Genomic DNA, 55,387 nt, shown 5'->3' with positions numbered 1-55,387 from the left:
CAATTAAATCATAAATTAATTTTGGGCTGATCCTTTTACTCTGATTGCGAATCTTAGAATACCCAGCGTGGATAACAGGGAAGTCTCACCGGCGGTCATTTGCTCTAGGTGCAGTTCCCTTATTGACCTGAGAGGCAAAGGGGGTGCTGGAGAGCTGTGCCTGGGTAGTTACGTCACGGATTGGTGACGTGGGAGGAACCGGGTTTCCTTCACATTGGTGGCAGCGGTGGGATCAGAGTAATAGTGTGCGTGGGACCCCCTACTCCCAGACACTAAAGACTACCAGCGGTAACTTTCACTACTGGGGGTCTTAAGGTCAGCCCAGCACTAGAAGGTCAGAGTGTAGATATAATAAGTTGTGTGCAAGGTCAGGGTTACAGCTGTGTCAGTAACCAGAGGTTCCAAAGATGGCGGATGGCACCAGGAGTGCGGTGAGGGCGCAGGCCAGTGCTATGGTCTATGAGGAGGTGGTGGTGGACGGTACCGATCCAGGCGAGGGGGAGCTCAGCCAGGACTCCCCAAGGAGCCAGCCACCCCTGCTTAGTCCTGCAAGGGTCTACCCACCACCTACCCGTCCCAGCCTGTCCACATCAGAGGCCCTTGTTGCAGCGGCAGTGGCACGTCTCGAGGCGGGTAATGAAGACGCCTATGTGAGACTCATGGCAGCTGCAGAGAAAGCAGCGGAGGCTGAGCGTGAAGAATGCCTTGAAGCAGTGGAGCATGCAGAGAAAGCAGCGGAGGCCGAGCGTGCAGAGCGCCGTGAACCAGCGGAGCAAGCAGAGACAGAGAGGGCAGCAGAGCGCCAGCACCGACTGGAGATGGCTCAACACGGGCTCCCGCTGGGCGCCCCAGCACCACCAGAGTTCAGGGCTTCCAAAGTCCGGGCCGAGGACTTCCCTCTGCTTGAGAAGGATGGAGACCTGGATTCCTTCTTGCTGGCCTTTGAAAGGACCTGCCTTCAACACCATCTGGCCCCGGATCAGTGGGCAAGATACCTGACCCCCTGTTTGAGGGGTAAGTCCCTGGAAGTTTTGGGGGACTTACCTGCCGGGGCAAAGCAGGACTACAGCAGCATCAAGCAGGCCCTGATCCAGCTCTACAACCTCACCCCGGAGTCCTACTGCCAGAAATTCTGGAGCCTGCAGCGGGGCCCAAAGGTCACCTGGACCGACCCCATGCGGGTGTTGCCGAGAGCGGCAGAGCACTGGACCTTGGGTCTACCACTCACTACCCGCCAGGAGGTCCAGGAACTGTTCGTAACAGAGCAGTTCTTGTAGAACTGCCCAGAGGACCTCCAGCAGTTCCTCCGTGACTGGAAACCAAAGGGGGCTTCTGCTACAGCCGCCCTGGCAGACGAGTATGCCAATAACAGGGCGCCTGAGCCAAAGAAGCCTGTCAGCAGCACCTGGAAAGGGGGTAAGCCCAATCCTGCCCCTGTTTCCCCAGCCCCCAGAGTGCAAGGGGTATACCCCCCTGCTGCCCTCTCCAGGCCAGGGGCAAAACCCAGACGTTCTCATCACTGCAACCAGCTGGGACACTTCAAGCCTGTATGTCCCCAGCGTCTTAAGGCCCCATCCCTGTCCCCGAAACCGTCCACTGTTTTATGTGTGGGAGGGGGTGGTGGGAGGTCCCTGGACAATTACCAACCCATCACTATCGGCCGCTCTGTGGTCATGGGACTGCAGGACACAGGCGCTGAACGAACCCTGGTACTTCCTGAGGTGGTGTCCCCTCAAGACTTGGTGCCGGGGAAAACCCTTTCCGTCTCCGGAATTGGAGGTGTGGAACCGGCACTGCCTGTCGCAAAGGTGTTTTTGGACTGGGGCATCGGGAGGGGAGTGCGGGAGGTGGGAGTAACATCAAATATTCCTGCTAATGTATTACCGATTTGGGGTGACTAGTGTCTCAGTATGTGGCCACTGAACCCCCAAGTTCAGCTCCCCAAGAATGTCATGACTCTACTGTGAATGTTGATGTGTTGAATGTGCCTCCAACAATGGGCGAGAGAGTGGAACCTAATGGTAATCCATACACTGGCACCACACACGGCTCACAGTGAGGACAGGTGAGGAGACTGTAGGGGAGAACTCAGAGGTGGAGGGAGGGGCTGCTATGGGCAGTGTAGGGCCCCTAAGTGAATCCAGCCTGCTGAGTCTAGGGCCCCTGCAGGAAGAGGAACAGGCCATGGGGGGAGGAGGCGTCCCGGGAGAGGAGCCACCAGGTAAGACCCCAGGGCAAGAGTTCTCCACACCCGGGATGTCAGGAGTGCAGGGAAGTCTGCCTGACCCGGCGACTTGGTCAGGGGCTGGGGGAAAGCAGGCGCTACCCGTGGGCACAGCGGTCGTGGCCGCTGTCACCAGGAGTGGGAGCGCTGGAGCCCAAGGAGCCTCGCAGAGGTCCAACGGCTTCCCCCTCTGACCAAGTGGCTGCCGAGTCAGACAGCGGCCAGGAGACAGATCCCGGGGAGCTGACAGCGGATATGGCAGTGTCGTCCATTCTTGCCACATCGAGTCAGGGATTTTAGGCAGCGTTGGAAGCTGACGCTAGCCTGAAAGCTCTCAAGGAGCAGGCGGCACAGCCTCCCGGGGAGTCAGACCGCGAGCGGGTGGTCTGGGATCAGGGACGGCTGTACCGGGTAATGGTCCAGCAGGGTTCACTGGAGGCGTTGCCCAGGGACCGAGAGTTAGTGGTACCCTATCCGTTCAGGGTGGAATTGTTGCGGATAGCACACGAGATTCCCATGGCCGGACACCTAGGGATCGCTAAAACCAGGGCCAGGCTAGCACAGCATTTCTACTGGCCTGGAATGAGGACCGAGGTAATTGCCTACTGCCGTTCGTGTGACACCTGTCAGAGGGTGGGGAAGGCGGGGCGGTGCCCCAAAGCCCCACTGGTAACTCTGCCCATCATTGAAGAGCCTTTCTCGAGGGTGGCTGTGGATCTCACTGCACCTCTGTCCACTCCCAGTCGCTCCGGAAAATGCTTCATATTAACAGTAGTGGACTATGCCACTCGGTACCCGGAGGCGGTAGCTTTGTCGTCCATTCGGGCTGACAAAGTGGCCACTGTCTTACTGGAAATCTTCTCCAGAGTGGGGTTTCCCCAGGAAATGCTCACTGACTGAGGGACCCAGTTCATGTCCAAGCTGATGGAGTCTCTCTGTAAGCAGATACAGGTGCAACATCTGGTAGCCAGCCAGTATCACCCACAGACCAATGGCCTGTGTGAGCAGTTCAATGGCACCTTAAAGCAGATACTTAAGATGTTGGTCGACTCCCACGGGAGAGACTGGGAGCGGTATCTCCCACACCTTCTATTTGCCTACCGGGAGATTCCACAGGCCTCAACTGGGTTCTCCACCTTTGACCTCCTGTATGGGTGAGTTGTATGGGGGCCCCTTGCCTTGATGAAGGAAGCATGGGAAGGAGATTTGGCCACCCCTGGAGTGTCAGCCATTGAGTATGTCGTGCACTTCCGGGACAGAATGATTGCCTTGACGCGGCTGGTGCGTGACAATATGGCCCAGGCCCAAGCTGACCAGAAGCGGTGGTACGACCAGAATGCTTGTGAGAGGACCTACTAGGTGGGTCAAAAGGTGTGGGTACTGGTCCCCATCCCACAAAACAAGCTTCAGGCGGCCTGGGAGGGTCCATACCTCGTGCACCAGCAGCTCAACGCCGTCACCTACCTCGTCACCCTGGACCATGCCTGTGGAAGGAGGAAGGCCTTCCACGTGAACTGTTATGATCCTTAGTGGTTTGAGGATCACAAATTGCTCCAGCTAAGTAACAAACATAGGACAAGCTCTAGGGAGGTGGCAAACTGGACTGACCGCAAATCTGAACCTATCCAAACACACTAGAAGTAGCCGGTGAACGTGCCTGAAAATCCTAGACGTCTCGAGCCAGCCTGAGGAACTAACTACCCCTAGAGAGAAAGAAAGACCTCTCTTGCCTCCAGAGAAATAATTCCCAAAGATATAGAAGCCCCCAACAGATAATAACGGTGAGGTAAGAGGAAGGCACATACACAGGATGAAAGCAGATTCAGCAAATGAGGCCCACTAATACTAGATAGCAGAAAATAGTAAAGGGGTCTGTGCGGTCAGTAAAAAATCCTTACAAAATATCCACACTGAGATTTCAAGAACCCCTGCACCAACTAATGGTGTGGGGGGAGAAACTCAGTCCCCTAGAGCAACCAGCAAGCGAGGAAATCACATTTTAGCAAGCTGGACAAGTAACATGATAAATGCTGATGATCAAAAATAAACAAACAAAAACTTAGCTTGTCTTGGAGAGACTGGGAGCAAGGTAGTCACCAGGAATCTGAAGAGCACTAAAAACATTGACAGCAGGCAAGGAACTGAGTATCCAGGTGAGCCAAATAGGAAACCAACCAAGGATAACGAACCAGCTGATGAAGCCAACCTGCAGAAAGACAACACTACACAGTACCGCTTGTGACCACCAGAGGGAGCCCAAAAACAGAGTTCACAACAGTACCCCCCCCTTGAGGAGGGGTCACCGAACCCTCATCAAGACCCCCAGGGCGATCAGGACGAGCTGCGTGGAAGGCGCAAACCAAATCGGCCGCATGAACATCAGAGGCGACAACCCAGGAATTATCCTCCTGACCATAGCCCTTCCACTTAACTAGATACTGAAGTCTCCGTCTAGAGATACGAGAATCCAAAATCTTCTCCACCACGTACTCCAATTCGCCCTCGACCAGCACCGGAGCAGGAGGCTCAACAGAAGGAACCACAGGTACCACATACCTCCGCAACAAAGACCTATGGAACACATTATGGATGGCAAACGATGCCGGGAGATCCAAACGAAAACACACCGGGTTAAGGATTTCCAAGATCTTATAAGGACCGATGAAGCGAGGCTTAAACTTAGGAGATGAGACCTTCATAGGAACATACCGAGAAGACAGCCACACCAAATCCCCAACACGAAGTCGGGGACCCACACCGCGGCGGCGGTTGGCAAAGCGCTGAGCCCTCTCCTGTGACAATTTCAGATTGTCCACCACATGGCTCCAAATCTGCTGCAACCTATCCACCACAGAATCCACCCCAGGACAGTCAGAAGACTCAACCTGACCCGAGGAAAAATGAGGATGGAAACCAGAATTGCAGAAAAAAGGCGAAACCAAGGTAGCAGAACTAGCCCGATTATTAAGGGCAAACTCGGCCAATGGCAAAAAAGTCACCCAATCATCCTGATCAGCAGAAACAAAACATCTCAAATAAGTCTCCAACGTCTGATTAGTTCGCTCAGTTTGGCCATTAGTCTGAGGATGGAAGGCCGACGAAAAAGACAAATCAATGCCCATCTTAGCACAAAAAGTTCGCCAAAACCTGGACACAAACTGGGATCCTCTATCAGACACAATATTTTCAGGAATGCCGTGCAAGCGAACCACATTCTGAAAAAATAGAGGAACCAAATCGGAGGAGGAAGGCAGCTTAGGCAAGGGCACCAAATGGACCATCCTGGAAAAACGATCACACACCACCCAGATGACAGACATTTTCTGAGATACTGGCAGATCCGAAATAAAATCCATGGAAATGTGCATCCAAGGCCTTTTCGGGAGAGGCAAAGGCAAAAGCAAACCGCTGGCACGAGAACAGCAAGGCTTAGCCCGAGCACAAATCCCACAAGACTGCACAAAGGAACGCACATCCCGCGACAAGGAAGGCCACCAGAAGGACCTAGCCACCAAATCTCTGGTACCAAAAATCCCAGGATGACCCGCCAGCACCGAAGAATGAACCTCGGAAATAACTCTGCTGGTCCATCTATCCGGGACAAACAGTCTCTCTGGTGGACAACGGTCAGGTCTATCCGCCTGAAACTTCTGCAGCACTCGTCGCAAATCTGGGGAAATGGCAGACAAAATCACTCCCTCTCTGATAATACCAGCCGGCTCCGAAACTCCCGGAGAGTCAGGCACAAAACTCCTAGAAAGTGCATCAGCTTTCACGTTCTTCGAACCAGGCAGGTATGAGACCACGAAGTTGAAACGGGAGAAAAACAACGACCAACGAGCCTGTCTAGGATTCAAGTGCTTGGCAGACTCGAGGTAAATCAGATTTTTGTGATCAGTCAGGACCACCACACGATGTTTAGCTCCTTCGAGCCAATGTCGCCACTCCTCAAATGCCCACTTCATAGCCAACAACTCCCGATTACCAACATCATAATTTCGCTCGGCAGGCGAAAACTTTCTTGAAAAGAAAGCACACGGCTTCATCACAGAGCCCTCAGAGCTTCTCTGCGACAAAACAGCCCCTGCTCCAATCTCGGAAGCATCAACCTCGACCTGGAAGGGGAGAGAGACATCTGGCTGACATAAGACTGGAGCTGAAGAAAACCGGTGCTTAAGCTCCCGAAAGGCCTCCACGGCCGCAGGAGACCAATTAGTCACATCAGAGCCCTTCTTGGTCAAATCCGTCAAAGGTTTAACCACGCCAGAAAAATTAGCGATGAAACGAAGGTAAAAATTAGCAAAACCCAATAACTTCTGAAGACTCTTAACAGACGGGGGCTGATTCCAGTCATGAATAGCCTGGACCTTGACTGGGTCCATCTCCACAGTAGAAGGAGAAAAAATAAAACCCAAAAAGGAGACCTTCTGTACTCCAAAGAGGCATTTTGAGCCCTTCACAAATAAAGCATTAGCACGCAGGACCTGAAACACCATCCTGACCTGCTTCACATGGGACTCCCAATCATCAGAAAAGACCAAAATGTCATCCAGATAAACAATCATAAATTTATCCAGATATTCTCGGAAAATGTCATGCATGAAGGACTGAAACACAGAAGGAGCATTAGAGAGTCCAAAAGGCATCACCAAGTACTCAAAATGGCCTTCGGGCGTATTAAATGCTGTTTTCCATTCATCTCCCTGCTTAATGCGCACAAGATTATACGCACCACGGAGATCTATCTTGGTGAACCAACTGGCACCCTTAATCCGAGCAAACAAATCAGACAATAATGGCAAAGGATACTGAAATTTGACTGTGATTTTATTCAGAAGGCGATAATCAATACACGGTCTCAAAGAACCGTCCTTCTTGGCCACAAAAAAGAATCCTGCACCAAGAGGGGAAGAGGATGGGCGAATATGTCCCTTCTCCAAAGACTCCTTTATATAACTCCGCATCGCGGCATGCTCTGGTATAGACAAATTAAAAAGTCGTCCCTTAGGAAATTTACTACCAGGAATTAAATTTGTAGCACAGTCACAATCCCTATGAGGAGGCAGGGCACTGGACCTGGGCTCATCAAGTACATCCTGGTAGTCAGACAAAAACTCAGGGACCTCAGAAGGAGTGGAAGAAGCAATAGACACCAATGGAGTATCGCCATGAATTCCCTGACAACCCCAACTAGACACAGACATAGCTTTCCAATCTAAAACTGCATTATGAGCCTGCAGCCATGGCAGACCCAAAACGACAACATCATGCAAATTATGCAGAACAAGAAAGCGAATCACCTCCTGATGAACGGGAGTCATGCACATGGTCATTTGCGTCCAATACTGACGTTTATTCTCAGCCAATGGCATAGCATGAATTCCCCTCAGAGGAATAGGAAATTCCAAAGGCTCCAGGACAAAACCACAGCGCCTGGCAAATGACAAATCCATCAGATTCAGGGCAGCACCCGAATCCACAAAGGCCATAACCGAGTAGGACGACAAAGAACAAATCAAAGTAACAGACAAAATAAATTTAGGCTGTATAGTGCCAATGGTGACAGGTTTAGCGATCTTTTTTAAGCGTAAAATCACAACCCATTTTGACGTCTATGACTTTGTCGCTCAATTCTGGTCAGAGTTCGATCACATTGAATAGACTCAGGTCTCTGTTCAGAAAACACCGCCAAAGGATGAGCAGATTTGCGCTCCCGCAAACGCCGATCAACCTGAATGGCTAAAGACATAGAATCACTCAGACTTGTAGGGGTGGGGAAACCCACCATAACATCCTTAATGGCTTCAGAAAGACCTTCTCTGAAATTTGCAGCCAGGGCACACTCATTCCATTGAGTAAGCACTGACCATTTCCGAAATTTTTGACAATACACCTCTGCTTCATCCTGCCCTTGAGAGAGGGCCAGCAACGCTTTTTCTGCCTGATTCTCAAGATTAGGCTCCTCATAAAGCAGTCCAAGAGCCAGAAAAAATGCATCCACATTAAGCAATGCAGGATCTCCTGGCGCCAGAGAGAAAGCCCAATCCTGAGGGTCGCCACGCAACAAGGAGATAACAATTTTTACTTGCTGAGCGGAATCACCAGAGGAACGAGGTCTCAGAGATAGAAATAACTTACAATTATTCTTAAAATTCTGAAACCTAGATCTATCTCCAGAAAACAACTCAGGAATGGGTATCTTTGGTTCTGACATAGGGCTATGAATAACAAAATCCTGAATACTTTGCACCCGTGCAGCAAGATGATCCACACTAGAAGTCAGAGTCTGAACATCCATGTCTGCAGCAGAGCTCAAAACCACTCAGAGTTCAAGGGGATGAAAGAAGCTAGACAAACTGCAGCACAAAAAAAAAAAAAGTACTCAGGTCTTCTTTTAATCCCACTTCTGCGATGCATTAAACACTTTTGGCCTGCTATACTGTTATGATCCTTAGTGGTTTGAGGATCACAAATTGCTCCAGCTAAGTAACAAACATAGGACAAGCTCTAGGGAGGTTGCAAACTGGACTGACCGCAAATCTGAACCTATCCAAACACACTAGAAGTAGCCGGTGAACGTGCCTGAAAATCCTAGACGTCTCGAGCCAGCCTGAGGAACTAACTACCCCTAGAGAGAAAGAAAGACCTCTCTTGCCTCCAGAGAAATAATTCCCAAAGATATAGAAGCCCCCAACAGATAATAACGGTGAGGTAAGAGGAAGGCACATACCCAGGATGAAAGCAGATTCAGCAAATGAGGCCCACTAATACTAGATAGCAGAAAATAGTAAAGGGGTCTGTGCGGTCAGTAAAAAACCCTTACAAAATATCCACACTGAGATTTCAAGAACCCCTGCACCAACTAACGGTGTGGGGGGAGAAACTCAGTCCCCTAGAGCAACCAGCAAGCGAGGAAATCACATTTTAGCAAGCTGGACAAGTAACATGATAAATGCTGATGATCAAAAATAAACAAACAAAAACTTAGCTTGTCTTGGAGAGACTGGGAGCAAGGTAGTCACCAGGAATCTGAAGAGCACTGAAAACATTGACAGCAGGCAAGGAACTGAGTATCCAGGTGAGCCAAATAGGAAACCAACCAAGGATAACGAACCAGCTGATGAAGCCAACCTGCAGAAAGACAACACTACACAGTACCGCTTGTGACCACCAGAGGGAGCCCAAAAACAGAGTTCACAACAGTGAACATGATGAAGGCACATCATGAGTGGGAGGATTGAGCCCACCCAGTGTGCAACCTCCCCGAGGAAGGTGAGGTAGAAACCCTCCTGGATCTGCTCACCCAAGCCAAGGTGGGTGGATCCATCGAGGATGTGGGGGTTGACCACCAGCTCTAGGAGGACCAGCGTTCACAGCTGGGGGTCACCCTACACCCCTTTTGGGGGCTGTTTAGCAGCCTGCCTGGAAGGACTGAGGCAGCGGTCCAAGAGATGGACACCGGCAATCACCCCCTGATCCGCGTTCAGCATATCGGGTCTCTCTCGAGGTGCAGCAGCACATGCACCAAGAGATAGATGAGATGCTGAAGCTGGGGGTGATCCTAGCATCCAACAGCACATGGGCTTCGCCTGTAGTCCTCGTCCCTAAAAAGGACCAAACTACGCGGTTCTGCGTGGACTACCAGGGGCTCAACGCTGTGATGGTCACCGATGCTTACCCAATGCCGCACATCGATGACCTGCTCGATCAGCTGGCCGGGGCCAAGTACCTGACCATTATGGATCTGAGCAGGGGATATTGGCAGATTCCCCTGACCCCTAAGGCTCAGGAACGCTCTGCCTTTATCACCCCATTTGGACTGTATGAGTCCACTGTGATGCCCTTCAGCATGAAGAATGCCCCTGCCACTTTTCAGCGGATGGTCAACACGCTGTTCGAGGGACTGGAAGGGTATGCGGCCGTGTACCTGGATGACATTGCCATCTTCAGTCCCACCTGGGAGGATCACCTACAGCACCTGGCGCAGGTTTTAGGGTGGATCCAGAGAGCAGGGTTGACCATTAAGCTGGAAAAGTGCCAGCTGGGTATGAGTGAGGTCCACTACCTGGGACACCAGGTAGGTGGGGGAGCTCTGAAGCCAGAGCCCAGGAAGGTGGATACCATCACCTCCTGGCCCTCCCCCAGGACCAAGAAGCAGGTGATGTCCTTCTTGGGGACTGCCGGGTACTATAGGAGGTTTGTTCCACACTATAGCACCCTGGCCAATCCCCTGACGGACCTCACCAAGAAGAAGCTGCCCGTAGCAGTCGACTGGCCAGTCACCTGTGAGACAGCTTTCCAGGCGCTCAAAACTGCCTTGTCTAGCTCTCCCGTACTGCAGGCAGCCGACTTCACGTGGCCGTTCGTAGTACAGACCAACGCCAGTGACTTTGGCCTCGGTGCTGTGCTCAGCCAAGTCGACACTATGGGACATGAACACCCCATTTTGTACATGAGCCGGAAGCTTCTGCCGAGGGAAGTGGCCTATTCCACGATGGAGAAGGAATGTCTGGCAATTGCATGGGCCCTGCAGCGTCTGCAGCCATACTTGTACGGATGCCACTTCACAGTGGAAACAGACCACAACACCCTCAGCTGGTTACACTCGGTCTCTGGGACGAATGGGAGGTTGCTACGCTGGAGCCTGGCTCTCCAGCAGTATCACTTCACCATTCGCAACAGAAGCGGCAGAGACCATGGTAACACTGATGGGTTGTCCCGGCAAGGAGAAGGTGCGGAAGGGCGCATGGGGGAACACAGGAATGTGATGCCCCCTTGCGTCCTCTAAAGCAGGGAGATGTGATGAGGGAGCAGCCGCCATCTTGGATACGGGGCATACTAACAGAGATTGGCGTGACTCCATTTTGTCTCCTGGTCACAGATCTGCAGGGATGAGTGATCCTGGCCCCCACCCTTTTCCCCTGGCTGAATAAAGTTCCTTTTAGTATGGTAATGGATTAAGCTCAGTGTAGCAGGCAGAATGTACTTCAAAGCTCAATGAGGAAGCCACACCAGCAGGGGACAAGGAGGCACCTGGGGGCTCAATTAAAGCACGCATGTTAAGTGACCACAAGATACACATCTATTGTGGCCTTCCAGTCGAACCATCTCCAACATGGAATCATGAATTATGGACGCATCTTCCAAGGTACAGGCTCAAAAAAAATATCCTCATGGCCCTGAAGAAATTGCGCATCTGACAATGCAACTCCCGCGTCCATGGGAGTTCTGGAACCTGAGATATAGAGATCAGCCTCCCACAGTGACCGAATGGGTCCAGGTTTGATCCCTATATGACTGGCAGAAAAAACCTCATGCGCTGGTACCACCCGTGTATTGATCCAATCACCCTGAGAGCAGTTATCCCATTTATTAGATATTGGAATAAATCTTGCAGGGAAGCTGAGGGGTGGAGATTGCTAGCCCACCCAGTTACAGGGGGGAGCGACACGGAAGGTTTAAGAGCTGAGGACACTTGGAGAGTGACACACATACAGAAGATGACTAACTGAGGAACTACGAAAGAGGGCAGGCCAGTCAGAGGGGGGCAAGCACACGCTTTCTGGGGGCTGCCTGGCAACTAAGCTGTCTACCTGTGGAGCGCAGAGCCCCCCGGCTTCCACAAGCGACCTTCAAACTGGTAAATTGACCTCCAGCTTTATACCTTTAAGCCTTGTATTATTCTTGTTATATTTTACTCTGACTGTAACTCTTGATATATTTTTACTGTATATTTCTTGTAATTACCTAGTGTGCCCTTAAGGCAATTAAATCATAAATTACTTTTGGGCTGATCCTTTTACTCTGATTGCGAATCTTAGAATACCCACCGTGGGTAACAGGTGTTGTGATTTTGCTTTTTGCTCCCTCTAGTGGTCATTAGTGATTTGACTCTGGAGCGTCTGTCTTTTCCTATATCCTCACCTGGGCCGTTAGTTCAGGCTATATAAGCTCCCTGGACCTTCAGTTCAATGCCTGGCATCGTTGAAATCAGAGCTAATCTGTTGTGCTCTTGTCCTCTGATCCTGGTTCCTGTTTTTCAAGCTAAGTCTGCTTCCTTGCTTTTTGCTTTTGTTTTGTTTGGTATTTTTGTCCAGCTTGTTCCTATCTGTATCCTGACCTTTGCTGGAAGCTCTAGGGGGCTGGTGTTCTCCCCCCGGACCGTTAGACGGTTCGGGGGTTCTTGAATCTCCAGCGTGGATTTTTGTAGGGTTTTTGTTGACCAGATAAGTTATATTGCTATATTCTGCTATTAGTAAGCTGGCCTCTCTTTGCTGAACCTGGTTCATTTCTGTGTTTGTCATTTCCTCTTACCTCACCGTTATTATTTGTGGGGGGCTTGTATCTTGCTTTGGGGTCCCTTTCTCTGGAGGCAAGAGAGGTCTTTGTTTTCTTCTCCTAGGGGTAGTTAGATTCTCCGGCTGGCGCGAGTCATCTAGCGATCACCGTAGGCATGATCCCCGGCTACTTCTAGTGTTGGCGTTAGGAGTAGCTATTTGGTCAACCCAGTTACCACAGCCCTATGAGCTGGATTTTTGTATTTTGCAGACTTACACGTTCCTCTGAGACCCTGTCCACTGGGGTCATAACAGTATGCCAGACCAGTATTAAATGTTTAATGCATTGCAGAAGTGGGATTATAAGAAAGAAAATTTTGAGTTTTTTTTTTTCCCTCTCTCATTTTTTTTTCTTTTCCCCTTTACCTCAGAGTGGCTTAAGCTTGCTGCAGACATGAATGTCCAGACCTTGATTACAAGTGTGGACCAGCTTTCCGCTCGTGTGCAGGGTATACAAGATTATGTTACCAGAAATCCTAGGTCTGAACCCAAGATTCCGATTCCTGAACTGTTTTCAGGAGACCGATTTAAGTTTAGGAATTTCAGGAATAATTGTAAATTATTTTTGTCCCTGAAACCTTGTTCGTCTGGAGACTCTGCTCAACAAGTAAAAATTGTTATTTCATTCTTACGGGGTGACCCTCAGGATTGGGCTTTTTCGTTGGCGCCAGGAGATCCGGCATTGGCTGATATTGATGCGTTTTTTCTGGCGCTCGGTTTACTTTATGAGGAACCCAATCTTGAGATTCAGGCAGAGAAAGCCTTGCTGGCTATGTCTCAGGGCCAGGACGAGGCTGAGGTGTATTGCCAAAAATTTCGGAAATGGTCCGTGCTGACACATTGGAACGAGTGTGCACTGGCCGCTAATTTTAGAAATGGCCTTTCTGAGGCCATTAAGAATGTTATGGTGGGTTTTCCCATTCCCACAGGTCTGAATGATACCATGTCCCTGGCTATTCAAATTGACCGGCGGTTGCGGGAGCGCAAAACCGCAAATTCCCTCATGTTGTTGTCTGAACAGACACCTGAGGTGATGCAATGTGATAGAAAAACCGCAAATTCCCTCATGGTGTTGTCTGAACGGACACCTGATTTGATGCAATGTGATAGAATCCTGACTAGAAATGAGAGGAAAATTCATAGACGCCGGAATGGCTTGTGCTACTACTGTGTTGATTCTACACATGTTATCTCAGCATGCTCTAAACGTATATCTAAGGTTGTTAGTCCTGTCACCGTTGGTAATTTGCATCCTAAGTTTATTCTGTCTGTAACTTTGATTTGCTCACTCTCATCTTATCCTGTCATGGCGTTTGTAGATTCAGGTGCTGCCCTGAGTCTTATGGATCTCTCATTTGCTAAGCGCTGTGGTTTTATTCTTGAACCATTAGAAAATCCTATCCCTCTTAGGGGTATTGATGCTACGCCATTGGCAGAAAATAAGCCGCAGTATTGGACACAGGTTACCATGTGCATGACTCCTGAACATCGCGAGGTGATACGTTTTCTCGTTCTACATAAAATGCATGATTTGGTTGTTTTGGGGCTGCCATGGTTACAGACCCATAATCCAGTCCTTGACTGGAAGGCTATGTCAGTGTCTAGTTGGGGCTGTCGTGGTATTCATGAGGATTCCCTGCCCGTGTCTATTGCTTCTTCTACGCCTTCGGAAGTTCCGGAGTACTTGTCTGATTATCAGGATGTCTTTAGCGAGTCCAGGTCCAGTGCATTGCCTCCTCATAGGGAATGTGACTGTGCAATAGATTTGATTCCAGGCAGTAAATTTCCTAAGGGAAGACTGTTTAATCTGTCGATACCTGAACATACCGCTATGCGTTCATATATCAAGGAGTCTCTGGAGAAAGGAAACATCCGTCCGTCTTCTTCCCCTCTTGGTGCGGGATTCTTTTTTGTGGCTAAAAAGGACGGATCTTTGAGGCCTTGTATTGACTATCGGCTTTTAAATAAGATCACTGTCAAATTTCAGTATCCTTTGCCGCTGTTGTCTGACTTGTTTGCCCGGATTAAAGGTGCCAAGTGGTTTACCAAGATAGACCTTCGTGGTGCGTACAACCTTGTGCGCATTAAGCAAGGGGATGAATGGAAAACCGCATTCAATACGCCCGAAGGTCATTTTGAGTACTTGGTGATGCCTTTTGGGCTCTCTAATGCCCCTTCAGTTTTTCAGTCCTTTATGCATGACATTTTCCGGAACTATCTGGATAAATTTCTGATCGTTTATCTGGATGATATTCTGGTTTTTTCTGATAATTGGGACTCGCATGTGGAGCAGGTCAGGATGGTCTTTAAAATTTTGCGTGAAAATTCTTTGTTTGTCAAGGGCTCAAAGTGTCTTTTTGGTGTACAGAAGGTTCCCTTTTTGGGGTTCATTTTTTCCCCTTCTGCTGTGGAGATGGACCCAGTCAAGGTCCGAGCTATTCTTGATTGGACTCAGCCCTCGTCAGTTAAGAGTCTTCAGAAGTTCTTGGGTTTCGCTAACTTCTACCGTCGTTTTATCGCTAACTTTTCTAGCATTGTGAAACCTTTGACGGATATGACCAAGAAGGGCTCCGATGTGGTTAATTGGGCTCCTGCTGCCGTGGAGGCTTTCCAGGAGTTGAAACGTCGGTTTACTTCGGCGCCTGTTTTGTGCCAGCCTGATGTCTCGCTTCCCTTTCAAGTTGAGGTGGATGCTTCAGAGATTGGAGCAGGGGCCGTTTTGTCGCAGAGAGGCCCTGGTTGCTCTGTTATGAGACCTTGCGCCTTTTTCTCTAGGAAGTTTTCGCCTGCGGAGCGAAATTATGATGTGGGCAATCGGGAGTTGTTGGCCATGAAATGGGCATTTGAGGAGTGGCGTCATTGGCTCGAGGGTGCTAAGCATTGTGTGGTGGTCTTGACTGATCACAAAAATCTGATGTATCTCGAGTCTGCTAAACGCCTGAATCCTAGACAGGCCCGCTGGTCATTGTTTTTCTCCCGTTTTGACTTTGTTGTCTCGTATTTACCAGGTTCAAAGAATGTGAAGGCCGATGCTCTTTCCAGGAGCTTTGTGCCTGATGCTCCTGGAGTCGCTGAACCTGTTGGTATTCTTAAGGATGGTATTATCTTGTCAGCTATTTCTCCAGATCTGCGACGTGTGTTGCAGAGATTTCAGGCTGATAGGCCTGATTCTTGTCCACCTGACAGACTGTTTGTGCCTGATAAGTGGACCAGCAGAGTCATTTCCGAGGTTCATTCCTCGGTGTTGGCAGGTCACCCAGGAATTTTTGGCACCAGAGATCTGGTGGCCAGATCCTTTTGGTGGCCTTCCTTGTCTAGGGATGTGCGGTCATTTGTACAGTCCTGTGGGACTTGTGCTCGAGCTAAGCCTTGCTGTTCTCGTGCCAGCGGGTTGCTCTTGCCCTTGCCTGTCCCTAAGAGACCTTGGACACATATCTCCATGGATTTCATTTCTGATCTTCCGGTGTCTCAGGGCATGTCTGTTATCTGGGTGATATGTGATCGCTTCTCCAAGATGGTCCATTTGGTTCCTTTGCCTAAACTGCCTTCCTCTTCCGATCTGGTTCCTGTGTTTTTCCAGAACGTGGTTCGTTTGCACGGCATCCCTGAGAATATTGTGTCAGACAGAGGATCCCAGTTCGTTTCCAGATTCTGGCGATCCTTTTGTAGTAGGATGGGCATTGACTTGTCGTTTTCGTCTGCTTTCCATCCTCAGACTAATGGACAGACGGAGCGAACTAATCAGACTTTGGAGGCTTATTTGAGGTGTTTTGTCTCTGCTGATCAGGACGATTGGGTGACCTTCTTGCCGTTAGCTGAGTTTGCCCTTAATAATCGGGCTAGTTCCGCCACCTTGGTTTCGCCGTTTTTCTGCAACTCTGGTTTCCACCCTCGTTTTTCTTCGGGTCATGTGGAACCTTCTGACTGCCCTGGGGTGGATTCTGTGGTGGATAGGTTGCAGCGGATCTGGAATCTTGTGGTGGACAACTTGAAGTTGTCACAGGAGAGGGCTCAGCGCTTTGCCAACCGCCGCCGCGGTGTGGGTCCCCGACTACGTGTTGGGGATTTGGTGTGGCTTTCTTCCCGCTTTGTTCCTATGAAGGTTTCCTCTCCCAAATTTAAACCTCGTTTTATTGGTCCTTACAAGATATTGGAAATTCTTAATCCTGTATCCTTTCGCCTGGATCTTCCTGTGTCGTTTGCTATCCACAACGTGTTTCATAGGTCCTTGTTGCGGCGGTACGTTGTGCCTGTGGTTCCTTCTGCTGAGCCTCCTGCTCCGGTGTTGGATGAGGGCGAGTTGGAGTACGTGGTGGAGAAGATCTTGGATTCTCGTCTCTCCAGGCGGAGGCTTCAGTACCTGGTCAAGTGGAAGGGCTATGGTCAGGAAGATAATTCCTGGGTGGTCGCCTCTGATGTTCATGCGGCCGATTTAGTTCGTGCCTCTCACGCCGCTCATCCTGATCGCCCTGGTGGTCGTGGTGAGGGTTCGGTGACCCCTCACTAAGGGGGGGTACTGTTGTGATTTTGCTTTTTGCTCCCTCTAGTGGTCATTAGTGATTTGACTCTGGAGCGTCTGTCTTTTCCTATATCCTCACCTGGGCCGTTAGTTCAGGGGCGTTGCTATATAAGCTCCCTGGACCTTCAGTTCAATGCCTGGCATCGTTGAAATCAGAGCTAATCTGTTGTGCTCTTGTCCTCTGATCCTGGTTCCTGTTTTTCAAGCTAAGTCTGCTTCCTTGCTTTTTGCTTTTGTTTTGTTTGGTATTTTTGTCCAGCTTGTTCCTATCTGTATCCTGACCTTTGCTGGAAGCTCTAGGGGGCTGGTGTTCTCCCCCCGGACCGTTAGACGGTTCGGGGGTTCTTGAATCTCCAGCGTGGATTTTTGTAGGGTTTTTGTTGACCAGATAAGTTATCTTGCTATATTCTGCTATTAGTAAGCTGGCCTCTCTTTGCTGAATCTGGTTCATTTCTGTGTTTGTCATTTCCTCTTACCTCACCGTTATTATTTGTGGGGGGCTTGTATCTTGCTTTGGGGTCCCTTTCTCTGGAGGCAAGAGAGGTCTTTGTTTTCTTCTCCTAGGGGTAGTTAGATTCTCCGGCTGGCGCGAGTCATCTAGCGATCACCGTAGGCATGATCCCCGGCTACTTCTAGTGTTGGCGTTAGGAGTAGCTATTTGGTCAACCCAGTTACCACAGCCCTATGAGCTGGATTTTTGTATCTTGCAGACTTACACGTTCCTCTGAGACCCTGTCCACTGGGGTCATAACAAACAGGGCAGTCTCACCGGCGGTCATTTGCTCTAGGTGTAGTTCCCTTGTTGACCTGAGAGGCAAAGGGGGCGCCGGAGAGCTGTGCCTGGGTAGTTACATCATGGATTGGTGACATGGGAGGAACCGGGTTTCCTTCACAGGCACCGTGGGCAATCAGTGCGCTTTCCTGACAGCCGGTCAGTGTAGGGTGGGAATTCCCACTTGGACTCAGCATCTGACTTGGGCGTCCTCAGGCTCGGCCTCAAAAGCCACCGAGGGTCAGAGCGAGTCCAGTCACCAGTTTAGTGGGGGAGATTCATAGGGATCCCACTAGTGTCTTTCAGCTGCACTCTGTGACTGCTAACAGGGTGCAGCGTATTTACGGCGACTCTGTGAAGCAACAGAGTTCGCTACCATTCACACTGGGTGAGGTCTAACAGACGTGTGAGCAAGCGTCCATCCGCCATTACTCAGCAGCAGGTGCCATCTCTGGACGGTGGACCCCGGACTGCGAACCCACCTCATATTCTCTAATATTATTATTTGGTGTGTTCCGCCAGTCCTAACAAATCCCGAGTGTCAATCACAACAAATCGTCATCCAGACATCCATAATAATCGTGATCCTGATTGTCGATCGGACTGATTCAAATTTTGTAATCCCTAGTGTGGGATCAGACAGGATCAACTTTCATGACCGCGAGAGTCGATCAGACTGGATCAAACATCTACAATACTGAGTGTTGATATTAATATTCATGATCCCAGATGTCGATCAGACTGGACTAATATTTACTATCTACACATAGAAACAACATAAGCCTGAATAATGTAGTATAGATATAAGATACCAACCATGTGATTCCAGCTTCGTCCTGGAGATTATCTTATATCTATACTACATTTTGCATGCTTATGTTGGTTTTTCACATCCTGCATTTGCCTATGTTCCCCTGCATGTGCATCTAGTAGCATCCGTTTTTTAGATCTCTAATTTCATGTATATCTTAAATTCCTATAATAACATTTTTTTTTAATGGGCATATATACTCTCTAGGTTCTCCTACTTTCTATGTGTAGTTCTTTATGTTAATGAGTTTATCCCTTGTATACTATTATTATTATACATTTTTATAGCGCCATTTATAACATGGCGCTTTACATGTGAACGGTGCAAATATAGACAAGTACAATAAACATGAGCAAAAAACAAGGTACTAACAGTTACATAAGGAGGGAGGACCCTGGCCGCGAGGGCTCACAGTCTACAAGGGACGTGTGAGGATACACTAGGAGAGGGTCAAGTTGGTCAAGCGGCGGTTCAGCAGACAGAGGATCGCTGTACGTTGTAGGTGCAGCGCCGCAGGGTCCTGGTCGTTGCAGTAATGTCGTTCTCCTCTAGGGGGAAGTGATGTTATGTTTGAAGACCATAAAGGAGATCTCACTACCAGGTAACACCAACATACAACACACTTCATACTCCAGTCCACCAGGGGGAGCTATGCTCCTATTTATTAGGGCACTCTTCACAATTAGGTAAAACTGGTGGTCTGGATAGAAAGTTAGAGAGAAGCTGACTGAGCTTGACTCCGCTCAGTTAGTTGGCCCCTGACAGGGGTGGGATCCTGTCAGAGGCCTAGACAGGAGGCCACGGAGCTGTGCGTGACCAACGTGCGGCAGCTTCCAGAAAGAGACACGAACAGAGACCTGTATTGTAGAGGGTGAGAAACTAAGTCATAGCAAAAGGAGAGGAAACCAGAAGTTCTGCCCTGTACAGGCTGCCTCCTTCTGAGGCGCGAAATCCCAGTAGCCGGAACACCGAGGGAGCAATAGTCCTTTATGCCTTGCTCCAGAGACGGGCAGGACAGCTAATTCCACGTTACCTGCCCGCCCTATACCCAGGAGGCACGGTGGCAACTTGTGGAGGCTGGGGCGTGCTAGAGTCCCTGTAAAAAGCCTCAGGCCACCAGTCATATGGGTTTGTCCTATCCTATCTGGGGGACAGAGAGAGACACAACATCTAGAACATCTACAACAGTTGTGAGGACCTTATGAGAAGCTCAGCAGTAAGGTACTACAACACCTAGGCACTAGAGGAAGGCTACTGATTTCCACCTGGTTAAGGGGACTCTGGATTTGCCTTCAGACCGGCCGGACTCTGCCTGCCCTGTGATCTGGTACTCTGGACTGTGGATGCCGAAGCCTTCAGTAAAAAGGTAAAGAGACTGCAACCTTGTGTCCTCATTCTTCACTGCGCCTCACACCATCCACCATCAACACACTGGAAAGCCCTGGGGACATACTTCACAGGTGGGAAGGTATACCATCTAGCTGCCATAACATCACCCCAGCGGACCCCTAAGCAGCGTCGATCACCCTGACTGAATACCACAGGTGGCGTCACAAACATTTCCCCTTTAAAGACCTTTCCCCCATTTACAACGCACGTCCCGAGGGCCACGGACCGGGTCAGCCAACATGACATCCCCCTTGAGAACCGAAGGACCCGGTACCCCACAGCCCTATGGGGGCGATCCATAGGCTTGTCAGAAGAGGTGGGTCTTCAGGTTCTTTTTGAAGGTTTCCGTGGTAGGCGAGAGTCTGATGTGTTGGGGTAGAGAGTTCCAGAGTATGGGGGAAGCACAGAAGAAATCTTGTATGCGGTTTGGGGAGGAAGAGATGAGAGGGGAGTAGAGAAGGAGATCATGAGAGGATCAAAGGTTGCATGTAGGTAAGTACCGGGAGACCATGTCACAGATGTATGGAGGAGACAGGTTGTGGATGGCTTTGTATGTCATAGTTAGGGTTTTGAACTGGAGACTCTGGACAATAGGAAACCAATGAAGGGCCTGGCAGAGAGAAGTGGCTTGGGAATAACGGGGAGACAGGTGGATTAGATGTGCAGCAGCGTTTAGGATGGATTGGAGTGGTGCCAAAGTGCTAGAGAGGAGGCCAGAGAGCAGGAGGTTTTATTAATCGAGGCGGGAGATGATAAAGGCATACACTAGTGTTTTTGTGGTTTCATGGTCAAGGAATGCACGGATCCTGGAAAAGTTTTTGAGTTGGATTCAGCAGAAGGAAGCAAGGGCTTGGATATGTGGCTTGAAAGAGAGGGCAGAGTTGAGGATCACCCCGAGGCACCGAGCGTGCTGGACCGGGGAAAGTGAGCAGCCATTGGCATTGATGGATAGGTGGGGTGGAGGGGTGGAGTGAGGTGGGGGAAAGATGATGAATTTTGTTTTGTCCATGTTCAGTTTTAGAAAGCGATCAGAAAAGAAAGATGAAATAGCAGACACAGACTAACGGTGAGTCTTGTGTAGTTAGTTATGGTACTTATTTATTACACTTAAAAACCCGTCTATGGTGGACCAAAACCTCCTTGGACAACTAATTTAACCAAAAGATCATCCCTCAGGAGAATATATTCCGCCTCATCAAGAGCACACCCAGGCATTGTAGAGAGGTCATACCGGCATGTGGAGGCCACACACACTACTGAGCATCATTTCCTTGTCTTGAGGCATTTCTACTGAAGTTGGATCAGCCTGTAATTTGATTCTCCGCTTTGATTTTGAGTATCATTCCAAATACAGACCTTCATGGGATATTACTTTTTATTTACATTGATCATTGTTATGTTTTATTGTTCTCAACGCGTTCCACTATGTACTGAACAAAGGTTTGCAACTGAAATGTTTTTTTAGTGATATCTAGGATGCAGTATTTTAGTTTTCCCTTTTCTTTTTTTGAGAAATCTGTATGCATGATATTGCAGCCACATTGCATGTGATTAATTGTAGCTGCCATACGGCGATATGACATAGTCCATGGGGTGAAACCACTGGCATGGATATACAGGCACTTAACAGGAAAAGTGTGAGGGTGATACAGTTTATGGGAACATGCAGATACACCTGGGAGCCTGTTGTGCTTCACTGTCCTTACGATCTCATGACATCAAAACACAATGCAAGGAGCTTATATTTTACAGGAAATAATTACAGCCAGTAGTGTGGAATTTCTTAAGAACTTACTAAAAGACTTGAAGAAAATTTACAATTTAAATATCGGATCATTTTGAAAAATTTGTAATAATTCGACATATTTTAACCTCTTCATGACCGGAGGTATTTTTGGTTTTGCATTTTCGCTTTTTGCTCCCCTCCTTCCCAGAGCCATAACTTTTTTATTTTTCCATCAATATGGCCATGTGAGGGCTTGTTTTTTACTGGAGTTGTACTTTTGAACAACATCATTGGTTTTAACATACTGTGTCCTGGAAAACGGGGAAAAAAAATTCAAAGTGCGGTGAAATTGCAAAAAAAGTGCAATCCCACACTTGTTTTTTGTTTTGCTTTTTTACTAGGCTTACTATATGCTAAAACTGACCTGCCATTATGCCATTATGATTCTCCAGGTCATTACGAGTTCTTAGATACCAAACATGTCTAGGTTCTTTTTTAGCTAAGTGGTGAAAAACAATTACAGACTTGGTTAAAAAAAAAAGAAAATTGTGCCATTTTCTGATACCCTTAGCTTCTCTATTTTTCGTGATCTCGGGTTAGGTGATGACCTATTTTTTGCGCACTGAGCTGACGTTTTTAATGATACCATGTTGGTGCAGATACGATCTTTTGATAGCCAGTTATCACATTTGAATGCAATGTCGCGGCGACCAAAAAAAACGCAATTCTGGCATTTTGACTTTTTTCTCGTTACGCCGTTTAGCAATCAGGTTAATCCTAATTTCTTGATAGTTCGGGCGATTCTGAATGTGGCAATACCAAATATATGTATGCTGGATTTTTTTATTGTTTTATTTTAAATGAGGCGAAAGGGGGGTGATTTGAACTTTTATATTTTTTTTATATATTTTTAAAAACTTTTTTTTCACTTTTGTTCACCGATGGGCGGATTTTCAATGCGATTCCCGGGAATGCATGTTAAATGCCGCTGTCAGCATTTGACAGCGGAATTGAACGGGTTAATAGCCGCGGGTGGATCATGATTCCACCCGCGGATGTCCCGGGCACATGTCAGCTATTCAAAACAACTGACATGTGGCAGGAAAGATGTGGGCTCGCTGCCGGAGCCCACTTAAAAGGGAGTCTGATATGGCTGTACAATTATGGAAAGGGGTTATATTCCGCACTGGTAAATTCTACAGTTGGCTATTTAATCAACCAGAAATACTACAAAATAGTAAACAGAAGAAACGTGTGGGAACAGAGACTCATAAAGAGAGATTGTAGTGATCAGAATTGAAGGACTATTGTATCCACTGTTACAAAGCTTACCTTGGGGACACTCTCATGTCATAATATCTTGATACTGATGATGCTGTTTTTTTTATTTGTTTCGCTTCATATATCATAATTAAAGCCAGAACAGTAAAACTGAAACTTACATGGTGGAAAACAGCAGAAAATAGTATTTTAAACTAAAATAATAACACATACATTCATATAAATTTAAGAATGTTTAATTAAAAAGCTAAGGGACCGCTATGGGCACGATCACAGATGCCGCTACAGATTATCAGCTATTTGACAGCCATATGAAAGACTGAAAACAATGAAATTGAAACCATGTTGAAACGAATTTTAAGATTAAAGGTATTGAAATGCATAATTAGTTTTTGATTGGTTAGCTGGGTATTAGCAAATCTTTCCAAGAGATGACACTTTCAAATTAAATTGGACACAAAATTTATTTTATTCCAACATAAAGACGAATGTTTTACATTTGACTTAAAGGGACACTGTCACCTGAATTTGGAGGGAACAATCTTTAGCCATAGGGGCGGGGTTTTCAGGTGTTTGATTCACCCTTTCCTTACCCGCTGGCTGCATGCTGGCTGCAATATGGGATTGAAGTTCATTCTCTGTCCTCCATAGTACACGCCTGCGCAAGCCAAGATTGCCTTGTGCAGGCATGTACTACGGAGGACAGAGAATGAACTTCAATCCCATATTGCAGCCAGCATGCAGCCAGCGGGTAAGGAAAGGGTGAATCAAACACCCGAAAACCCCGCCCCTATGGCTAACAATTGTTCCCTCCAAATTCAGGTGACAGTGTCCCTTTAAAACACAAAGAGCTTTTGCTGTCTAATTGCAGCATCTGTACTCCGCCTTAGAATTTCTCATTGCATGTTAAAATGTATCTATGTGCTGTCATTTCAAATCCGAGCCATAATAAGCACTACAGCACAGTCAGAATCAATTTGATAGATCTTTTATTTTCTGTAGATGGGGATTTGCTAGACTAAGATAATAAGACACAGGGGTTATAAGGATGAATCCAGAGAAATTAGCCAATGTTCTTAAAACTCATCGTCATATGGATACATAGGGCTTTCTTTCCAGCTAAAACAAAAAAATTAGAAGATAAAAGGAAAGTAAGGTCATAAAATAAAAGATAATAAATACAAGCACATTAAATTAAAATTGTAAAAATATTAATAAATAAAAGTTAATGTAAAGAAAAAAATATGAATAAATATGTTTTTGGAAACTAGAAGGTACTTACGAATCGACATTCATGTAACGCATGTCTTTATTGACTCCATCTAGAGATTTCATGTCTTCATCACTTAAGTCAAAGTCAAAAACCTGTAAGTAAAAAGTAATAAACAATATAAATAATTTTTAAGAGGAAGGAAATTATTCAAATTTTAGATTTCTACATTTACCTGGAAGTTTTCCTTGATCCTCTCAGGGTTGAAGCTTTTTGCCAAGACGACACATCCCCTCTGTAACAAATATCTCAGGGCCACCTGCGCAGGAGAGCGGTTCAGCTTCTTAGCGACTGTATTTAATACGGGGTCTTCAAGAACTTTGGGGAAATTCTGATAATTCCTGTCAGAAAGAAAATAAACTAAATCTCACACTTTTCCTAAAATTTTGGTGAAAAGAAAGAAAACAAGCACATTGATTTAGTGTGTTCCAAAAAGCATGAATTAAAATAGTCATTATATGGCGATCAGTGACGTCTCATTCCGTGAATGACACTATTATATCAGCACTATATGTAATGCTACCATATGCATACTATGGAGGATACTGTTACTACTATCACAGGATAGTCACTATTACAAGAGACAGGATGTAAAAAATAAAACATGGGAAATGAAGCAAGTTGTTATATTTTGTACATATGGTGCAGTATTATAGTAGTTATATTCTTGTATATAAGAGCAGTATTATAGTAGTTATATTCTTATACATAGGGAGCAGTATTATAGTAGTTATATTCTTGTACATAGGAGCAGTATTATAGTAGTTATATCCTTGTACATAGGAGCAGTATTATAGTAGTTATATTCCTGTACATAGGAGCAGTATTATAGTAGTTATATTTTTGTACATAGGAGCAGTATTATAGTAGTTATATTCTTGTAAATAGGAGCAGTAATATAGTAGTTATATTCTTGTACATAGGGGGCAGTATTATAGTAGTTATATTCTTGTACATAGGGAGCAGTATTATAGTAGTTATATTCTTGTACATGGGGGCAGTATTATAGTAGTTATATTCTTGTACACAGGGCATAGTATTATAGTAGTTATATTCTTGTACATAGGGACAGTATTATAGTAGTTATATTCTTGTACATAGGGAGCAGTATTATAGTATATTGTTCAACATAAGTGCACTATTATAGTAGTTTTATTCTTTGACATAGGGGCAGTATTATAGTAGTTATAGTCTTGTATATAGGAGCAGTATTATAGTAGTTATATTCTTGTACATATGGGGCAGTATTATAGTAGTTATATTCGTGTACATAGGAGCAGTATTATAGTAGTTATATTCTTGTACACAGGGGGTAGTATTATAGTAGTTATATTCTCGTACATAGGTGCAGTATTATAGTAGTTATATTCTTGTACATAGGGGCAGTATTATAGTAGTTATATTCTTGTACACAGAGGGTAGTATTATAGTAGTTATATTCTCATACATAGGGGCAGTATTATAGTAGTTATATTCTTGTACATAGGGGAAGTATTATAGTAGTTATATTCTTGCACACAGGGGGTAGTATTATAGTAGTTATATTCTCGTACATAGGGGCAGTATTATAGTAGTTATATTCTTGTACATAGGGGCAGTATTATAGTAGTTATATTCTTGTACACAGGGAATAGTATTATAGTAGTTATATTCTTGTACATAGGGGCAGATTATAGTAGTTATATTCTTGTACATAGGGGCAGTATTATAGCAGTTATATTCTTGTACATAGGGGCAGTATTATAGTAATTACATTCTTGCATATAGGAGGCAGTATTATAGTAGTTATATTCTTGTACATAGGGGCAGTATTATAGTAGTTATATTCTTGTACATAGTGGCAGCATTGTAGTAGTTATATTCTTGTACATAGTGGCAGTATTATAGTAGTTATATTCTTTTACATAGGGGCAGTATTATAGTAGTTATATTCTTGTACATAGGGGGCAGTATTATAGTAGCTATACTGTTTTACATAGGGGGCAGTATTATAGTAGATATATTCTTGTACATAGGAGCAGTATTATAGTAGTTATATTCTTGTACATAGGGACAGTATTATAGTAGTTATATTCTTGTACATAGGGGCAGTATTATAGTAGTTATATTCTTGTACATAGGGACAGTATTATAGTAGTTATATTCTTGTACATAGGGGGCAGTATTATAGTAGCTATACTGTTTTACATAGGGGGCAGTATTATAGTAGATATATTCTTGTACATAGGAGCAGTATTATAGTAGTTATATTCTTGTGCATAGGAGCAGTATTATAGTGGTTATATTCTTGTACATAGGAGCAGTATTATAGTAGTTATATTCTTGTACATAAGGGCAGTATTATAGTAGTTATATTCTTGTACATAGGGGCAGTATTATAGTAGTTATATTCTTGTACATAAGGGCAGTATTATAGTAGTTATATTCTTGTACATAGGGGCAGTATTATAGTAGTTATATTCTTGTACATAGGAGCAGTATTATAGTAGCTATATTCTTGTACATAGGGGCAGTATTACAGTAGTTATATTCTTGTACATAGGAGCAGTATTATAGTAGTTATATTCTTGTACATAGGGGCAGTATTATAGTAGTTATATTCTTGTACATAGGAGCAGTAGTATAGTAGTTATATTCTTATATATAGGGGCAGTATTATAGCAGTTATATTCTTGTACTAATATCCTTGTTCTTACCAGCCCTTTGGTCTGCTGGACCCCAGTACACAGAATCCGACCAGAACGATATCATGAGATTTGCAGAACTCCAGTAATTTGCTCTGATTGAGGAATATGTGACATTCCACCTGTGCAGAGATATAATGGCTCATTACTATATATAACAGTGTGGATAATATAAAATTATTTAAAGAACATTTCACTGTTAACAGGGGCGGTTTATCAGAGGGTCAATCTGGGCGGTAGCCCAGGGCCCAGTGGTGTGGGGGGGCCCTGGGCTACTACCGCACAGATTGCCCACCGGCCACCGCCATCAGGCCCCCTGACTGACTACTACTACTGGCGTATGTAATATGATCATTCTGTGCCCAGACCCGGCCGGTGGGCAGAGAGAGGGGGCCCGCATCGGGCCCCGTCTCATCTGCTCACCGGGCCCCTACCGGCGCTGCCTGCAGCGGTTTCCTATTGACGTGCGGGCGCTGGAGATGCTGGGGCTGGGGCAATGCTGGACACACTGGGGGCAATGCTGGACACACCGGGGGCAATGCTGGACACACTGGGGGCAATGCTGGAGACACTGGGGCTGGGGCAATGCTGGAGACACTGGGGGCAATGCTGGAGACACTGGGGGCAATGCTGGGGACACTGGGGCAATGCTGGAGACACTGGGCAATGCTGGACACACTGGGGGCAATGCTGGAGACACTGGGGGCAATGCTGGAGACACTGGGGGCAATGCTGGAGACACTGGGGGCAATGCTGGAGACACTGGGGCAATGCTGGAGACACTGGGGCAATGCTGGAGACACTGGGGCAATGCTGGACACACTGGGGGCAATGCTGGAGACACTGGGAGCAATGCTGGAGACACTGGGGGCAATGCTGGAGACACTGGGGGCAATGCTGGAGACACTGGGGCTGGGGCAATGCTGGACAGTGGACACACTGGGGGCAATGCTGGATACATTGGGGCTGGGGCAATGCTGGAGACACTGGGGGCAATGCTGGAGACAGTGGGGGCAATGCTAGAGACAGTGGGGGCAATGCTGGAGACACTGGGGGCAATGCTGGAGACACTGGGGGCAATGCTGGAGACACTGGGGCAATGCTGGAGACACTGGGAAAATGCTGGAGACACTGGGGCAGATTGCTGGACACACTGGTTGTAATATGCTGGACACACTGGGGTCTGGGGGTAATATGCTGGACACACTGGGGCAGATTGCTGGACACACTGGGGGCAATGCTGGACACACTGGGGCAGATTGCTGGACACACTGGGGGCGGTACTGGAGACATGGACAGAATGTAAATACGGGGCATGATTGGAGACACGGGGCAGAATGAAAGACATGGGGCAGGATTGGATCATGGGGCAGGATGGGGAAATCATATGGGGTAGAAAGAATGGATAATCATGAGGGCAGGATGCGAGATCATATTGCAGGAGCCAGGAATGAGATACACGGGGCCAGGATGGGGAATATTATTACCATAGGGGCTAATTAAGGGATATTATTACTGCAGTGATGTATTTATTTTATTTTTTGAGTATACTGTTTTAAATGGGGGGGCGCTCCTGTTACTGTGCAGAGTGACACAATAGCGCCTTTTTTTCTTCATGTGGTGTAAATTTGTAGAAATTGGGAAAAATTTAGTAATGTGTTCTGCAAGCGGAGCTCGAGATAATGGTGTTATTTCCTGCAGAGAGGAGTCCTGGCTGGAAGAAGTGATGGCGGTCTGTGCCGGATGAAAGATGAAGGACTTCACCTAGAGACGTCACTGGTGAGTCAGTGTTACCTGCACACTGACACTATACACTGTATACTATATGCAGAGCTCCTGTGTATAATACCACCAGTGATCTCTGTATTACCTCTACACAGACACTGCATACTAAGTACAGATCTCCTGTAAATACTGGCACTTATGGTGATAGTATTGTGTTTTTTTGTTTTTTTTTAATTACTGATCAGTATTGTAGTATTCAAGTATTCAGTCACTATGTGGTGGTAATATGTGGTCTGGAAATGGTGTTGTGGTATTTGTCCCTTGAATGTGCTATTTGGTCACCAAGTGGTGGTAATATGTGGTCTTGACATGGTGCAGTGGTATTTGTTCCTTGTATGTGATATTATTCGATCACTGTGTTTGTAATTTGTGGTCTGGTCATGGCGCGGTGGTATTTGTTCCTTGTATGTGATATTATTGGTCAAAATATACCTAAATTGTATTGCAGATTTTAACAAATATTTCATAGGTTACAGTAGAGTAGGGCCCGGCCATTTTTCTGGAATAATCTGGTTTGGGTATAACATGACCCCCGTCACATGACCCCCGTCACATGACCTCCGTCACATGACCGGGGGGGGGGGGGGCCCACAGTGTCTGAACAGCCCGGGGCCCTGGCTACCCTTAATCCACCCCTGACTGTAAACAACATATTGATGACAAAATATTACAGCAACATGGCTTCTTATTTTCCGGAAACAGCGCCACAACTGTTTATGGGTTATATCTGGTATTGCAATACCACACAACCTGTAAGGAAGATTGGCACTTTTTCTAATTTTTTAGGATATTTATGTGTGATTGATATGTACCTGGTTGCACACTGGCTTGTACTTGAGTCCTGGCATGTTGAGAATCAGCTCCAGTTGCCGGCGGTTAAAATTGGAGACTCCGATGGATCGGACGAGGCCGGCGTCTCTGCACGCTTCCATAGCCTAGAGGTTATGGTAAGATAATTAGAGAGATGTTCCATCCTAAAATGGGAATCTTACCCCGTATGGAGGAGGAGAAGTCATTCTGCCTGAAGTCACCCATAATCTTTCATAAAAGTTACCTTCCATGTTTCTCGGATATCTGTGTTATGAAAAATCAATTTCCCATTTTCGTCTTTGGGAAAGGGATCATCTCCAGGCTGGAGGCAAAAAAATAGAATTCAAATATAATGTCTTCTGCTCTGATCTGATTGGGAGCCACGGCCGATCCACACATATATCCACAAACCTTAAACTCCACGGGGGTGTGTATTAGGAAGAGATCCATGTAATCCAGCTGCAGATCCTTCAGAGATTTCTCCAGCCCGAGTCGGACCCTCTCAGGTGTGTGGTTATTATTCCAAAGCTGCAGAATAAATTAAAAACCTGTATCAACTCGTCATCGCCACCTAGTGAAAATAATTTTTGGATTGGTCACCTTCCCAGTGTAAAATATGTCTTCCCTCTTCACAGTCCCATCCGCAATCTTTGATCTAATGGCTTGGCCGATCTGGACCTCATTCCTGTATAAAAAGGCGCAGTCGATGTGGCGGTATCCAGCATCAATGGCGACCTTGGTGCTCTCACAGGCCAGTTCTTTGGTGTACTTAGCCTAATAAGATGCAATTTTTATAAATCTCATTGTTTCCCTATGGGGTAAAAGAAACATGGGGTGATGGCGCTGTGTCTCAAATGGGGGAACATTGAGGTGGCGAGAGACCAGCAGTAATGCCGCTTTACTATGGATTCAGTGCAGTACTTTATATCTGTTGCACTCACCTTTTCCGGGTCGGCGGTGCCAAATCCGATTACTGGCATTTTATTCCCATCGTTCAGCACAACGTAGGAGTCCGGCTTCAGAGCCATGGTGTAATGTGTCCCAGTGTCTCACAGTGCACAAGGTGCTGCCTGTATTTTATCTAGTCCTTCCCCAACCGTACAGCCCGTCCTATAGGCTAATGAAGGTGGACGCCTATTTGTCAGGGATTCTGCAGCGTCATTGCTTAGTAGCTACAAAAACACATGTGATGGGAAAAATGAAGGGAGCTGTCACGGGGAAACTGCAGAAGGATATGTCTTCCTGATTGTTTTATAATAAGTAAACTAGAAAAAATAAACAGAAAACGTGAAGCATGAGAGAATCTGCCTTTAATAGGGAAAAGGTTCCTCCTGATCCCACATAAGCATCAAACTGGAACAACATGATCCAGAGTGTCAATCAGACCGGATCACCAACCTGGAGTGTCAAGTGTCAATCATAAAGGATAAACTTTAATAATCCCAAGTGTCAATCACAACAAATCGTCATCCAGAAATCCTGAGTGTCGATCATAATAACCATGATCCAGACTGTCGATCAGACTGATTCAAAATTTGTAATCCATAGTGTGAGATCAGACAAGATCAACATTCATGATCGCGAGATTCAATCAGACTGGGTCAAACATACACAGTGGGTACGGAAAGTATTTAGACCCATTTACATTTTTCACTCTTTGTTTCATTGCAGCCATTTGGTAAATTCTATAAAGTTCATTTTTTTCTCTTTAATGTACACTCTGCACCCCATCTTGACTGAAAAGAAACAGAAATGTAGAAATTTTTGCAAATTTAATAAAAAAGAAATACCGAAGTATCACATGGTCATAAGTATGCAGACCCTTTGCTCAGACACTCATATTTAAGTCCCATGCTATCCATTTCCTTGTGATCCTCCTTGAGATGGTTCTACTCCTTCATTGGAGTCCAGCTGTGTGTAATTAAACTGTTAGGACTTGATTTGGAAAGGCGCACACCTGTCTACCTGTCTATATGAGGCCGGTTTCACACGTCAGTGGCTCCGGTACGTGTGGTGACAGTTTCCTCACGTATCGGAGACACTGACTCACGTAGACACATTAAAATGAATGTGTCTCTGCACATGTCAGCCTGTTTTCACGGACCGTGTGTCCATGTGCAAAACACGTAGACATGTCCGCTTTTCTCCGGCAGCACGGTCCGCAAAGCGTCCCGCACACGTGCACACGGAGAACAGTGTGCACTCTCCTCTGTGTGCACGTACCGCCGCAGGAGAAACAGCGCTACAGTTAAGCGCTGTCCCCTGCTTTTGGTGCTGAAGCCGGCATTCATTCCTTCTCCCCAGCAGCGTTCGCTGGAGAGAAGGAATGAAAAATCAAGGTTTCTTTCCTTTTTTTTTGTTTAAAATAAAGTTCGGGGTCACCTCCCGCCTCCCACCCTCTGTGCGCCCGCCCGCTTGCATTAAAATACTCACCCAACTCCCACGATGCCTCCTCTCAGCGCCGGCAGCTTGTCCTGTGTGAGCGGTCATGTGCTACTGCTCATTACAGGGATGAATATGCGGCTCCACCGCCCATAGAGGTGCATTGTTACAAAGCTGACCTTGGGGACACTCTAACATCATAATATCTTGATACTGTTTATTTTGTTTTATTTTATTTGTTTTACTTCATATACTGTATCATATTTAAAGCCAGAACAGTAAAAATGAAACCTACATGGTGGAAACCAGCAGAGTATAGTATTTTAAACTAAAATAATAACACATTCTGTTAGGGTTGGCGGAACGCACCAAGTATATATATATATATATTGAATAGTAAAAGCGAACTCTGTTACTTCACAGATTCGCTTGAGAAAGAGAACGCTGTGCCCTGTTAATCTCACAGAGGAACAGCTACCTAAGAGAGCCAACAGTGGTCATGGAGTCAGCATAGCACACACAAAACTCCTCACCAGAGGTGCCGGTGTTCTAGGGGCTTATTTCAGCCAAACCCTGAATCCACATACACAAACTCCTCACCGGAGGTGCCGGTATTCTAGGGGCTTATTTCAGCTGATCCATGACCACATGCAAGCATGACCACACTGGCGTTGAGCTCATAACTTAGGTTAATACTAGCGCATGGCCGTGCGGCCATGCGAACCTTTCATAGATGCAGCAACTTCAGGACCTTCCTAGAGAACCAATGGGAGCTGGTACAGTACCCGAGCAACTTCAGGACCTTCCTAGAGGACCAATGGGAGCTGCTGCAGTACCTGAGCATTTGACCCCCGACCTCCAATGAGATGTATTACCCTGGGCATGCTCAGAAGGGGAAAAGCAGGACTTAGGCCCAGAGACGTCTGCTAGCCGCAGACGAGTACAGGCTACTATGGCTGAGCCTGGAAAAGCAGCAGTAATCATCCGCACCATATCAGGCTGAGCCAGGCGCTGGGACCAACGTCTCTGCTGAGCAGGCTCTACTGCGGCTGGAGAAGAATGGAAGACTGCAGCGGAGATGATTCGAGATTTCCCCTGTGCAGAGGCGGGAACTTGACTCCTAACACATACATTTGTATAAATTTAAGGGCGTTTAAATAAAATGCTAAGGGACTGCTATGGGCACGATCACAGATGCCGCTACAGATTCTCAGCTATTTGACAGCCATATAAAAGACAGAAAACAATGAAATAGAAACTATTTTGTACAGAATTTTAAGAGGATTAAAGGTATTGAAATACATAATTAGTTTTTTATCAGTTAACTGGGTATTAGCAAATCTTTCCAAGAGATGACACCTTCAAATTAAATTGGACACAAAATTTATTTTATGTCAACATAAAGAAGAGTGTTGTACTCTTGACTTTGCTGTGTAATTGCAGCATCTGTACTCAGCCTTAGAATTTCTTATTGTTTGTTAAAATGTGTCTATATGCTGTAATTTCAAGTCCGAGCCATAATAAGCAGTACAGCACAGTCAGAATCAATTTCATAGATCATATATTCTCTGTAGATTGGAATCTGCTAGACTAAGATAACACTGGTCAACAGCATTTTTGGTGCCAAAGATATTTCATCGAATTTAGGGTATTTTTGGGGTGCTGATTCTGAATATGTCATCAGTTTTGCCAGATTGGCTCAAGTTTTTGAGATTTTTGGTATCTTATTTATAGCACTTGTTGGTAAATGCGACGCATCATCTCATTAATTTCTTTGGATTAGTACTTGAACTGAGCAGTTCTCAATATAGTTTTGTGTTAATTAGTGTTCTAAAAGTTTGTTCATAGCTTGATTTTTGCACTAACTTTATGTTGTTGTCTGTTTTCCAGTGAAAAGCATGAACTCATCAAGAAGAAGTTGTCTTAACGATCCAGACTCATTCTGTTACATTTGTGGTGAATACACACTGCCAAAACATAGAAGAAACATAACAGACTTCGTAAAAAAAGTGTATTTTGCCTATTTTGGGGTTATGCTTGGGGACCAAGACAAGTTTTGGGCACCACACATAGTGTGCAAAGCATGTATCGAATTATTACGAAAATGGAGCAAAGGACAAAGAAAAAGCTTCAAATTTGGTGTTCCAATGGTGTGGAGAGAGCCAAAAAATCATCATGATGACTGTTATTTATGGTAAACACAGGTACAGGCACATCTTCACAATGAGGGACAGGCCTTCTTGCAGATTCCATGTTACTCCCATTTTCATTTCTTATGCTTATTGAATCCTTGCACTTGCACTGCACAGAAATAACAGTCATCATGATGATTTTTTGGCTCTCTCCACACCATTGGAACACCAAATTTGAAGCTTTTTCTTTGTCCTTTGCTCCATTTTCGTAATAATTCGATACATGCTTTGCACACTATGTGTGGTGCCCAAAACTTGTCTTGGTCCCCAAGCATAACCCCAAAATAGGCAAAATACACTTTTTTTACGAAGTCTGTTATGTTTCTTCTATGTTTTGGCAGTGTGTATTCACCACAAATGTAACAGAATGAGTCTGGATCGTTAAGACAACTTCTTCTTGATGAGTTCATGCTTTTCACTGGAAAACAGACAACAACATAAAGTTAGTGCAAAAATCAAGCTATGAACAAACTTTTAGAACACTAATTAACACAAAACTATATTGAGAACTGCTCAGTTCAAGTACTAATCCAAAGAAATTAATGAGATGATGCGTCGCATTTACCAACAAGTGCTATAAATAAGATACCAAAAATCTCAAAAACTTGAGCCAATCTGGCAAAACTGATGACATATTCAGAATCAGCACCCCAAAAATACCCCAAATTCATTAAAATATTTTGGACACCAGAAAAAAAAATTTTTTTTGTTGACCTGTGTAATAAGACACCGGGATTATAATGATGAATCCAGAGAAATTGGCTAATGTTCTTAAAACTCATCGTCAAATGGATACTTGGGGCTTTCTTTCCAGCTAAAATTTAAAAAAGAAGAAAGTAAAGTAAGGTCATGAAATAAAAGATAATAAATAAAAGTACATTAAAATAAAATTGCAAAAATATAATAAAGATTAATGTAAAGAAAAAAATATAAACAAATTTGTTCTCAGAAACTAGAACGTACTTACGAATCGACAGTCATGTAACGCATGTCTTTATTGACTCCATCTAGAGATTTCATATCTTCATCCCTTAAGTCAAAGTCAAAAACCTGTAAATGAAAAGTAATAAAAAATATAGATTATTTTTAAAAGGAAGGAAATTATTCAAATTTTAGATTTCTTTATTTACCTGGAAGTTTTGCTTGATCCTCTCAGGGTTGAAGCTTTTTGCCAAGACGACACATCCCCTCTGTAGCAAATATCTCAGGGCCACCTGCGCAGGAGAGCGGTTCAGCTTCTTAGCGACTGTATTTAAAACAGGGTCTTCAAGCACTTTGGGGGAATTCTGATCAATCCTGTCAGAAAGAAAATAAACTAAATCTCACACTTTTCCTAAAATTTTGGTGAAAGTATAGGCAACAAGCACATTGGTTTAGTGTGTTCCAAAAATGCACAAAAAAAATTGTCATTATATGGCGATCAGTGATGTCGCATTCTATGAAAGGCACCATTATATCAGCACTATATGTAATTCTATCATATGCATACTATGGAGGATACTGTTACTACTATCCCATGATAGTCTCTATTACAAGAGACAGGATGTGAAGGGTAAGACATGGGCAGTGAAACAAGTAGTTTTATTCCTGTACATAGGAGCAGTATTATTGTAGTTATATTCTTGTACATAGGGGCAGTATTATAGTAGTTATATTCTTATATATAGGAGCAGTATTATAGTAGTTATATTCTTGTACAGGGAGCAGTATTATACTAAATATATTCTGGTGCATAAGGGACAGTATTATAGTAGTTATATTCATGTACATAGGACCAGTATTATAATAGTTATATTCTTGTATATAGGAGGCAGTATTATAGTAGTTATATTCTTGTACATAGGGGCAGTATTATTGCAATAATATTATTTTATCTGCCTTTTTTCTTGGACTTCATCACATATAATAATACAATGTTCTTGTTCTTATAATAGTAGTTATATTATTGTTCGTAGGGAGCAGTATTATAGAAGTTATATTCTTGTACTTAGGAGCAGTATTATAGTAGTTATATTCTTGTACATAGGAGCAGTATTATAGTAGTTATATTCTTGTACATAGGGAGCAGTATTATAGTAGTTATATTCTTGTACATAGGGGCAGTATTATAGTAGTTATATTCTTGTACATAGGGGCTGTATTATAGTAGTTATATTCTTGTACATAGGAGTAGTATTATAGCAGTTATATTCTTGCACATAGGAGCAGTATTATAGTAGTTATATTCTTGTACATAGGGGCTGTATTATAGTAGTTATATTCTTCTACATAGGGGCTGTATTATAGTAGTTATATTCTTGTACATAGGGGCTGTATTATAGTAATTATATTCTTGTACATAGGAGTAGTATTATAGTAGTTATATTCTTGTACATAGGAGCAGTATTATAGTAGTTATATTCTTGCACATAGGAACAGTATTATAGTAGTTATTATTATTATTATTATTATTATTATTATTTATTGTTATAGCGCCATTTATTCCATGGCGCTTTACAAGTGAGGAGGGGTATACATAATAAAAACAAGTACAATAATCTTGAACAATACAAGTCATAACTGGTACAGTAGGAGAGAGGACCCTGCCCGCGAAGGCTCACAATCTACAAGGGATGGGTGAGAATACAGTAGGTGAGGGTAGAGCTGGTCATGCAGCGGTTTGGTCGATCGGTGGTTACTGCAGGTTGTAGGCTTGTCGGAAGAGGTGGGTCTTCAGATTCTTTTTGAAGGTTTCGATGGTGGGCGAGAGTCTGATGTGTTGTGGTAGAGGGTTCCAGAGTAGGGGTGATACGCTAGAGAAATCTTGTATACGATTGTGGGAAGAGGAGATAAGAGGGGAGTAGAGAAGGAGATCTTGTGAGGATCGGAGGTTGCGTGTAGGAAAGTACCGGGAGATGAGGTCACAGATGTAAGGAGGAGACAGGTTGTGGATGGCTTTGTACGTCATGGTTAGGGTTTTGTACTGGAGTCTCTGGGCAATGGGGAGCCACTGAAGGGATTGACAGAGGGGAGGGGCCGGAGAATAGCGGGGGGACAGGTGGATTAGTCGGGCAGCAGAGTTTAGAATAGATTGGAGGGGTGCGAGAGTGTTTGAGGGGAGGCCACAGAGCAGGAGGTTGCAGTAGTCAAGGCGAGAGATGATGAGGGCATGGACTAGGGTTTTTGCAGATTCTTGGTTGAGGAATGAACGGATTCGTGCAATATTTTTGAGTTGATGTCGGCAGGAAGTGGAAAGGGCTTGGATATGTGGTTTGAAGGAGAGATCAGCGTCAAGGATTACCCCGAGGCAGCGAGCTTGTGGGACTGGGGAGAGTGGGCAGCCATTTACTGTAATGGATAGGTTCGTTGGGGGGGTCACGTGAGATGGGGGAAAGATGATGAATTCTGTTTTGTCCATGTTAAGTTTCAGAAATCTAGCGGAGAAGAAGGATGAAATAGTGGACAGACATTGAGGGATTCTGGTTAGTAGGGAGGTGATATCTGGTCCAGAGATGTAGATCTGTGTGTCATCAGCATAGAGGTGATATTGAAAGCCATGAGATTCTATGAGCTGTCCCAGGCCAAAGGTGTAAATGGAGAAGAGCAGGGGCCCAAGGACTGAACCTTGTGGGACTCCGACAGATAGGGGGCGAGGTGAGGAGGTGGTGTGTGAGTGGGAGACGCTGAATGTCCGGTCTGTTAGGTATGATGAGATCCAGGATAGGGCCAAGTCTGTGATGCCAAAGGATGAGAGGGTCTGTAATAATAGGGAATGGTCCACTGTGTCAAAGGCAGCCGACAGGTCGAGGAGGAGGAGGACAGAGTAGTGTCGCTTGCTCTTGGCGGTTAAGAGGTCATTGGTGACCTTAGTTAGGGCAGTTTCAGTGGAATGGTGTGACCGGAAGCCAGATTGTAAGCGGTCAAAGAGGGAGCAAGAAGAGAGATGGGAGGACAGTTCAAGGTAGACTGTTATGACCCCAATGGCGAGGGTCTCAGAGGAACGTGGAAGTCTGCAGAGTACAAAAATCCAGCTCATAGGGCAGTGGTAACTGGGTTGACCATATATCTACTCCTAACGCCAACACTAGAAGTAGCTGGGGATCATTCCTACGTTGATTCTAGATGACACGCGCCAGCCGGAGAATCTAGCTACCCCTAGTAGAGGAAAACAAAGACCTTTCTTGCCTCCAGAGAAGGGGACCCCAAAGCTGGATAGAAGCCCCCCACAAATAATGACGGTTAGGTAAGAGGAAATGACAAACACAGAAATGAACCAGGTTTAGCACAGAGAGGCCCGCTTACTGATAGCAGAATAAAGAAAGGTAACTTATATGGTCAACAAAAACCCTATCAAAATCCACACTGGAAATTCAAGAACCCCCGAACCGTCTAACGGTCCGGGGGGAGAACACCAGCCCCCCTAGAGCTTCCAGCAAAGGTCAGGATATAGATTTGGAACAAGCTGGACAAAAATACAAAACAAAACAAATAGCAAAAAGCAAAAGGCAGACTTAGCTGATATAACTGGAACCAGGATCAGTAGACAAGAGCACAGCAGACTAGCTCTGATAACTACGTTGCCAGGCATTGAACTGAAGGTCCAGGGAGCTTATATAGCAACACCCCTAACTAACGACCCAGGTGCGGATAAAAGGAATGACAGAAAAACCAGAGTCAAAAAACTAGTAACCACTAGAGGGAGCAAAAAGCAAATTCACAACAGTACCCCCCCCTTAGTGAGGGGTCACCGAACCCTCACCACGACCACCAGGGCGATCAGGATGAGCGGCATGAAAGGCACGAACTAAATCGGCCGCATGAACATCAGAGGCGACCACCCAGGAATTATCCTCCTGACCATAGCCCTTCCACTTGACCAGGTACTGAAGCCTCCGCCTGGAGAGGCGAGAATCCAAGATCTTCTCCACCACGTACTCCAACTCGCCCTCAACCAACACCGGAGCAGGAGGCTCAGCAGAAGGAACTACAGGCACAATGTACCGCCGCAACAAGGACCTATGAAATACATTGTGAATAGCAAACGACACAGGAAGATCCAGACGAAAAGATACAGGATTAAGGATTTCCAATATCTTGTAAGGCCCAATAAAACGAGGTTTAAATTTGGGAGAGGAGACCTTCATAGGAACAAAGCGGGAAGAAAGCCATACCAAATCCCCAACGCGTAGTCGGGGACCCACACCGCGGCGGCGGTTGGCAAAGCGCTGAGCCTTCTCCTGTGACAACTTCAAGTTGTCCACCACATGATTCCAGATCTGCTGCAACCTATCCACCACAGAATCCACCCCAGGGCAGTCAGAAGGTTCCACATGACCCGAAGAAAAGCGAGGATGGAAACCAGAGTTGCAGAAAAAAGGCGAAACCAAGGTGGCGGAACTAGCCCGATTATTAAGGGCAAACTCAGCCAATGGCAAGAATGTCACCCAATCGTCCTGATCAGCAGAGACAAAACACCTCAAATAAGCCTCCAAAGTCTGATTGGTTCGCTCCGTCTGTCCATTAGTCTGAGGATGGAAAGCAGACGAAAACGACAAATCAATGCCCATCCTACTACAAAAGGATCGCCAGAACCTGGAAACGAACTGGGATCCTCTGTCTGACACAATATTCTCAGGGATGCCGTGCAAACGAACCACGTTCTGGAAAAACACAGGAACCAGATCGGAAGAGGAAGGCAGCTTAGGCAAAGGAACCAAATGGACCATCTTGGAGAAGCGATCACATATCACCCAGATAACGGACATGCCCTGAGATAGCGGAAGATCAGAAATGAAATCCATGGAGATATGTGTCCAAGGTCTCTTCGGGACAGGCAAGGGCAAGAGCAAACCGCTGGCACGAGAACAGCAAGGCTTAGCTCGAGCACAAGTCCCACAGGACTGCACAAATGACCGCACATCCCTTGACAAGGAAGGCCACCAAAAGGACCTGGCCACCAGATCTCTGGTGCCAAAAATTCCCGGGTGACCTGCCAACACCGAGGAATGAACCTCGGAAATGACTCTGCTGGTCCACTTATCCGGGACAAACAGTCTGTCAGGTGGACAAGACTCAGGCCTATCAGCCTGAAATCTCTGCAACACACGTCGCAGATCCGGAGAAATAGCTGACAAGATAACTCCATCTTTAAGAATACCAACAGGATCAGCGACTCCAGGAGCATCAGGCACAAAGCTCCTAGAAAGAGCATCGGCCTTCACATTCTTTGAACCTGGTAAATACGAGACAACAAAATCAAAGCGGGAGAAAAACAATGACCAGCGGGCCTGTCTCGGATTAAGGCGTTTAGCAGACTCGAGATACATCAGATTTTTGTGATCAGTCAAGACCACCACACGATGCTTAGCACCCTCGAGCCAATGACGCCACTCCTCAAATGCCCATTTCATGGCCAACAACTCCCGATTGCCCACATCATAATTTCGCTCGGCAGGCGAAAACTTCCTAGAGAAAAAGGCACAAGGTTTCATAACAGAGCAACCAGGGCCTCTCTGCGACAAAACGGCCCCTGCCCCAATCTCCGAAGCATCCACCTCAACCTGAAAGGGAAGTGAGACGTCAGGCTGGCACAAAACAGGCGCCGAAGTAAACCGGCGTTTCAACTCCTGGAAAGCCTCCACGGCAGCAGGAGCCCAGTTAGCTACATCGGAGCCCTTCTTGGTCATATCCGTCAAAGGTTTCACAATGCTAGAAAAATTAGCGATAAAACGACGGTAGAAGTTAGCGAAGCCCAAGAACTTCTGAAGACTCTTAACTGACGAGGGCTGAGTCCAATCAAGAATAGCTCGGACCTTGACTGGGTCCATCTCCACAGCAGAAGGGGAAAAAATGAACCCCAAAAAGGGAACCTTCTGTACACCAAAGAGACACTTTGAGCCCTTGACAAACAAAGAATTTTCACGCAAAATTTTAAAGACCAACCTGACCTGCTCCACATGCGAATCCCAATTATCAGAAAAAACCAAAATATCATCCAGATAAACAATCAAAAATTTATCCAGATACTTCCGGAAAATGTCATGCATAAAGGACTGAAAAACTGAAGGCGCATTGGAGAGCCCAAAAGGCATCACCAAGTACTCAAAATGACCTTCGGGCGTATTGAATGCGGTTTTCCATTCATCACCTTGCTTAATGCGCACAAGGTTGTACGCACCACGAAGGTCTATCTTGGTGAACCACTTGGCACCCTTAATCCGGGCAAACAAGTCAGACAACAGCGGTAAAGGATACTGAAATTTGACAGTGATCTTATTTAAAAGCCGATAATCAATACAAGGTCTCAAAGATCCGTCCTTTTTTGCCACAAAAAAGAATCCCGCACCAAGAGGGGAAGAAGACGGACGAATATGTCCTTTCTCCAGAGACTCCTTGATATATGAACGCATAGCGGTATGTTCAGGTACCGACAGATTAAACAGTCTTCCCTTAGGAAATTTACTGCCTGGGATCAAATCTATAGCACAGTCACAGTCCCTATGAGGAGGCAGTGCACTGGACTCAGACTCACTGAAGACATCCTGATAATCAGACAAATACTCCGGAACTTCCGAAGGCGTAGAAGAAGCAATAGACACAGGCAGGGAATCCCCATGAATACCACGACAGCCCCAACTTGAGACTGACATAGCCTTCCAGTCCAGGACTGGATTATGGGTCTGTAACCATGGCAGCCCTAAAACAACCAAATCATGCATTTTATGTAAAACCAGGAAACGTATCACCTCGCGGTGTTCAGGAGTCATGCACATGGTAACCTGTGTCCAATACTGCGGTTTATTTGCTGCCAATGGTGTAGCATCAATACCCCTAAGAGGAATAGGATTTTCTAATGGTTCAAGAGTAAAACCACAGCGCTTAGCAAATGAGAGATCCATGAGACTCAGGGCAGCACCTGAATCTACAAACGCCATGACAGGATAAGATGACAGTGAGCAAATCAAAGTTACAGACAGAATAAATTTAGGTTGCAAATTACCAACGGAGACAGGACTAACAACCTTAGCTATACGTTTAGAGCATGCTGAGATAACATGTGTAGAATCACCACAGTAGTAGCACAAGCCATTCCGGCGTCTATGAATTTTCCGCTCATTTCTAGTCAGGATTCTATCACATTGCATTAAATCAGGTGTCTGTTCAGACAACACCATGAGGGAATTTGCGGTTTTTCTATCACATTGCACCGAATTAGGTGTCTGTTCAGACAACACCATGAGGGAATTTGCGGTTTTGCGCTCCCGCAACCGCCGGTCAATTTGAATAGCCAGTGCCATAGTATCATTCAGACCTGTGGGAATGGGAAAACCCACCATAACATTCTTAATGGCTTCAGAAAGGCCATTTCTAAAATTAGCGGCCAGTGCACACTCGTTCCAATGTGTCAGCACGGACCATTTCCGAAATTTTTGGCAATACACTTCAGCCTCGTCCTGCCCCTGAGACATAGCCAGCAAGGCCTTTTCTGCCTGAATCTCAAGATTGGGTTCCTCATAAAGTAAACCGAGCGCCAGAAAAAACGCATCAAGATCAGCCAATGCCGGATCTCCTGGCGCCAGCGAAAAAGCCCAATCCTGAGGGTCGCCCCGTAAGAACGAAATAACAATTTTTACTTGCTGAGCAGAATCTCCAGATGAACAGGGTCTCAGGGACAAAAACAATTTACAATTATTCACGAAATTCCTAAACTTAAACCTGTCTCCGGAAAACAGTTCAGGAATCGGTATTTTAGGTTCTGACCTAGGATTTCTGATAACATAGTCTTGTATGCCCTGCACACGAGTAGCCAGCTGGTCCACACTTGTAATCAAGGTCTGGACATTCATGTCTGCAGCAAGCATAGCCACTCTGAGGTAAAGGGGAAGAAGAAAAAAAAAAAAAAAAAACTCAGAATCTTCTTTCTTATAATCCCTCTTCTGCAATGCATTAAACATTTAATACTGGCCTGGCAAACTGTTATGACCCCAATGGCGAGGGTCTCAGAGGAACGTGGAAGTCTGCAGAGTACAAAAATCCAGCTCATAGGGCAGTGGTAACTGGGTTGACCATATATCTACTCCTAACGCCAACACTAGAAGTAGCTGGGGATCATTCCTACGTTGATTCTAGATGACACGCGCCAGCCGGAGAATCTAGCTACCCCTAGTAGAGGAAAACAAAGACCTTTCTTGCCTCCAGAGAAGGGGACCCCAAAGCTGGATAGAAGCCCCCCACAAATAATGACGGTTAGGTAAGAGGAAATGACAAACACAGAAATGAACCAGGTTTAGCACAGAGAGGCCCGCTTACTGATAGCAGAATAAAGAAAGGTAACTTATATGGTCAACAAAAACCCTATCAAAATCCACACTGGAAATTCAAGAACCCCCGAACCGTCTAACGGTCCGGGGGGAGAACACCAGCCCCCCTAGAGCTTCCAGCAAAGGTCAGGATATAGATTTGGAACAAGCTGGACAAAAATACAAAACAAAACAAATAGCAAAAAGCAAAAGGCAGACTTAGCTGATATAACTGGAACCAGGATCAGTAGACAAGAGCACAGCAGACTAGCTCTGATAACTACGTTGCCAGGCATTGAACTGAAGGTCCAGGGAGCTTATATAGCAACACCCCTAACTAACGACCCAGGTGCGGATAAAAGGAATGACAGAAAAACCAGAGTCAAAAAACTAGTAACCACTAGAGGGAGCAAAAAGCAAATTCACAACAGTAGACGTGTTGTTCCAGTAGTTTGGAGGCATAAGGGAGAAGTGATATAGGGCGATAGCTAGATACAGAGGATGGGTCAAGTGAGGGCTTTTTGAGGATAGGTGTGATGGAGGCATGTTTAAAGCTTGAGGGGAAAACACCAGTTGTTAGTGATAGGTTGAAGAGATGGGTTAGGGTTGGGATGAAGATTGTGGTGAAGTTTGGGATGAGGTGGGATGGGAGCGGGTCAAGTGCACAGGTGGTGAGATGCGATCTTGAGAGTAGAGTGGCGAGTTGATCTTCTGTAATGGTGGAGTAGTTGGTTTTGGAGGTGGAGGGTAGGGAAGTTGGGAGGAAGGGCTCTGGGGCTTGTTGACCAAAACTGTCTCTGATGTTATCAATCTTCTGCTTGAAGAATGAGGCAAAGTCTTCAGCAGAGATAAGTGGGGAGGGAGGAGGTGCTGGGGGACGGAGGAGAGAATTGAAGGTGTTGAATAACTGTTTAGGGTTGTGAGACAGGGAGGATATGAGAGATGAGAAGTAGGTTTGTTTAGCTGTGGCGAGTGCGGTCTTGAAAGTAGTGAGGGACTGTTTGAATGCGATTAAGTGGTCGTTGGAGTGGGATCTTTTCCATCTGCGCTCAGCAGCCCTGGAAGCTCGCCTCAGTTCTTTGGTCAGGCTGGTGTGCCAGGGCTGTCTGTTGATTTTGTGAGCTTGGTATGTGTAAGTGGGGCAGCAGATTCCAAAGCTACAGCTATTGTGGTGTTATATAGAGCGGCAGCGTCATCCGCATTGTGTATGGAACTTATGTCTGTGAGAGGGAGGAGGGATTCAGAGAATGAATGTAGGTCAAGATGTTTAAGATTTCTGCGAGGGTGTGAAAGTTTGTGGGGTGGGGACTCTAGACATGGAGTGGAGAGAGATGAGAATGTGAGAAGGTTGTGGTCAGAGTTATTGCCCCTATGTACAAGTTATATTCTTGTACATAGGGGCAGTATTATAGTAGTTATATTCTTGTACAGTATATAGGGGCAGTATTATAGTAGTTATATTCTTGTATATAGGGGCGGTATTATAGTAATTATATTCTTGTACATAGGGGAAGTATTATAGTAGTTATATTCTTGTATATAGGGGCAGTATTATAGTAGTTATATTCTTGTACATAGGGGCAGTATTATAGTAGTTATATTCTTGTACATAGGAGCAGTATTATAGTAGTTATATTCTTGTACATAGGGGCAGTATTATAGTAGTTATATTCTTGTACAGTATATAGGGGCAGTATTATAGTAGTTATATTCTTGTATATAGGGGCAGTATTATAGTAGTTATATTCTTGTACATAGGAGCAGTATTATAGTAGTTATATTCTTGCACATAGGGGCAGTATTATAGTAGTTATATTCTTGTACATAGGGGCAGTATTATAGTAGTTATATTCTTGTACAGTATATAGGGGCAGTATTATAGTAGTTATATTCTTGTATATAGGGGCAGTATTATAGTAGTTATATTCTTGTACATAGGAGCAGTATTATAGTAGTTATATTCTTGCACATAGGGGCAGTATTATAGTAGTTATATTCTTGTACATAGGGGCAGTATTATAGTAGTTATATTCTTGTACAGTATATAGGGGCAGTATTATAGTAGTTATATTCTTGTACATAGGAGCAGTATTATAGTAGTTATATTCTTGTACATAGGAGCAGTATTATAGTAGTTATATTCTTGCACATAGGGACTGTATTATAGCAGTTATATTCTTCTACAAAAGGGGCAGTATTATTGCAATAATATTATTACATCTGCCTTTTTTCTTGGACCTCATCATCACATATAATAATACAATATTCTTGTTCTTACCAGCCCTCTATTCTGCTGGACCCCAGTACGCTGAATCCGACCAGCAAGATATCACGAGATTTGCAGAACGCCAGTAATTTGTTCTGATTGAGGAATATGTGACATTCCACCTGTGCAGAGATATAATGGCTCCTTACTATATATATTAGTGTTCATAAGTTTCAATTATTTAAAGAACATTTCACTCTAAACAACATGTTGATGTTAAAATATTACAATTTGGCTCATTTTGTTTACAAACAGCGCCACAAGTGTCTATGGGTTATATCTGGTATTACAGCTCCATTAACGTGAAAGGAGCTGTACTGCAATACGACACTTAACCTGTAGTGAAGAGCTCCTGTGGATTTTTTTTAAATTACAAGTTGTTTTTTTTTTTTTTACCTGGTTGCACACTGGTTTGTACTTGAGTCCTGGCATGTTGAGAATCAGCTCCAGTTGCCGGCGGTTAAAATTGGAGACACCAATGGATCGGACGAGGCCGGCGTCTCTGCACGCTTCCATAGCCTAGAGGTTATGGTAAGATAATCAGGGAGATGCTCCATCCGAAACTGGGAATCTTACCTGTCACCCATAATCTTTCATATATTTTACCTTCCATGTTTCTCGGATATCTGTGTTATGAAAAACCAATTTCCCATTTCCATCTGTGGGAAAGGGATCATCTCCGGGCTGGAGGGGGAAAAAAGAATTCACACATACTGTCTTCTGCTCTGATCTGATTGGGAGCTGCGGCCAATCCACACATATATCCACAAACCTTGAAATCCACGGGGGTGTGGATCAGGAAGAGATCCATGTAATCCAGCTGCAGATCCTTCAGAGATTTCTCCAGCCCCAGTCGGACCCTCTCAGGTGTGTGGTTATTGCCCCAAAGCTACAAAATATATTAAAAGCCTGTAACAGCTCATCATCGCCACCCAGTGGTCATGTTAAAGTGAAAAGAATATTTTGATTAGTCACCTTCCCAGTGTAAAATATGTCTTCCCTCTTCATCGTTCCATCCACAATCTTTGATCTAATGGCTTGGCCGACCTGGACTTCATTCTCGTAAAAAATTGCGCCGTCGATGTGGCGGTATCCGACGTCAATGGCCACCTTGGTGCAATCACCAGCTTGTTCTATGGTGTACTTAGCCTAATAACATGTAATTTTTTATAAATCTCATTGTTTCTCTATGGGCTAAATGACACAGAGTGATGGCACAGTGTCTCAAATAGGGAAACATTGCGGTGGCGAGAGACCAGCAGTAATGCCGCTTTGCTTTGGATTCAGTGGAGCAGCCGCTACTTTATGTCTGATACACTCACCGAGTCCGCCCCAGTGCCAAATCCGATCACCGGCATTTTATTCCCATCGCTCAGCACCACGTAGGAGTCCGGCTTCAGATCCATGGTACAATGTGTCCCAGTGTTTCGCAGTGCACAAGGTGCTGCCTGTATTTTGTCTAGTCCTTCCCCAACCGTACAGCTGACACCTATTCGGCAGGGATTCTGCAGCGTCATTGCTTAGTAGCTACATAAATATATGTGATGGGAATAATGAAGTGAGATGTCACGGGGAAACTGCAGAGGGCTGTGTCTTCCTGAATGTTTTATAAGAAGTAAATAAGAAAAAGCAAACATAAAGCATGAAACAATCTGCCTTTCAAGGGGAAAAGTTCCCTCCTGATCCCACGTAAGTATCAAACTGCAACAACATGATCCAGAGTGTCAGTCATACCGGATCACCAACCAGGATCGCAAGTGTCAATTAGAAAGGATAAACTTTAATGATACCTAGTGTCAATCACAATGAATAATCATCCAGAGAACTCCATTGTCGATCATAATAACCATTATCCAGTCAGTTGATCAGACTGATTCCAAATTTGTAATCCCTAGTGTGGGATCAGACAGGAACAACATTCATAATCCTGAGAGTCGATCAGACCGAATCAATGTTGATGTTTCTGATTGTCAATCAGATTATCTATAATCCTGAGTGTTAATAATAATATTTTGGAAGCAGAGAAAGGAAAAAGAAACCGCACCGCTGAAGTGCACTTACCCCGTAGGGTGGGAGATATCCTTGCTGAGAGACTCCTTAATTCTCATATAACGGCCTCTGTAGGTGCGTCGTCCAAAAGAAATCAGTCAATGTGTGAAGAAGAGGAAAAAGTTGGTGCGCACTCTTGGGTCCGTTTAAAATCCTTGCTTTATTGGAACATCAATGAAAAGACAAACAGGCGGGAGACTACGTGCGGGATGAACAGGACTACAGCCGTTTCACGCAACACTGCGCTTCTACAGGTCCCAATGGTGAACGGAAATAGGGGGGTGTGTTTTATAGTATAACTGTGGCATTGTTGCCTGCCCCTTTTCCGTGCGTCATAGGCAATACAGAACTCCCAATTTGTAACATTACACAAGTAAAGAGAAGAACTTAAGTCAAGGTTATCTGACACACAGTGGAAAGCTTTGGAAAAAAAACTCGATAATAGACTGATTAATTTGCAAACAGAAATAAAGTTAAGAAAGAGAGACAAGTTTATAAGGGACAAGTTGGACTTTGAGTCCGGACATATATTTAATTGGAATAAGAAAAATCAAACACAGGGGAATAGAATAGTTACGAAAAGGAATTCTAGATATAACCCCTATAATAAAAATAAAAGGACCAATAAAAAAGATTACTTAACAACAGATTCGGACTCTAGTGCCAACGAGGATCACATGCTAACAATGGACCCTGAGGAAGCACAACCTTCACGATCCCTCCCTTTAGAAGACGCACACGACGTGGAGGTCGACGGCACCGCAGCAAAAATGCAAAGAAAAGGGAAAAGGAAGCAGGTGTCATGGAGACCAGCAACATAGAGCTCCAGTCATCAAATACAGTAATTAATCTGACTGATCACGACCTCAACTCGTCCCACCTTTCAGTCTTATCAAAAGGTCTTAATTTCTGTATACCTGAGCCCTTCGATGTGGTGGAGTTCAAAATTGATCTATATAAAGCAGTACGCAAAATACATTTGTTTAAGATGTTTAAAACCACTAATAAAAACACAGGCGCCGTTCCGGCAGGAGAGGTACCCTGCCAGGTAGGTCCCCTTGGGTTCATGGTTTCGAGAAACCAAAATGACACACAAAATGATGCTCTAACATTGTTGAAATTAACTGACCCCGAGGTGAAATTAACCCATACACGAGATACTCCAATACAACCGTTTTTGGGAGGGGTTAAATCCACTTTCATGCCCCCAATTTCCCCAGGTAACCCTATCGATATCTTTGAAGCGCAGGTTAACAAAGACATAGAAGCATTACTATATAAAACAATGCCTTCTAATTTAACTAATATGGAAAACAAAGCGCTAAAAGAAATCCAAAGCTGGCAAGACACGGTAGTACGAGCATCAGATAAAGGGGGTAACATAGTCTTATTAACAAAAAATCACTATTTGGCTGAGGCGCAGAGACAGCTCACAGATAGTACCACCTATGAGAGGATAACAAATGATCCTACACTCAAACATCAGAGTGAGTTAAGAACACTATTGAGAATATATGTAGAAAGGGGTATATTGTCCAAAAAACAGGCCGAGAAATTGATCCCAGATTCACCTAATAAACCTTATTGGTATCACGTGCCCAAGGTCCATAAATCTTTAAATAATCCGCCAGGTCGCCCTATTGTATCGGGGGTGGGCTCCTTAACAGAGCCACTCTCTAGATACCTTGATTGGCTATTACGCCCACTATTACAAGATATACCATCGTACATAAAAGACACAAACCACCTCCTACGAACAATAGGTGATTTCACATGGCAAGAAACTTTCAGCTTGGGGTCAATAGATGTGGAAAGTTTGTACACCAGGATACCCCAGGACCTAGGGGTAGAAGTAATAAGAGAAATCTTACAAAAAAACCCCACGGACACTCAAACCATTAATTTTATCTGCGAAAGCCTAGCATTTGTCCTCAAACATAATGCCTTTCAATTCGACGCACGTTGGTATATACAACGCGAAGGTACAGCCATGGGCACATCAGTCGCATGTACCCTGGCAAACCTTTTTCTAGCATATTTTGAGGACAAATACGTATATTCCAGCACCAATCCCTTTCTTCGGTATATAAAACTCTTTATAAGATACGTGGATGACGTCCTAGTCATCTGGGACGGGTCAGCAGAAGACTTCATTAATTTTGTTAATTTTCTATCAGACAGTAATTGTCTCAATATGAAATTCACCTCTCACTATGGTAACCAAAATTTAGAGTTCCTAGATGTAAAAATAAATATTAATGAGGGTAGAATTAATACTGAGGTTTATCGTAAGCCCACTGCTTCAAATGCGCTTCTGCATTTCCAAAGTGCCCACCCCTTTTACACTAAACAAGCCCTACCATTCAGTCAGTTTTTAAGAGTTAAAAGAATTAACAGCAGCCCGAGTGGTTTTTTAAGACAATCACATGATTTATATAGGCGCTTTCAAAATCGCGGATATCCAAGCTCTCTGCTTGATGAAGCTTTGGATAAAGCCACTAAGGAGGACTCTAATGCTAAATCTGTTCGTAATAAAAAAGGACAAACAAATAAAGAAAAGCAGTTCATTTTCAGTTTTAAATATGGTCCAATGGATACTCACATCAGATCCATAATTAGAAAAAATTGGCATATCCTGGGAAAAGATGGAGAACTTACCAGCAGACTACAGGAGGGACCCCTTTTCGCTAGCCGCCGCAGCAAAAACATAGGGGACATGTTAGTACGAAACCGCATTACCACCGAACGTTCGAATTGGCTCAATAAAGATATCCCGAAAGGGAATTTCAAATGTGGACACTGTAGCTTGTGCCCACAACATATGACAGGAAACACTGTCCAAATAGGACCAATTAACCAACAAATAAGAGATTTTATCTCTTGCAAAACCAACTACGTAGTCTACGTTTTATTCTGTTCGTGCGGTTTCTACTACATAGGTAAAACTATTCGCCCATTATATATCCGAATAAAAGAACATTTTGCATCAGTTCGGACAGGGAAAGGCGTCCCTCGCCTGATAAATCACGTACGGCAATTTCATTCAGGTAATGTTCAGACACTCCGCTTTGCGGGCATACAAAGGGTTCATTCACCAACACAGGGAGGCGATGTAAATCGGCTCCTTCTGAGATGTGAAGCACAGTGGATAATGCGCACGAGCGCCACAGGTCCGATGGGACTAAATGAACGTATTGACATGTCGGTCTTCTTGTAAGTGGATCTCTCAATAATGATGTAAAATGTTTTTCAGCTGCATTTAATTTTAGCTCTTGCGCTCTTTATTGAAAAAAGGTTTATACATACCACGTATTTTTAATTGAGCACCCATGTATGTTTTATATTTTATATTTTATTTGTGTAATGTTACAAATTGGGAGTTCTGTATTGCCTATGACGCACGGAAAAGGGGCAGGCAACAATGCCACAGTTATACTATAAAACACACCCCCCTATTTCCGTTCACCATTGGGACCTGTAGAAGCGCAGTGTTGCGTGAAACGGCTGTAGTCCTGTTCATCCCGCACGTAGTCTCCCGCCTGTTTGTCTTTTCATTGATGTTCCAATAAAGCAAGGATTTTAAACGGACCCAAGAGTGCGCACCAACTTTTTCCTCTTCTTCACACATTTAATAATAATATTCATGATCTCAGATGTCGATCAGACTGGACTAATATTCACCATCATGAGTATCGATCAGACCAGATCATTGTTCGAGATCAACTGTGTGATCAGGCTGGATTAACAATCCTTATCTTCAGTGTCGATCAGACTAAATTGTCATCCAGGATCCCCAGTGTCAAATATAATATTTGCGATCTCGAGTCTCAAATAAGCCAAATCGTCAATTGGGGTCACAAGTGTCGATGGTACTGGATTAACATTAATAATCCAAAGTGTCGCTTAGACTAGATCAACATTCATGATTCTAAGAGAATCTACATTCGATCAGATGGGATCAGCATTCATAATCCCGAGAATCAATCAGACCAGAATGTTATTTGGAATGACAGGTGTGATCAGACTGGATCTACATTCACGATTCCTAGTGTCAATCAGACTGGATCACCACCCAGAATTCGAGTGTTGATCATAATATTGATCATGAGTGTTCAACAGACCAGATCGTAATTTGGGATCACAAGTCTCGAACAGACTTGATCAACATTCAAGATCCTGATATTAAATCAGACCGGATCACCATGCAGGATCACACGTGGATCAACATTCGATCAGACCAGATCTACATTCAGAACAATTCCATGCATTGACATGAGCGTTAATGTTATTTCATTCTAAGAAATCATATAAGCCATTTTTTTAAGCTATGGACGGTGCCCGCAGCGACCGGCTCCTGATGGGATCGCTCGATCACCGGCTGATCTAATCTTTTATTTTTTTATTTTTTTTCAATTCAGAAGAGGAGCTGCCGACAATTTGTGTGTGAGATTGAGTGGCCATATTAATAATCATTAATTTCTGTACAGTTTGTAGTGTGGCTAATGGTCGTGCAGTCGATGGGAGGTATGTGTCACAGAGATGGCTGCTCTTTGTGATGTAACCCAGAGTATTTTCTCCAGTGCACGTAAGAAATGAGAGGTTCGTTTGTTGCACCTGGGTCCGGGTTACCGGTAGCTGTGAGAGATGGGCGGGTCTGGCTGCCCACATACCTCACCTCTGGTTGTGGTTACAGCCTATATAATGGAGGCTGTTGTTTGGCACATGACCTGTGATTGGAGGTGTGAAGGCCTCCAGTGTGTGTTTGCTAAGACACTGACCTGAGCAGGCGAACACGCAGTGCTATATGGACTGTCTGTTTTCTGTTTGTTTTCACTTTGTGCTGGAGAAGGCTATGTTATGTTTGCTTAAACTTAAGCAGGTTAATGGAGCTAATAAACCTGACTGGACATTTTTATGAAAATGGTTTCCTGTGTTTACCTCAAACCGCAGCTGAGTGAGTAAAACCTTGCAAGTGGTGTTCGACGTGCGGACAGCGTTCTCAGCAGAGACATGCGACTGCTACAGGAAGGACTGCAGGTCCCGTGTTAAGCCTGTCACAAGCCAGCAAGCATCGCCAGACAAAATGGAGGTTCTGCTGAAACACCTGGTCCAGTCGCAGTAGCAACAGCAAGAGACCAACAGGCTGATGTTACAGCAGATCCAGCAGGAACAGCAGATGCAGCTCCTAGCAACCACCTTCCAGGGCAGGACTAGCACCCCAACCCCAAGTCTGGCTGGTGACACCCACGTCCTGAAGGCAGTAAGATGGGCTTTGCAGAAAATCACCCCCGGAGATGATGTTGAGGCCTTCCTGATGGTGTTTGAAAGGGACGCTGAGAGGGAGAAACTCCCGTCAGAGCAGTGGGCAGAAGTACTCACGGGAGAACCCCAGAAGGCGTACAATGATTTAGCTTTGCAGGACGCCAAAGAGTATGGCAATCTAAAAATGAAGATTCTCCTGTGCTTGTGGGTGACAATGATTCTCAGGGCACAGCGGGTTCTGCCTTGGGCGTATTACTGGGACAAACCACCTCTCTCCTAAATGTTTGACCTGTTGCACCTGGTCCATAAGTGGCTGCAACCAGAGTCCTCTACGCCTGCGCAGATGGTAGAACAGGTGGTGATGGACCTGTTTGTGCACTCACTGCCGAGGTACGTACAGACTTGGGTTGCCCAGGGTGATCCCCGGAATGCCGATGAACTGGTTGGACTGGTTGAGAGATACCATGGGGTTGAAGGTTCCTTGGCAAGGCAGCCCACTCCATACTAGGGGTCCCAACTTGGAGCGGAGGCCCAAAAGGGGGTGGGGCATACAAGGTCCAAAGGGGCGGGGGAGGTGGTGCCCAAGGTCCCTATGCGTGATCTTGTATGATGGCCCATTGTCCCCTGACCCCTTAGCGGATGGACTGCATCATAGGGCGCCATTGTTCATATTATGCATATCTGGCCTGCAGTGTGAGCTGTTCACCCAGCGAGGGGCCTTAAGTGTGCCCCATGAAGGTGAATGGGCGGGAGGTAACAGCACTGCTAGACTCCGGGAGTCTAGTGACCCTTGTGAGGGCCACCCTTCCTCTCCAGCTGATCCCAAGGGGAAATGTCAGTGTGAGGTGCATTCATGGTGTTGCTAAGGACTACCATATGGCCAGAGTGGACATTGAAATGGCCCACGGTACTGAGTCCCACAAGTTCGGGACTTGTTGCACCCTATTATTATAGGCTGGGACTGTTGTTTATTTTGGGATCTGTGAGGGGGAGGATCTGTGGGGGAAGGGTTCTGAGTTCTTTGGCATGAATAGGGAACCGATTAACTTTAATGAGGTATCACCACACCCAGAGTCAGACGGATTTCTCTTTTGTGTCCTTGTGGGGGATGAGGGAGAAGTGTCCCGAGTCTGACATTTTAGAGTTAGGGGTGACCAGTGAGAATTTTGGGTCTGCCCAACATTGGGACCTAACTCTGAGCGAAGCCTTTAATAATGTCACCGTCATAAATGGGGATGCACAGGAGCCGAAGGCTGACACAAGATTTCCCTATTTTATGATGAATGGGGAGTTGTCGTATTGGGTAACGAAAGTGAGGGAGGAGCTGGTGGAACAGCTAATAGTAACGGGGCCCTATAGATGGAAGGTGTTGGACATGGCCCATTCACACATCTTGGTGGGACATCTGGGAGTGGAAAAAACCACGAGAACGGATAGTGCAGAGGTTCTGTTGGCCTGAGTGTCACCGGGAAATTGTATAATGGAATTATTGCAGGTCCTGCCCTATGTGTCAGTTAACTGCCCCCCACTATCTCACTTTCAAAGTCCCCTCATGCCATTGCCCATTATTGAAGTACCGTTCAAGAGAATTGCTGTGAACTTGGTTGGTCCCCTGGTTAAATTTTCTCCTGGACATCAATACATAATGGTTATCCTGGACTATGCCACACACTATCCTTAGGCAATTTTCCTGAGAAACTCCCCTGCAAAAAGTATAACCCGTCAATTGGTTCATGTTTTTTCCCAGACAGGTTTACCAAAGGAGATCCTGATCAAACAGGGAACACCTTTTATGAGTAAGCTGATGCAAGGTCCTGCAAATCTCCCAGTTGAGAACTTCAGCATATCATCCTCAGACGGATGGCCTTGTCGAAAGGTTTAATAAAATGATGACGAGCATGCTGAGGAAATTCATAGAAAAGGTCGGTAGAGACTGAGACTGTGACCATATCTGTTCTTCTCAATCCGTGAGGTTCCACAGGCCTCTACGAGGTTCTTGCCATTCGATGTTCCGTATGGCTGACATCTGCAAGGTCTCCAGGATATAGCCAAGGATGCCTGGGAAGCCGAAACCACACACCACAGAAGCATCATCGAACACGTGACACTGATGCAGCAGAGGATTGCAAAGGTGATGTCCATCGTAAGAGAACATCTCCTCCAGGTACAAGAAGCTCGGGCCAGGGTCTACAACTGGTCAGCCAGAGTAAGGCTATATGCCCACGTTGCAGAATGCATGCAGAACTTTCCTCATCAAAACCGGACTCCCTTGCCAGGAAATCCGCTTGCTTTTTTTAGCGTATTTTTGCGTTTTTTTCGCGGTTTTTTTTTTTCCTGCATCCAAATACAA

The 55,387-nt window shown here is 45.2% G+C and overlaps 2 protein-coding genes across 4 annotated transcripts; both read right to left on the bottom strand.

Moving 5' to 3' along the window:
- Positions 1–24,031: 24,031 nt before the first annotated feature.
- On the bottom strand, positions 24,032–30,830 carry LOC143776957 (aldo-keto reductase family 1 member C1-like). Of its 2 annotated transcripts, XM_077266836.1 has the most exons (9): positions 30,550–30,798; positions 30,209–30,382; positions 30,020–30,136; positions 29,853–29,930; positions 29,611–29,733; positions 27,026–27,135; positions 24,505–24,670; positions 24,342–24,424; positions 24,032–24,178 (listed from the first exon to the last, which is right to left on the bottom strand). In XM_077266836.1, exons 1-9 carry the CDS (start codon positions 30,634–30,636, stop codon positions 24,136–24,138), a joined length of 981 nt encoding a protein of 326 aa, XP_077122951.1. In that variant the 5' UTR covers positions 30,637–30,798; the 3' UTR covers positions 24,032–24,135. The 2 variants fall into 2 exon arrangements, with proteins under 2 accessions (XP_077122951.1, XP_077122952.1); XM_077266837.1 differs by lacking the exon at positions 30,209–30,382 and having other exon boundaries at positions 30,550–30,830.
- Positions 30,831–33,418: 2,588 nt separating this feature from the next.
- On the bottom strand, positions 33,419–47,305 carry LOC143776949 (aldo-keto reductase family 1 member C1-like). Of its 2 annotated transcripts, none has more exons than XR_013215951.1 (10): positions 47,049–47,305; positions 46,702–46,875; positions 46,499–46,615; positions 46,333–46,410; positions 46,123–46,245; positions 45,739–45,848; positions 35,313–35,478; positions 35,146–35,232; positions 34,905–34,996; positions 33,419–33,589 (listed from the first exon to the last, which is right to left on the bottom strand). XR_013215951.1 is itself a non-coding variant. In XM_077266818.1 (10 exons), exons 1-9 carry the CDS (start codon positions 47,241–47,243, stop codon positions 34,954–34,956), a joined length of 1,089 nt encoding a protein of 362 aa, XP_077122933.1. In that variant the 5' UTR covers positions 47,244–47,305; the 3' UTR covers positions 33,419–33,589; positions 34,905–34,953. The 2 variants fall into 2 exon arrangements, 1 of the variants encoding a protein (XP_077122933.1); XM_077266818.1 differs by having other exon boundaries at positions 35,150–35,232.
- Between the last annotated feature and the right edge of the window lie 8,082 nt (positions 47,306–55,387).

Source organism: Ranitomeya variabilis, chromosome 5 (assembly GCF_051348905.1).
Source record: "Ranitomeya variabilis isolate aRanVar5 chromosome 5, aRanVar5.hap1, whole genome shotgun sequence".
NCBI classification, from domain to species: domain Eukaryota; kingdom Metazoa; phylum Chordata; class Amphibia; order Anura; family Dendrobatidae; genus Ranitomeya; species Ranitomeya variabilis.
The sequence above is the reverse complement of the archived record's forward strand: the minus strand, read 5'-3'. Positions and strand labels throughout refer to the sequence as shown.

Coding starts and splice junctions, on each gene's coding strand:
- LOC143776957 (XM_077266836.1), bottom strand. CDS start 30,636: ATGGCTCTGAAGCCGGACTCCTACGTTGTGCTGAACGATGGGAATAAA. Junction 29,931..30,019: donor ACACCCCCGTGGAGTTTAAG/GTTTGTGGATAT, acceptor TTTTGCCTCCAG/CCTGGAGATGATCCCTTTCC. Junction 24,671..27,025: donor TCCAGCAGACCAAAGGGCTG/GTAAGAACAAGG, acceptor TCTTTCTGACAG/GAATTATCAGAATTTCCCCA.
- LOC143776949 (XM_077266818.1), bottom strand. CDS start 47,243: ATGACGCTGCAGAATCCCTGCCGAATAGGTGTCAGCTGTACGGTTGGG. Junction 46,411..46,498: donor ACACCCCCGTGGATTTCAAG/GTTTGTGGATAT, acceptor TTCCCCCTCCAG/CCCGGAGATGATCCCTTTCC. Junction 46,246..46,332: donor ATATCCGAGAAACATGGAAG/GTAAAATATATG, acceptor CATAACCTCTAG/GCTATGGAAGCGTGCAGAGA.